Genomic DNA, 72,089 nt, shown 5'->3' on the forward strand with positions numbered 1-72,089 from the left:
CAGTCTCCTAGGTGAGCACCAACATGGAAAGTGCTGGAAAAGCTGGACGGAGGGGTGCATGGGACAAACAACTTGGTGTTTTTAATCATTAAACACATAAATGGCTCACAGTCCACCCAGGTTCTGAGCTTCCCCACCTGCCACTCAGAGTGTGACAGTGATCAGGAACAAAAGCACATAGAGCTATAGTGGCAACTGGTATTGACCCCCAAAAAGGATGGTGTAAGCAGGGCCCTGTCCTGGAGGCCTCACAAAGCATATACACATGGACATGGTTGCCGAATGGCTTGTACCTAGAAAATGTTAGATAACTTCCCAGCCACCAGGTTTGCAGTTCATTTTAGGTACTTCTGGCCTGATTTCATATGGATGGATCAGAGATATGTAGCTCTTGGTCTTGGCATCAGTTTCTTTACCATTTCAAAATTCTTTCAAAACCTTTTCTAACTGACTCCAGGATTTAAATATAAATTGGTGTCTTTCTTTTTAAAATCTACACATGCATGTTAGGGCCTATAAAGGACCATATAAAATGCAAAACGTTTCTGTTCATAAGAGCCATAGAGTCATTTCAATCAATCAGTTGACAAACATTTGCTGAGAACCTATTATGTATTATACTGGGTCATGATGGTGAAGCAGACACATTTTCTGTCCCCACATTTACCTGCTCAGTGTGTCTGGGGGCACCTTCTCCTCTGACCTCTGGGCACAGGGTGCTGAGGATGGAAACTTGCTACTACCTAGTTCCCAAGTCCACACTACTCCCACCAGCCTTCCACCTTTCAGCTAGAGTAGTCCCAAAATTACAGCGGCCATCATCATTTCATTCTCATGGAAGCTCTTTGAGTTAGATTCCACTATCATTCCCATTTTACAGATGAAGAAACTGAGGCTTTTAAGAGATGGTAGAGCTTGAATTTGAACCCAGTTCAGTCTGATGTCAATACATGGGTGCTTAGCCACAGTGTCAGATTGCCACATGCCATACCATTTCCAGGGTACTGCCATCTTCAGCCTGGACTGCTTTCTTGACCCCTGACTTTCAGTTGCTAATTGTATGTCTTTAATTCAATGATTACAAGTATCTCAAATTCAGCTTCTCCCAAATTTGTAATCCTGGCCTTCTCAAACCTGCTCTTCTTATATTCTTGGGTTCTGGGCCCACATGCATCCTCCCTGTCAATAAATGTTTACAATGAAGATGAACTGTTAGGTGAAATCATCTTACTCCCTCACAAGTGACTGTATTTGTCAATCTGATCCCAGGCCCATATACATTCAGTATTTGCATGTTGAACAAACCCTATGATTACATACCTAGTTGTATGTAGCTATACCCTCCTACAAGGCACAGAGAGCATAAGGAGAAAATGAGGCTGGAAGAGATGAGTGGGGTTTGATTGAGAAGATCCTTGGATACGCACCTGCCACCTTCCAGCACTCCTTCCACCTGTCTACTCCTTCTTCTCTTTCAGGTCTCAGCTTATTACTTCTTTTCTTTGGAGTGAAAGAGTTTTCAATGGGGGAACTTCTCTCATCCCCCTTGGAAGCTCCTCTACTACCCTCCCACCCATGAGTCTCTCCTGTGTGGCCCCATAGCATTCTATGCTACCCCGACCTTGGTGTTTGTCACTTGCAGGTGAGCTCTGAGCAGGTTCAGCACAGTGGGGACAGGGGCTAACTAAAGCAGTAAGTGGGAGAAGGAACCAGGACCACACTCGGGATCATCCTTGAAGAATTTGGCAGGAAAGAGGGAGGAGATGGGGCCATATGCCAACTCCAGAATTGTTATGTAGGCATGCCTCATACTTTCTGAGTGCTTTGCTGGTCTAATTTTGGTTGACTTATGTACCCGAGACCATTAAAAATAAAAATGCAGAGCTTTTAAGAATTCATATTATTCAATGTTTCCTCCAAATTCACTACCTTGGTCAGATTTTGTGATGTTCAGTTTCCTTGAAGGTTCTCTGCTGGCTATGTTTGACAACAGGAAGCAAAAAGAACCAAATCTAGTTGCCGATTAGTCCTCTTTGTTCCACTGAATTGGTCAGTTCCTTGGAGACTAACAGGAAATGGGTTGGACGCAAAGCAGATCAGCAGTTGTTGCATTTATAATGTACTATGGTGTTGGGTTACTGCAATTCATCTAGACCAGGGGTCCTCAAACTACGGCCTGCGGGACCCATGTGGTCTGCCGAAAACATTTATCCGGCCCGCTGGGTGTTTTTGCCGCCACTGTGTGCATAGGAATGTGTTCATAGTTTTTTTTTAAACTATAGTCCGGCCCTCCAACAGTCTGAGGGACAGTGAACTGGCCCCCTGTTTAAAAAGTTTGAGGACCCCTGATCTAGACCCTTGAGCACATGTTTACTTTATGGCTAATTAAAAGCAGGGTGCTAAGCAGTTACTCATCCAGGAGACCCTGTATAGTGTTAGATCTTTTTTATTTTTTAATTACAGTTTACATTCAATATTATTCTGTATCAGTTTCAGTTGTACAGCATAGTGGTTAGACAGTCATCCACTTTACAGAGTGGTCCCCTGATATTTCAAATGCCCACCTGGGCCCATACATAGTTATTATAATACTAGAGGCCTGGTGCATGAAATTCATGCATAGGACGGGGTCCCTCAGCCCAGCCTGCAACAATGCAAGTGTTCCGTGCCTGGCCTGGCAGAGGCCCTCCATGGCCGGGCATGGAATGTTTGCCTCATTGCCAGGGTGATGACCCAAGCATCCCTTTCCCCCCAACTCCGCCCCCCCCCCCCCCAGCCGCTCCATGCCAGCTGCCTAGAGGCCTTCCACAGCCAGGGTAGAATGCTTGCCTTGTCACCACGGCAATGAAGCAAGCATTCTGCCAGGCTGCTCATGCTGTCTGCTCTCAGCAGCCATCCCTGCCCCCTCTTTCCCCCAGGACTGGGGGACTCCAGCGGGGTTGAGAGAACTGGGTGCTTCCATCTTGTGGCTATGGGCACCACCACCTTTATGATGGAGTGATAGTTAATTTGCATATTACCCTTTTATTAGATAAGATTATTGACTAATACTACTCTGCCATAAAATAGAAGGAGTCCTTACCATTTTTGACAGCATGGATGGACCTAGAGGATATTATACTAAGTGAAATAAGCCAGCCAGAGAATGACAAATATCATTTGATTTCACTTATATGTGGAATCTAAAGAAAACAAACAAACAAAATAGAATAGGCTCAGATACAGAGAACAGACTGAAGGTTGCCAGAGGCATGGGGGTTGGGGAGTGGGTGAAAAAGATAAAGGGATTAAGAAGTACAAATTGGTAGTTACAGAATAGTCACAGAGATGTAAATTGCAGTTCCGGGGATATAGTTTTAGATCTTGAAAGTGACTCCATATCCTACTTAATGGAGGGATAGCAAGTGTGGCTTTTTCTGTCTCCTCATTTCAGAGTCCCCAGCCCACCTCTGCTCATCCTCAGCCACTCTGAACCCTCAGCTATTCCCTAAGGACAACAGCTGCGGCATCTCCCTGGCCTGTGCCATGTTCTTCCCTTTCCTCCCCCCCCCCCTCCATTTTGCCAAATAAAATTCTGCAAGACAAACTCCCAGTGGTACTTTTCATCCCCAGGGCTGGTTCTTCTTCTCCTGTGCCCACAGTGGACCTAGTACAGCCCTGAGTGCATTTGCTAGGATCTCCAGGCTCATTTGCTGTTACTGTTAGATGGTGAAGTCATTAGGACAGAATTCTACCTTATCTGTTTCTCCAAAACTGAGCATTGTTTCTGGCATAGGAACATCTTGTTGCACATGAAGTAAAAATTAATTATGGTTGACATGTTCAGTTATAATTGTAGATAATTGATAATCTGAGGATAATAGCCACTTTTCAGCATTCAGAATATTTTACCTTACAACATGCATAATCTACAATAGAATCAGTTGATTTTTCTTCAAAAGTTGACATTCATTTGAGTCATTAATATTCAGAAGGGCACTACTTACTTTTATTTTTTATTTTATGTTCAATAGTGAGAACAATTTTTAATTCTTTTGCTTACAAAAGCATACCTTACCAGTGGTCGGCAAACTCATTAGTCAACAGAGCCAAATATCAGTAGTACAATGATTGAAATTTCTTTTGAGAGCCAAATTTTTTAAACTTAAACTATATAGGTAGGTACATTGTTATTAACTTAATTAGGGTACTCCTAAGGCTTAGGAAGAGCCACACTCAAGGGGCCAAAGAGCTGCAGGTGGCTCGCGAGCCGCAGTTTGCCGACCATGGCCTTAGACCATTGACTTCTTGGTCTTGCACGTGAAAGGTCAGGTAATGAGGCCAGATGAGATAATTGTACCTTGCGACATACGTGATGGACTAATTAAGAATGCTTTTCTAATAAACTCATTTTTATATGCCAGTGAACTGTGTATATATAACATACCTAAGTGGAATCTTGAAAGCATGAAATGTATTTTATGTGCATATCTACAATAGTCAACTAGCACGAGACAGACACACTCATTGACTATGGCAACAGGACTTCCAGAATGAAAAACTGCATGTCTACTGGTCTTGCCCACTTTATTTTTATTATTGTAGACTATTTATGCAGCTCAAGTCAATAGAACTTTATTGCAAAGGATTTTCAGATGCCTGAAAAGAAGACAAGCTCATTTATTTCAGCATTAATGGAGTGAAACTTTACATGATGGCCATGTTATCATAAATATCTTCAGGATGATTGATAAGACACATGGCTTTTTGTGGTTTCTCTTTGGGTTTCTGTTAAACTACAGTGACAAGTGGAATATTATACCCAGTGTACCTGCCATCTAGAGGAAGGGCAGGGATAGCAGAGAGTGTGCAGTAAGGAAGTGACATTCTCTAGTTTCTTTTTCAGATAACTTTTCAGCAACCTTGACACACATTGTCTGTAGGATGTTTCATGTTGAGCATGAGGAACTCTTTTTGGTAGTCAGGAATCTTCTTCCTTTTTGTCTCAGAGGAAAATAATCTTTAGGAGATCTTGAGCTGAGGGTTTAGAGTGACAAGAAATTTTACTTCAGCTTTAAAGATTGAATAGCTCAGAAATACTTGAAAGTCTTTAAGTGGGGACAAAAACAATTCTGGAGGATGGCAGAGAAAAAGGGAGAGATAATAAAAACCAGTTTTTTTATAAGTTGGGCGGTAAAATATGACAGGAAAAAAAAACTAACTTATACCAAAGGAAAATTCCAGGTCAAGTATACATACAAAAAAGATATAGCAATTCTCAATAAAATTTTAGTATATACAATCCACATTGAAAGAATAATAAACTATCCCAATGCATAGAGCTAATGTATCACTTTAATATGAATATTTGCAAAAATAATACAATTGAACATCTACTGACATTGAGGTCAAAGGTGTACTGCCTGTGTGTGAGTGAGAAAGTGGTCCAGTGTGCATAAAGACAGGTATGTCGGGGAAAATTGATTATATTGATGCAGTCTCTACATTCTGAGAAGCAAAATGTGGGAGGAAAAACCTTCTAGACATTGAAGTGAACTATCATTCGTGATTAACTACCCTGAGGCAGAAGGAATAGTCAGGATATATATGGTCACCTTTGTTGCACACTTTGTTGGTTATGTTCTTACTTGCTCTGCATGCAGCCTGGCTATCTACTCACAACTTTATACAAATGAAAGGGACTAATGTGTACTGTTATTGAGGTGATATGTCCTACCGGCAGTGGATTAACAGCATCATCATTTCATAAGAAGAAATGTTATGTAGCCACATGGTATTCAATATGTGATCTATACATAATTGATGCATCATATTAATACAGACTCAGCTTCCCCATAAATTTGGCATTAATACATTTTCCTACTTACATGAATAGCAGCCAAAAAAAAAACACAAAAAAACGATGCAGTCAGGAGAATGAATAAGGAATCTATAAGTACCAAATAAGGTCACTTATCTGTGAGCTTGTAAATGTTTCCTGTGTGTGGTTTTAAACTTTTAAGTCAAGTTGTGGGCAAGCCAGAGATCATTAACCAAACCTATAAAATACAAAAGTGCTGCAGCTATTTTCATTTTTATTAAAAGTATGATTTGTATATAATAAAAAAAAATACAGATTTTTAAGTGTAAGGTTGAGAAATTTTGACATCATTCTATCAGCAAATAAGATATTTCCATTGACCCAGGACATTTTCTTATGTTTCTCTCCAGCCTACTGACACCCCACCCAGAAGACACCTCTGTTGACATTACTATCACCATAGCTTAGTTTGCCTAATTATAAATCTCCATCTAAATGGAATCATATAGTACATACAGTATACATGATTTTTGCTTAACAAGTGTGTGTGACTTTGCTAACACTGTGTGAAACACTTGTGTATGACTTTGCTTAACAATGCCCATGAGATTTATCATGTAGCATGTTTCAGTAATCCTATCTAATAAAGAGGGAATATTCTAATTGACCCTCACTCTGTTGCAAAGATGGCGGTGCCCACAGCCATAAGGAGGGAATATGTTAATTGACTGCCATGCCCTCAAAAATGGTGGCGCCCACAGGACAAGATGGTGGCGCCCAGTCCCCTCAGTCCCCCAGCCGCCCAGGGCTGGCCTGAGGTGCAGGAAAGCCTCAGATGTTGGCTGCCCAGCAGCCCCCAGGGCTGCCTGAGGCTCAGGTAACCAGGGCTGGCCGAGGCTTGTGCTGCTGGCAGTGGCAGCAGCAGAGGTGTGACGAGGCGTGACCTTCCCCTGATTGCTGGGTTGCTTCCCGCCCCTGAGGGCTCCTGGACTGTGAGAGGGGGCAGGCTGGGCTGAGGGACCCCCCTCCAGAGCATGAATTTTCATGCACCAGGCCTCTAGTATATATATATATATATATATATATATATATATATATATATATATACTAATATATATTTTAACTGAATGGAATGCTATTGTTTATGCACTCACATGTTGATGGACTTTTGGCTTGTTACCAGTTTGGAGCTATGATGAATACATCTACTATGAACATTCATATACAAGTCTTTTTGTGGATATATGTTTTTCTTCCTTTTGAGTAAATACCAAGAAGTGGAATTGTTGGGCCTATATGGTAAGTGTATGTTTAACTTTATAGGAAACATATCATAGTTTCCAAAGGGGTTGTCCCGTGGTCTGCTCCCACCAGAAGCACATCAGAGCAGGTGACTCTGCATCCTCCCAGCACCAGATGATGTCAGTGTCTCATTCTAGCCACCTGGCAATGGTGTCTCATTGCGGTTTTAGTTTGAATTTCCTTGCTGATGAGTGAGACTCTATTCATATATTGGCCATTCATATATCTTTATTTTTGGTACTATGTCTGTTCAAGTCTGCTATTTAAAAAGTTGGGTTGTTTCTCCTTTATTATTGATCTCTTGACATTCTCTGTATATTATAGGTATAAAAGTCCTTTACCAGTGCTTACTAGGGTAATCCAATCCATTCAGATCTCCTGATCTCATTGGGAACCCTATGGAAGAAGAGCCGGGCTCTCCCCAAAGTCAGCTTGTAGGTACAGGGTCCAGATAGCTCTGATACTTCCTGTTCACCTGCCTACCTGTGTCTGAGAGCTTCAGCTCATGCTCGTAGGGTCCATCCCATTGGTGAGCCACCCTGTCCCCTGGGCTTCAGGCTTCTTAGCCAGTGCCCACAATTGCTTAAGTCAACACTCTGTTAGGTATAGTGTATCCTACTGATTTTGCTCTCTGGTTGAATCCACCCACTACTGCATTTCTATGATGGCATTTCTTTAAATCTTGCTCCAAATGCTATTCTCCTTCCATTTTCTCTGTCACCATTCATTTTTACATATTTTTGAGAATCATTAATAAGTTAATTTATTTTTCACATACACAGTATGTTCAAGAATGAAAGACTGCTTTATCAACAAATCATTTATTCCCACTTCTGGGAACTGTTTAGTCTTTTCCATAGAGCTTGGGAGGCATTTCTTGAAATTACTGTACATTTTAATGGGGCCAAATATTAGGGGAAAAATCATAGGATTTCTCTTATGATTCAGCACTACACATTCTACTGGGCTTGGCTCTGAGTGTGAAAGCTGACGGTGTGTTTTATTTCTAAGCCTCACTGACTTTTTTCTCACTGACTTTTTATACTGGCCATAATATTGTTTAGCACTGTGTACTTTTCTCAGAAATCTTCATAAACAACCAGGGACAAGTTGAACATCGAATGGCACATTTAGTGTGTCCTGACTCAGCAGAAGTGCCTTCGAAGTCTTTTCTGAAAGGCCAGCACTTGGCTGAAATACAAGTTAGTGAATGCTGCAGATAATTCAATGTCAGGGATAGAGCTGCGTCCTAGGCTTCAGTGAGCAGAAGATTATCGGTGAGAACTCAGCCCCTTGAAGAAGTGTACATCTCTTGCCAATATCTTAATGTTGTTGTACTTCCAAACTTAGTTCATAAACAAATCCCATAACTGCAGTTTGGCCAGATAGACCTCAATATCTGGTGGTTTCTGGAGTATATAATGTGATAATATTAAAATAATTTACATTTGAAGAGAGTGTTGGGGGAGGCAGTTGGCCAAGAGTCCCAAGTCCCTGTACTTTCCTGCTGAGTACGCTGGGCTGCAAGGCTGACTCATCTCCATTTCTGGAGCGAATCACCTGGGAGGTGTAGGCAACCACAGTGTCAGGGGCAGGGGACTGGCTTGTCTGTTGTTTGTTGCAATGTTTGCTGTTCAAAAAGTGCTGAGCCTTGGGTTTCTTTCCTGTTATGCAACTACTCTATGTGCAGGAAATCATCTGGGCCTGCTTTGTCATCCATATGGGACAGGGGGCAGAGGGAGCATGGGCAACCAATGAGAACAGGAAACTCTGGCTTTTGTAGTGAGCTCTGAGTCCTTTGTCTCTAACCCTGAAGTCTTGGATCTTCTGCCAGCTTCCCTGAAATAGTGACAGGACAGCTTATTGCTTCTAAGAAGGGTAAAAATCTCAGACCCTCCAAATTTTTATGAAGTGACTTGTCTTTGTTCAGAACTATACTCTGCAGCTTCTCTGTAGCAGTCCATGTTAACAATATTACAGACCACAGCAAGTAAGATGTGAAGCACTTACTGTTTCAGGTACTGTGCTGTAATATTTTATTGTAATATCAGGTGTTTCATCAGGCTAGATGCAATGGAAAGTTACCAGACAAGAGTTTACTTTTCTCACATAAACAAGAAGTCTAGAGTTGCCAGCTAAAGACTAGTATGGAGACACCATTGAAGGTTCAGACTCCTGACTTTTTGTGCTGCCACTGTCAGCATGTGGCTTTGATTTATCTCACACCCCTTGGTTTTTCCTTTCACTTCTGATACCTTGGGCCCCTACTCCCTCTTAGATCATAACTTTGCTTCTTAATTCACTTAGAAAATTGAAGAACTCTGACAATCATCTCCACAGATTGCCTATTCCACATCTACCCCCACACACACATAAACCTTGTCCCCTAATCTATCACTATTTGTGCTTCTCAAGGTGGGGTCCTTGGACCAGCTGCAGCACCATCACTCAGAAAAGTGTTAGAAATGCAAAATCTATGGCCCCATCCCAGAATAAATGAATCAAAAACACTGGAAGTGAGGTCAGCATCTGGGTTTCTACATGCCCTCCAGTGATTCTGCCTGTGGGAAGGGTGGAGGACCACCTCTGTAGATGGATTATTCATGCTCTTAGCAAAATCTATTTCCCCCTTGGAGTTCTATCCCTCTCATTTACCCAAAGATATCACTCCAGAAATTCTCTTCAGCATTATCCAAGTTTCCTTCTGAAACTGATCGTTCCCATTGACATACAAGCATGATATTCCTCCATTCTTAAATCAATAAACCAGAAAACTTCTCTTGACCCAACTCCCCCACCAGCTACTGACCCATTGTGTTCTTCTCTTTGGAACAAAACTTGAAAGAACGGTCTATCCTCACTGTTGCCAACCCCTCGCCTCTCACTCTCTTATCCCACCCATGACTCCATCAAAACTGTTCCTGTGGGGAGCAACAGTGACTGCCACATTGCTAAGTGTAGTGGTCAACTCTGACGCACCATCCTACTTGACCCCTCAGTAGCATTTGACACAACTGTTCACCTCCTTCATCCTTTACCCACCACACTTGGTTTTTCCACTTCCTCATTGGTTCCTCTTCAGCCTCTTTGCTCTTCTCCTTCCTGTATACTGTCTTCCAATCCAGGTCCTCTGTTTAGACTCACTCCCTTGACGACTTCCTGATTATAGTTTACCTGTGGTGACTCCCAAATACATACCTCTTCCCAAACACCTGAGTGCCTGTACAACATTGCCCTTCTGATGTCTAATAGATTACTCCTTCCCAACATTTACAAAACTACATTCTTTCTATTTTGTCTCCTGCGAACCTGCTTCCCCTTGTTTGCCTTATCTTTGTAGCTTTTTGGGCTATACCTTCAGAAGAGTTATTCTTGATGCTCTTCTCACAGTATATATCCAATCTCTCAGGAAATCCTATTGACTTTACTTAAAAACATAACCAGTATCAAGTTACTTTTTAGTTTCTCCATTGCCATCACAATGGTCCAATCAACTATGATTTTTTTCCTGAATATTACAAGAGCCCTCTGTTTCCCCCTACTCTTGCCTCCCTATTATTATTCAAATGCAGTAGTTGAAATGATCTTTTAGAAACCTAAGTTGGATATGGCACTCCCCTGCTCAAAACTCTCCAATGGTTCTTTATGTCATTCAGAATAAAAGCCAAAGTTATTTTAGTGTCCTGCCACCCTATAGGATATGGTCCTTGCATCCTTGCAACGCATTTCCTGTGCCCTTTCCCAGGCATACTGGCCTATTGATGTTCTCTAGGAACACCAGCCTCATCCCTCCACATGGCCATGACTAGCTCTTCTCCTTGCCTCTGCTCTTCTCCCAAATATTGGCATGTCTCCTTCATTTATTCCAAGTGTTTCACCTAAAATCACCTTCTGAGTGAGGTACACCCTTATCTCACTATTTATTGTTGCCATCCCTATCCCCACTTCCAATGTTTTTCCTGCTCTTTGCCTCCCCATTTTCTCAGATCTAACATACTATCTAATTTACTTATTCCATTTTATCATTGCCTCCCATCTTTAGAATAGAAGCTCCATGTTGGTCTCTTGTGCTCCCTCAGGCACTGAGAACAGTACCTGGGGCATGGTGACAATAAGCATCAAATATATCCTTCCACAAATTAATGATTATTATTAATTATTTCATGACCTCTCATGGTGATTAGATAGCTGCACTTCCTCCAATCTCACATCCACATTCCAGCAGGAAGAGCAAGACATGAAGACTGAGAAAAAGATGAAAGGAGGAGGATGAGGAGGAAGTGAGAGGAAGAAGAAATGAGAACTGTCTATTTCAGGAAAAAAAAAAGAAAAGAAACATCTAGAAAGCCAATGGCTAGAACTGAGTATGTAAAAGTATGAGCATTTTACTTGAGTGTCTTGTTTCACTGAACAAAATTGGGACTTTGCCAGTAAGAAAAGAGAGAATAAATATTGAGTAGGTAGCTGGTAGCATCTTAAAACATGTTAATATCTCTGTAATCTTCAAAACTACCCTTTAAATAGGCATTATTATTCCACTATTATAGAAATGATTAAAGGGGTTAAGTTGCCCAAGGTCACAGAACTGGTACGTTGCAGAACCAAGACTGAACTCTGGTCTGTCTAGGTCTATCCTGTGATTGCTAACAATCATATACAACTGCTGATGGCCCTAGATTCCCCTCAATTAATTCAATTAACTAACAATCTTATGTATGTACTAGAGGCCTGGTGTACAAAAATTTGTGCACTCAGTGGGGGGGGGGGGTCCCCTCAGCCCGGCCTGTGCCCTCTTGCAGTCTGGGACCCCTTGGGGAATGACCACCTGCTGGCTTAGGCCTGCTCCCCGGGGGATTGGGCCTAAGCTGGCAGTCAGACATCCCTCTGGCAGCCCAGCAGCCCTCGGGGGATGTCCACTTGCCAGCAGGGAGTAGGCCTAGCTACAGTCAGACATCCTTAGTGCTGCTGAGGAGGCGGGAGAGGCTCCCACCACCACTGCTGTACTGGCAGCTGTCAGCCTGGCTTGTTGGCTGAGCAGAGCTCCCCCTGTGGGAACACACTGACCACCAGGGGGCAGCTCCTGCATTGAGCGTCTGCCCCCTGGTGGTCAGTGTGTGTCATAGTGACCAGTGATTTTTAGTTGCTTTGCTGTTAAGGTCAATTTTCATATTACCCTTTTATTTTATAGGATAGAGGCCTGGTGCATGGGTGGGGGCTGGATGGTTTGCCCTGAAGGGTGTCCCGGATCAGGGTGGGGGTCCCGCTGGGGTGCCTGGCCAGCCTGGGTGAGTGGCTGATGGCTGTTTGCAGGCTGGCCACAGCCCCTTCAGGGTGGGGGTCCTCACTGGGGTGCCTGGCCAGTCTGGGTGAGTGGCTGATGGCAGTTTTCAGGCTGGCCACAGCCCCTTCAGGGTGGGGGGCCCTGCTGGGGTGCCTGGCCAGTCTGGGTGAGGGGCTGAGGGCCATTTTCAGGCTGGCTAAGCCCCCCAGTGGGGACCCTCACCCCATGAGGGTGTGGCCAGCCTGGGTGAGGAGCTGATGGCTGTTTGCAGACTGCTTCCTCCATCGCCCGGGCAATCAAGCCTCCTGCTTGCTCCCATTCCATGGCTGCCAGCTGCCATCTTGGTTGGATTAATTTGCATATAGTCGCTCTGAATGGCTGGTGGGCGTGGCTTAGGGCATAGCGAAGGTATGGTCAATTAACATCTTTGTCTTTTATTAGTGTAGATGTATGTATGTAGGTATGTATGTATGTATGTATGTATGTATATATATATTTATTTAGCACCATAACCTGTATGGCTTAAGCAGCAGGAATTTATTTCTCACTGTTTGAGAAGCTAGAAGTTGAGATGAGGGTGTCAGTGTGGTTCTGTTCTAGTGAGGGCCCCCTTCCTGACTTGCAGGTGGTGCCTGAGTGAGTTGGATTGAAGGTGGGAGGGTGGAGGTAGGGTGAGAGAGAAGCTTTCTGCTCTTTTATAAGGGCATTAATCTCATCAAGGGGGGCCCAACCACATGACCTCATCAAAGGTCCCCTTTCCTAATACCATCATGTTGGGTTTAGGGGCTTCAACATAAAGATTTTCTTTTGCGGGGGGTGGAGACAAACACTCAACACATAACTACTAGCTTAGTAAAATATTATGCTAGATACTGTGGAAGGATATATTTGATGCTTATTGTCATTAAGAATTTTATACTCCAACAGGGATGGTAAGATATAATCACATGAAAAGATGACTAAGTGAATAGATTACATGAAAATCCATGTTAGCAGAGCTTAGAGAAGAAGACCATCTGTACTGGTGGTTTCAGAGAAGAGGAGGTTTGGTCTGGGCCTTGGAGACTGGGTCCACATAAAAGAACAGGAAGGAACATTTAGGTAGTAAGAAACTGTATCTTGGTAGAAATGATAATATGTCCTTTCTTAGGACAAATTCTGAGAAATAAGACTGGGAGATTAATTATAATTTTCATGGATCCTGACACAAATGAAGACAGATGGTTTTAATCAGCATGCTCTTGGTACATTTACAAGTTAGGAATGTGGATGAATGTGAATTTATAGCCATCTCCCCTCATTAATAAATAGAAAATTGTTTGATTGGTAAATTCAGGGGTGTGGAGCCTCCTGAGGGCAGGGACCATGCTCTCTGTAAAATTCTCCTTCTGGGGAGCCTGGCACATTACCTGTTTGTTGGGCAAGTCAAGACAGAACACCAAGCTTTGAATCTGCCACACACACAATGAATTTTTTAGTAGTGGCTCATTTATTTTAAAATTGTGTTGTTATCATCATCATCATCATCATCATTATTTTTGCAATTATGTTTTGTTAATGGGCAAGCCCAGCAGCTACTGTGGCCATCGTTGATTGGCTCAGGTGTCTGTCTGAGCCAGAAGGAACCATCTGAACCATCCACGGGCTGGTCTAACGGCACCCAGGCACGTGCAAATATTTCCCCAAGTGATATCCCCAATGAATCCTACTATGTTTCCCTGAAGATATAGTCAGCAAGGCTGAAATGAAATTTACTTCTCAGTGACATACCATTAGAAGATACTAGAAAGTGATTCTGGGAAAAGAAGAGAGTCCAGGAATAGAGTTGTTTGTAAGTGAAAGAATAGACTGGGAGAAACAGAGTTCTGCCCAGAAAAGCCCCACATGTGAAAAAGAAAAGAAGTCAAACTTATAGATTCAGAGGACAATGATTTAGGGAAAGGGAATCCACAGGTTTAAGAGCTCAGAGCCCAAACAGGTGAGGGAGGAAGAGATGTCTAAATGCAAGAGTGCACAGCAAATCCACGAAGACCTGAATGACCCAAGGATGTTACAGAGCACTTGGTTCTCCCCAGACTCTCATTAGATGCTCAATAACCTGGACCAGGGGGTGTAAGACAGAAGGAGAGACAAAAGGCAGAATGGAGATATACAACCGACATTACCAACAGGAAGATCCTTTCAGTTGCAGACTCCAGGACTGTGTGACCCACTTTGTAAAGACAAATTCTCTCATTAACCTGTTGGAATTGTAGTGTCCAGAGTCTTGGAAAGGCCTTCTTGAGTTATTGGCCTATCCTTATTCTTCAGGGGGTTAATAAGAGAGCCACCTTCTTTGTCACTCTTAGGAGGGGACAGATACTGGAATGGCTTGCCTCTGTCCTCCAACGTTTGGCCACCTTTCCAATCTAGCTCCTTCTGATTTCTGAGCATGGCTTCCACACTCTTGTGCATCAACCTCTTTATGGACTAGTAGATGTGATTGCTTCAGCACAGGCATTGGTGGACTAAGAAGACACCCAACACTTCTGGTCTAGTGGGGCTTTTCACCTTAGTTAAGATCATCTGCATATTCTACCCCCTTACCCCCATCCCCGGATTCAGAATTTCTCTTAAAATTTAAACTTTGTTATGCTTTTCTAGTCCCATAATCAACTTTTTGGGTCAAATAATGATTATTTTCATTCTGTGAATTTGTTAGTTGTGATATAGGAGGCAGCAGGGGCTGATGTGACTGTAGAAGTTAAATGTTGTATAAAAAAACTACCCTAGTGCTTGACTTTAGAGCCACAAAGTAGGTGGATGGTAATTACTTGGCTCAACCTGGAGAACTATGAATGATTTACTAATAAATCTGCAATAACATAATTTATACATGATGAGAATCAAAGAGAACCTCAATTCTGTAATGAATTAACCACTCAGTGATTATTCATGAGTGGTAATTACACTCCTGAGGTTAAGTTCCTGTGTGTTGTGAAGTCAGTTTATGCTGAGTGATCAGGTCGATACAGAATCATGATGCAGGGTTGGCGTTCTGATTTACCGTGGTCTCTTTCTGCTACACTGTGAGGTCACTCATGACAGACAGTTCAACACCTTGCCAACCCTGTGCCCTCAACAGGTCCTTGATAACTAAGTCAGAGGGTGGTCTGACTTAAAATGTAGTGAAACCTGTTGCTTTAAGACAGTGGTTCCTCATTCTACCAGGCTGTGCTCTAATAATCACTGGTTTCTTCCTATTCCAACATGGGAGAGGGAGCTTCGGCAACCATCGCTCAGCCCTGCTCTCAGCCCCTGAGCAGGCAGGCCCTCCTCCACTTCACTTGTTTTAAGCACTTGTTCCATTCTCACCATGAAGTTTAATAGTCTCAATAAACTTTTATCTTGCCTTTTATGTGGTTGCTACAAAACCTCTTAGGCTGTCATTTTAATGATACACTTTGACTCCTTTCCAATTGCTGTCTGCTCTGTGGTGTGGAGATTGGGTGTCTGGAATTGTCCGAAGGGCGGGGGTTCCCTGATCAGCTGCCTCCTGCACATCCTGTTGCATCCTCAAGAGGTGTTGACTTCGGGAGGGGTTTCAGGACTACACAGATGCCTTTCCTGCCACCACCTCGTGGGGGTCCCGTTCTCCATAGGCTCAGAGGCACAAATCTACTTCAGGTATCAGTTTCAGCTCATGCTGAACTTGAACTCGTGTCGAGACCATTCAGTTGGGACTTTGCTATCTTCTTCCCTTTCGTGTATTTAGATATCTAGTGAAAGAGCACTTTGAATCCCTGCTGGGACTTTACACTCTGTGATGTGAGCCTGGTTGGAGAGGAGGGGAGGGAGGGGGACGGAGGGGGCTGCAACTTCCACCTAACACTCCAAGTGTCATAGTGCCCAGCTCAGTAATGGGCCCCAGGGGCCTGAAAAGAGGGAATGCGGGGCATTTGGCAGTTGCCTCTGGTCAGGCCCCAAGGGTCACACACAGGATTTTAGCAGGGAGCTGGACCCGCGCGGGGAATGGCCTTCCGAGGGGATGATAGGTGACAACGATGGGCACTTCTCAATTACAGGGGGCTCTTCACGGCACACATCTTGTGACTGGTCTCTGATTACGGAATTACCAATCTTTCTACCTGCAGTTGTTCCAAGTTTAGTCTTTAAGTTAAGGGGTGTTTCCCCTCTAAATACACAGATTTCAACAGTAGCATTACCTGTGAGCTAGCCAATGATTCACACAGCTGTGCTTTTTCTTCAGCACTCATGCGCTTTTCTAATACCACACGGAGTGCTCCGCCAGGCAGGACGTCCCCAGCACCCAGAGATCCCTCCTGGGAGCTGAGGGCAGGGACCAGACTTGGCCCAGGGCCAGGATAAGTTCCTCAATACACAGGAAATACTCTAATCATTTCCCTTCTTACACATGAGGAAAATAAAGCTCAAATCAGCTAAGTAACACTTTGTGATCGCTGAAGCTGGGTCTTCAAGCCAGAGAATGTGATTCCAGAGGCTGGGTGTTAATACAGGTTCTTACACCGGTACTGGCTGAAAGAATCATCTCCATGTGACCAAATGGCTAATTTAAAATTTAAAACACACACACATGTTTTTATTGATTTTTTTAGAGAGAGAGAGAGAAAGGGGGAGGAATAGAGAGATAGAAACTTTTGAGAAGGAATCACTGATCAGCTGCTTCCTGCACATCCCCTACTGGGGATTGAGCCCACAACCCTGGCATATGCCCTGGCCAAGAATAAAACTTGTGATTTCTTGGTGTATGGGTCAATGCTAAATCACACCATCTGGGCACAAAGTTCTTAATTTTAGTGGCCAACCTTATAAGTTGCATATTTTGGTTTTGATGTTCTTGAATGAATATATATATATATATATATATATATATATATATATATATATATATATATATATATATATATATATTACTTCTAATTAGGGCCAACAAAAGAAACACAGAAAAGAAGAGAAAAAAGAAGCCTGTGTATCTTCATTTGTTCTGAAAATGTTAGTGGAGGAGGTTTCTTGACAGGAAATCAGTGTGAGGACGGTCTTCAGGATAGGTGTGGGGAGGAAGCTTTAGAAAACAGATGAATGTTTATGAGTTCTTTCTCTTTTGGGGTCAATGGACATGGGTATTTTGAAGGGCAGAATATGAGATGAATGAAGGACAAGGAAATGGCAGAAAAACGGAAACCATAATATGTAGAAGGTATTTTTTTCTCTCAGGCGTTCCCCTCCAATGGGTTCTCAGGTGGCTAATGGAGGAAACAAACAAATCGATGGCTTTCACCAAAGTAGAGCAAACAGCAGTGACAGAAAGTGGAGCAAACGTTGATGATACCTGGGAGTATTAATTAAATGTGTTTGAGTAAGGAAATAATACACACAGTGAGCATTTATTAATATAAATCCTGTAAGCAGCAACTAAGCACATTCTAATACATAGAGATAATCCCCCAAGTAAGCAAGACATGATGTATTTGATTGGAATAACTGACACAAGAAGCCCCTAAAAGAAAAATGGTCCCTGTATAGCAGTTAAACCAAATTGGACACAGTGAAGCTCATTAAGTTGATAAGTGGGGCTTCAGGATTGGCAGGCCTTATACATTACATTGACCTTCAGACAGACTTAAAATCCAAGCTTGAAGCACTAAAGAGCATGATGAATGTGACAGGAAACCCCTTAATATTTTTCTCTTTATTTGGTAGGTTTACACTAAATCTGAGTTCCATTTACAATTCTTTGGTTTTTGGTAACGGTTGTCTAGCATCTCTGTCCAGTTTCCTCTCCATTCCCCACTGGGCCACATAGGTAATTTTCCCCTCTTCTTTTCTGTTCTGTGCAGGGAAATAGTCACAACTTGCTTAAAACTTCAGAGTCCTTTCCCATTATTTGTAGATATGGAAAAAGTATCAACATAGCTTGCATAGCCTATGCTTACTTCCCCTGTCTTCCTGCTTCCCCCACCAGGGTGGCGATTGCCCCAATGTCCTGAAGTGTCATCCACAAAGCTGCCTGGCTTTTAGGACCAGTGCTAGCTCTGATTCCTGGAGGGAAAGCTTTCCTTTCTCACCTCATTCACTCTTCTCAGCTCATGTGTCACCTCTTCAGGAAAATCTTCTCTGACCCTCCAGACTAGAGACTCTCACTGTGCTCCAAGTCTTTCCTTAGGGTACACACTTCAATTGTGTATTGATGTCAACACCTTTACTCCACACAAGACCAAAATCTGCAAGGTCAGGAAACCATCAATTTGCATCTCCAAACTTAGCACATCGTCTGCATGGAGTGTGCTGTAGGGCATGTGAAATTACCTGTACAGAATATGGTGTAAAGTGTCATCACCTGTATGGAGTATGGTACAGAGTACTTGCCATCACCTGTTTGGAGTATGGGGTATAGTATGTGTTATCACCTGTATGGAATATGGTGTAGAGTATGTGCTCATTACCTGGTATGCATTAGCTCATTTTATTTATAGGAGGGAGTTGCTACTATAATCTGGAGTTGCTACTGAACCTCACATTGTTCAGATGAGGAAACCGAAGCATGGAGAACATAAGTAGCTAGTAAAATGTAGAAAACAGTTAAGCCCAGTCCGTCTGTCTTCACAAAGCACATTTTTAATCATGGTGCTGACCTGTCCTTTGAGACAAGGAACTCTCTCTTGGACTTACCCCCTTGATTTTATTCCTTGTTTCACAGGACTGCAGCCTATTTAGTATGCTCTTAAGCTTGAGTGGCATCCTCTCATTCCTTCTTCCTTCTTCCCTTCTTCCTTCTTTCCTTCCTTCCTGTCACTAAAGATTTTCAAATGTAACATATACTGGGTGCCATGGTTGGACATAGGAATACATTTCTCAACACAGAGTTGAGAAATTGTTTCTGTCTAGATGTATTTATATTTACCAATGTATAGCAATCAATTATCTATCTATCTATCTATCTATCTATCTATCTATCTATCTATCTATCTATCTATCTATCATCTATCTATCAATCTATTATCTATCTATCATCTATCTATCTATCTATCTATCTATCTATCTATCTATCTATCATCTATCTATCATCTATCATCTATCTATAGCAGTGGATAAGAAAGGAGAGACCTACTCCAACAGGGAAGCCATTCAGATTAGACAGGTTCATGCTGGCCTGCTGCTCTCTGTGAAGTCACCTACAGCTCTTCCCAACAGGTGGATGGGGACATTAGCCCAGACCCCTCACTTGTCTGGCTCTGGGTGAATTTCAAGTACAAATCCACGTCCTTTCTCATTCATTTAAGAACAGCACTCAACAGCATCCCAGCAAAGTGGCCAGATGAAAATCTCTGTGTTCCTCATGGTCAAGCCACCTCCACGGGAGGCCAAATGGACAGATGCTTCTGCAGGAGGTGAGCTCCCCGGGCATTTACTGGCCTCTTCCTCCAGGGTGCATGGCCACCTGGCGGTGTCTCATTACCCACGAGCTGGCTTTAAGCAAGGCCCACTAGTTTTGAAAGAATGTACCTTTTGGAACCTGACTTCAGAGGCAGCTTCATTTCAGGATTTAAAAAATTGGGGTAGCAGACCACACAGCCTGGGGCTGGTTCAGTGGAGCCTGGCACACGGAATGGAGTGAAATGTCTTTTGTAAGGCCTTGAAGCAATGAGGTACTTTCCTTTGGTTATGTAATTGTTTATCTACTGCATAGGGCATAAATATGAGTTGTTGTTCTAGGACTCATAGAAAGAAATGCAATTTGATCTCTTTTTAAGCACCATGTTCATTTTTGCAGGAAGATTCAATTATTCCCCCACTTATGAGGCTATAAACGAGTGAGCTGGGCCGGCTCCTCATACCAGCCCCTGTCATCGCTATTCAGATTAGTTTTCACTTTTCTAAACTGGTCTGCCTGCTGCTCCTGGAGGCCAGCCAGCCTCTCGGAAGAGATGAAATAATCCTCCCCTCACAACTTCCTACATGTTGTGCTATTTTGTTCTCTCCCAAATGTCACCCTCTCCTCACATACACGTTTCCCCCGGGTGAGGATTCCAAATGTCTCTGTGGCTGGTGTGTCTGTGGCCGGCCATGTGGGCAGTCCTGCTGCAGATGCTGAGCTCAGGCCTGGGCTTTTCCATCACAGGGAGGCAGGAATCACAGTTTACCCACAAGTGGACCCCTTTGCTTTGTCAGAAGCAGAGGCAGAGAGAATCACGGGAATACATTCCCAGGCCAGGCAAACGGAATGTGGGGCCTGGCAGAGAGCAGGTCATGCAGCCAGCTTCAGGGACCCTCGCATGTGAGCGCCATCCGGCCCACACTTCCCTTCATTCTGTTGGTAATAGACTTGCCTTAAAACACTTTGAGACCCCGCCAGACATCTGGAAGATGGGGACGGACACCCTGAGAACATCCTTTTCTCTTGTATGTTAGGTGTGGAACATGGGTAACACACATTGCACCTTCCTGCGTGTAGGTCCTGGGCGGAGGTTTAAGTGTAAGGAGATTTAAGGTACCCCTGCCCATGCCTCACCTTTCCCACCTCTAGCATCTTCTTACTCTGATTTCTCCATATGGGTTGGGCACATCGAGGCAAATTCCAGCCTGCAGACACTCAGCAGCATCTCCAATCAGCGTCCCTGCAGCACTGCCGGCCCCCACCCCATAAGTGGGCGAGTGTGGGGTGTTTTTCTGCTCCTGCCCCTCACTCACACTCCCTAAGTTCTTCAGTGGAAGAAGCCCAGCCAGTGAGAGTTCCTGCTTCTCATACTGGGTCTTAGCTCCTGTGACACTTTATCACCTGGGGAGCTGTGGGGTCCTCTCAGAGTCACATCCTGCCTGACCCAGTGAGTCCGAGTCTCCATGCATGGGACAATGACACCCAGGCAGGGTGTGTGTCGCAGATGTGTCCCAGGTGGCTCCAAGGTGCAGCCAGGGTTCAGGACAGGTACACCCACAGGTGGCTAAACCCTTGGCTTCTCACTTCCTAAGGATTCAAAGAAGGGATGGGATGTTCATAGATACAGACAACTAAACAGATAAGTTGTAAAACACTATGATAGATGTGACCAAAGCTCTGTGAGCGCTGACTGTGGAGCCCAGAGGAGGGACTGCATGGCTCACCAGGAGAGGGCAGAGAAGCCCCAGGAGATGGGGATTGAAGAGCCCAGGCTTTCTCTGGGAGAGGCGGCGAGGTGGAGAGAGCAGCAGGAGAGAAGACACAGGTACCAGTGAACCTGGCAGGACAAGGGCAGTGATGTGGGCGGTGGCTTGGTGAGAAGAAAGTGTCTCAGAGCTGGATAGGGGCCCCCTTGTGCCTGGATTCTTGTGCCAAGCTCAGCTGTGTCCTAAGACCAGGGGCAGGTGGAGGTTTCACAGCTGGATGGTGATGTGGAGAGTGTGCAGGAGGTGGACAAACTTGGGGTCTCGGGTGCTCCTGTGGGCCTGGATGGGTGAGGGGTACAGAGAGGGTGGGGCAGACTGGTCTCGGCACGTTCCCTGTAAATGGGTTTCAGGAGCTCAGAAAGATGGTGGCTCCCACATTTGGGGGCAGGGCGTCCGAGTAGAGGGTGATGCCATTAATAGAGGTTGGAAACAGAGTGGGGGTGCTTTCCTTCTTTTTTTTCTTTCTTTTTCTCTTTTTTAGGGAAACAAGAAAATAAGCTTAGATAAGCTTAGATTTGGGTGTGTTAAGCTTACAGTGCCAGCCAGACACTGAGGAGGAGGCAGCAGGTGGTTAGTTGCATTGTGGGTCTGGACTGCAGGTGAGCCGGCAATGCAGACAGAGATTGGGAGCTTGGGCATTTGGGCAGAACTGGAGCCAGGTTAGGGTGGTGGTTCCAGGGGAGAGAGGTCAGCCAGCAGAGAGGGGCATCTCCTGCAGGGTTCTGAGATCAGAGGGGAAGGAGCGTCCCTGAGGAGCCTGGCAGGATACTCAGAGGGAGGGAAAGGGCACTGAAGAAAGCGAATGACTTGTAAAATGCAGACCTAATTATGTCTCTTCCCGCCTATAGGCCCACAGGGGCCTGTTGTGACCTGGGGTTCAGGTTTCTGTTTGTGGGGGGAAAGGTCCAATTTAACCAGCCCCTTCTTTATACTGTCACTATCCCTCAGTCATCATGCATCCCACTCTGATGGGGCCACATTGGGATGTCCCCGAGTGCACCAAACCCACCCTGGGCCATGGAATTTGCATGTGGTTTCCTCTGAGTGTCATACTCCACCCTCCATAAGCTGGTAAACTTCCACTCAGCCTTCAAGTCTCAGCCAAAAGGTCATTTCTTCAGGGAGTTTTCTCCTTATTCCAAGGCCAGAGCATTCTATTTCCTTTACAGAACTTGCCATGGCTATATTTCTATGAGGAATGTTCATAATTACTTGTTTAATAGACATTTCCAACTAGATTATAAGTTTATTGAGAGAAGGAAATCATGTTCATTTTACCCCCATGCTTAACACAGTGCCTGAATGTGCTTAAAACTATGTGCCTTAAAACAATTAGATGAAAAACAATGCACATTGAGTGTATATTAAAACATAAAAAATTCAAGGGGTAAATATATAAATCAAGAAGGAAAATGGTTAAAGAGTAAGCAACTCTACTGGCCAATCATGAAGTCACTGTAGCTTCTATATTAAGAGTGGTCTCATTAATGTGAGGCAGAAACAGGTTTTATAGAGTTGAATTACTGAATTTCAAACAAAAATGGAAACAGACTCCTCTGCTTCATCCTCTCCCAAAGAAGTTACCTTCATCCCTACCATCTTTTAGTAACCTCTTATTTCTTAATAATAACAGCAAGAACAACTATGATTTATTCACCGCTTAATCTCAAAATCTCACCCTTTTCATGGCTCCTAAAGCATCGCAGTGTCACTGAATTTTCCTCCTGGTCTCTAATCTCACGTCATCAAAATGACAGGTTCGTGAAACGTTTCTTTCATTTTATAAACATGTTGCTCAAAAATCTCCTGCAGTAATGGAAGCCTCATGGCAGGTTGTAATCTGGCTCCCAACTCACTTTCCAAATTTCGCTCCCAGGAGGAACCCCGTGCCTTGCTGCTTTTCAGAACTGGGCTCTGGGACAGGGTCACTTAGCAGAGCCTCTGTGCCCAGCATTATCCAGTACTGTCATCTCATTGCCTACACAGCCCCAACTTTTCCTACAGGTCCAGCCCAAGTGCGAGCATCTCTAAGAAGTCTCACTGTAGCTATGGTGACTTCAATGTGCTGATAGTCTTACTGTCTACACCACGTGATCATGGGTACATATGCTTCCGCACTCCTAAAGGTGGGGACTAGGTCTCTTTGATTGGGAGAAAAGGCATATTCTGTCTACTGTGTACACAAATAGTAAGCAGATTCCCAGAATTTAAACCAGGAAGAAACACCTAATGTCAATTAAAGAGATGAATGACAAATATAGGTTCAACACCTTCAATACATTGGAGATTATATCTGTGCTGATGAACAAATCAGTTTGAAGATAGAACCAAACTGGTCAACTTGTAATATATAGTAGCATGACCTTAATGTTCGTGCCCTGTGCCCCTCTCCCTTCACATGTTGAAATACTAACCCCTGGTGTGATGGTAGTTGGAAATGGGACCTTTTGGAGGTGATTAGCTTATGAGGGTGGAGCCCTGATTAATGGGAATAGTGCCATGAGAAAGGATACCCTTCACCCCCCAGAGCTCCCAGCCATAGAAGACACAGCTCAAGGTCAGTGTCTGTGAAGCAGCAAAGGGCCCTCACGGACCTGGAATGTGCCAGTGACTTGATCTCAGACCTGAGCCTCCAGAGCTGTGAGAAATAATGTTCTGTTGTTGATAAGCCACCCAGTCAGTGACATATTGTTATAGTAGCCAAAACAGATGAAGGCATGTAGTAAACTATAATTATTTTAACTCTATAAGGGTCTCTAGAACAATAAGTATGGCATAGGAATTTTCTAGCATAGGGTTTCTCAACCTTGGCTTCATTGACATTTTGGCCCCGTCATTTTTTTTTTTTGTGTGTGGGGCTGTCCTGGCACTATGGGATGATTCTCAGAGCCCACTAGATGCCAGTTGTGACATTGCCAATGTCTGGGGGTGGGGGGCACAGAGGCTTCAGTTGAGAACACTATTCTAATCAAAAGGTTTAGGCCATCAGTGACATTCACACCCGTGAAAGGGGAGGATTGATACCCTCTGTAGCTCCTCATTGAGACAGAAGTTGGCTGTGCTGTGTGCTGCTGCCTTCAAGAGCTCTGGTGTGCATCCAGCCCTGGGGGACACCTGGAACATGACAAAGTGCCAGCTCAGCTCCGCCTTGGCAGTGGCCTCCAGGATAAACACTGTCTTCAGTATGGAAGCACTGCGGAGCTGGTTTACTGCACCAGCCCTTCCCACCTACTCTCCAGCAGCTGGTGCTGGGACTCGGCTCCCTCCCTAGTGCGTGGGCCTTGTGAAGCCGCCACCGGAGGCCCTGCCTGTCATTGTCCTGGGATGCAGAAGGCACAGCAGAGGAGCGTCAGCGAACTTTAAAGTCGGAGGTACGTATTGGAGTTCCGGCACTTTTATCGCCTGGGATTCCAGGGCCATCTGACCACTCGGACATTGGTCTGATTCACTAGTCAGGGAGACATGAGAGCGAGAGTGGGGACGCTGGGAGTTTAATTAAGCTTACCTCTGTCCTGGGCAGGTGCCCAGATGCTCCGTGATGGGCGAATCTGAAAATCAATCACAGCAGTGGGAGAGAGACAGGGTAACACTAATGAGCTCAATAATAATCACTTGTAAAACACGTCCTAACTTTGCAGGCGTCCTGGGGGTTGGTCTGTCCTGAGATCCTAGGAAACCTGCTCGTGGAGATGCGGGCGGAGTAACAGGAGCCACGTGTGGGTCACCTGGAGGCATGGTCACTGCTGAGCCCAGGGTCCCGAGAGAAACGAGGGGACCCCCGGGGAACCGGAGCAGGGCCGCCCCGCCTGCATCGAGAGTCATTTGCTTCCATGAAAACGCAGTCCAGTCAGTTGTGGGGCTGAGATGCACGTGGAAACGGCTTCCTAAACTCAAGTGCTCCACAGAGAGCGGTGGAAGGTACCCCAGGCGCAGCGCCCGGGCCAGGGATGGAGAGTCTGGTGCTCTTCATGGAGGACAACCGGCAGTGGGTCCCGGAGTAGGTCCTACCGGCCAGAAAGGGCCCCTGCAGATCTCCTGGGAACAAGGAGTCAGGTAGGTGCCTCAGCTCACCTGGCTGCGGGGTGTGGGGGGTGGGGGTGGGGGGAGACCGGAGGGGGGCAGGAAGGAAGGGTCGGAGAAACAGTCTCGCTCCCAGTTCCCCTGCTGCTCACGGACAGGCCAGACCTGGTGGGACCCACCAAAGGCTGGTGGCCGGGATGCAGCCAGTACGGGGTGTTTGGGGACCTTCAGTGCCTCCCTGAGGGGCCTGAGAGGGCCTGCATTGCCAAGGGCACTGCTGGGTGGTGGGGCCTGCAGTCAGGAAGAGAGGGTGACACGCTGGCTGGAGAATGAGGGCCCAGGACTCACCTCTCCCTGTGTCTCACCAAGGCCTCATCCCCCAGTGGTGGCTCTGCCCACCTTCCATCTTCCAGCCCATGTGAGTTCTCCCTTCTCTGCCTTCGTGATTATGGTAAACTAATAAAACATAAAGGTGGCCACTTCTACTATTTTTAGTGCACAACTTAGTTACACTCATTCACATACTGTTGTACAGCCATCACCACTGTTTCCAGAACTTCTTCTTTCACCCCAGATGGAAACTCTAACCATGAAGCAATGACTCCCACCCCTCAGCCCCTGGAACCTCTAATCCAGTGGTTCTCAACCTTGGCTGCACATTAGAATCACCTGGGAATCTTTTTAAAATTCTGATTTCTGGGCCCCATCCTCCAGAAATTCTGTTTCTTTGTTATGGGGTGAGGCCACAACATTAGTAACAAAGAAACAGAATTTCCAGAGGATGAGGCCCAGAAATCAGGATTTTAAAAAGATTCCCAGGTGATTCTAACGTGCAGCCAAGGTTGAGAAACACTGCTCTAATCTACTTCATCCTCTAGGAATTCACCCATTCTCGATTCTCATGCCGTGGAACCCTATAGTATGTGACCTCTGTGGGTGGCTCTGTCGTAGCACACTGCTTAGTCTTTATCTGTACTTCATTCCTTTTGTGACTGATGCCATTTTATTCTGTGGATTGACCACCTTTCGTGTATCCATTCACCTGTCAATAGACATGTGGGTTGTTTCCACCATTTCGCTACTGTGAATAATTCTGTGACAAGATTGGCATACAGGTATCCGAGTCCCTGTTTTCAGTCCTCCTGGGGGCGTGCCCAGGAATGGAGTTGCCGCATCCCATGGTAACTATGGTTGGGGTTGTGAGGAACCATTTCAGCTGGCCCCCACACCAACCTGGAACGACAGAGAATGGGGTTCTGGGGAATGTAGTCCCTGCCCTGGGTGAGCGGGGCCTCACTGACCCCACAGTTCAGCACACTCTTGCAGATCCTGAAATGTCCTGGAGAAGAGGGCTCTGCCTGATGAGGTGACTACACTGGCACCGCTGGAATTTGGACCAGAGAAAGCAAAGTCCGTTGGCCAGTGAGAATGTTGTAGGCAGTCACAGGCTGTCGAGTGCAGCTTGCCCGCTGACACTGGCGAGCCCACCATGCACTCTGTCCAATATCTCAGCCCTGACTCACAACCTCTTGGCAATGTCCCTTTGCTCCCATAATGACTTAGATTCTTGTTTCATCCTCAGGTGGTAGGCTTACACAATACCAATGGAACGAGGAAGAATAAACTCCTGCTATAAATTTAGGCTGTGGAGAGTGCCTAACTGATTAATAAAAACAAAACTCACAGAAATCCTGCCAGGGGTTGAAGTAGTAAATCTGAATGGTTGTTTGCAGTTATTTCTGGCCCATGGCAGGGGATGTGTAAAAAAATAAATGTGGGCAATGGATTTGGTTATTTGTTCAAAATAACTGATAATCCCTGATGACTTTGTCCCAAAGTATTAATGAGAACTGTATCTTTAACTGTGATCTTTCTTCATTTAAATGTGTGGTCCAGTGATGAGGACAGGGTTAAATTATGCCATGAAGATGTGGCTGGGGAAGGGGTTTGATGCCAGGCTTGAACACCTGCAGCCGTGCCGGGCCCCTTGTGGACTCTGCTGGGAGAGGGCCTGAGTCTCAGGCATGTTCCACTCACAGTCTCAGCCCCAGTGGGCTCGGAGGGCTAAGTCTCCCTCCTGTGCACTTAGGGCCATTATTGTGTTCACTGGATTCATTGAAATGTGTTCCTTCATCATGTAGTCATCATGTAAGCCAGAGTGAGAATTCACCCTCTCCCACAATGGAGGGCAATGCCAGCCCCTGGCTCTGGGGTAGAAGGCTGTTTTCTGTCATTTATCAGCTGTGCATCCTGGACAAATATGGAACCACACTCTGTTGGCCTCAGTTTCCATGATTCTGAACTAGAGTAACAATCCACCACATGGTTCTCATGAGGATTACTCAGGAGACATAAAGATATTCACACCTTGGCTAACAGTGCTATTTTTATTGAGTTTCTGCACTAAGTACTTAACATGAGGGCAGAGGGACTTCAATGGATACCTCTAAGGTGACTGTCTGCCCTTCGAGAGCTCAGCCTGGGTCATGGCACCTCAGGGAGGAGAGGGATGCACCCTCGGCTTTCAGCATAGTCTTAAAATAATCTGCAAAAGTGTAAGAGTCAGGGTCTGGTGATTTCAGGAAATGCTATTGTGATCCCTTTCATAGACTCTCTGCTACCCTTTCTGGAACTGAAGGGGTTCGACAGGCCTCTTCAGGAGGTGCACTTGGTGTGTGAATTACTTTAAGCTGAAGGCAGTTCAGACCTGTGGGCTCAGGAGAAATGTTACCTCTCTCATAAAGGAGGTAAATTTGGGGCCTTGCTCATGATAAGAGTTATTACCAGAGACAACTTTCTATGGGCCATCTATAGGGCAGAGTAAACTTTAATTACTGAACACCTGCTCTTATCAGCCTTAAAATGACCTTCTTCCCCTCTGAGAGCCCAAGGCACCTTACCTCATCCTGAGTTCAAGAATGTCATGTGCCTTGTTTTAACTTTCTGTCTTGCTCACATATGTGGGGTTCCCATATGTACATATGTAATTAATTTTGGTTATTTTCTCTAGTTAATCTAGTCTGACTCATGTAGATTTAATTATTAGACCAGCTGAAAGAAACTAGAAGGGTAAAGTCCCCCCTCCACCAAACCCCTGCCCTCACAACCAACCTGAGCTTTTTATTTGTCCGGGAGTGTTGGCACAGGCAGTGTTTGTGAGTCCCATACCCCTGACCCTCTCCTTCACAGCAGTTTCCCAGGAAATATGGGAAACGTGAGAGGCTTTCAGCTGTTTTGCTTGGGGGAACGGGTGCTACCTGATTAAGGAATGGCTCCATTTCAGACAGCCTTTCAGCTCATTACTTGGATTGAACTGATTTTACCAATACTGGATCTCTCCAACCAAGACACAAATTAAATGCCTGTTACACACAGATTGACTCATGGACATTTTATTCCACTTGTAACCAGGGTGAGCTGGTAATGGAACTCAGTCCCCAGGGGTGCCATAAACAGCACAATAAACTATCCACTGTGAAGTTTGCATCTTTTCCTATAAAAATGCATTTGAATTTACAACAGCTGCTATTATTCTGTCCAGCTGGTCTCCTAACTTGAACTCCCCCTCTAACTAGGCAGTGGAAGAATTTGAATCAGGTGGGTAATTCATTCTATTGCATAAGTACGAAGGCACTTTGGAAGAATGTAAAGAGGCTATAAAAATGTATTAAAATTCAAAAGGTTTAGATGGCAGTTATGTTTATTCAAATGTAATAAATGATAGATTGAAGTCATAGGGGTTTTTTTGGACTAAACATTTTCTTTTATATGAGTGACTTCCCTTCATATAGTTGCATTTAGCAAATCACAGAGCATTAATAAAATATCTGAGAAAACAAAGAGAATATAAATTTAAACCCAGATAGCTTGTTTCTCTTTTGGCCTTTTTTGTTGTGCCTACAGAATGTGTGTGTGTGTGTGTGTGTGTGTGTGTGTGTGTAGGTATGTGTGTGTACGTGCATTTTAAATCCTCCTACTCTCCTACTTTGCAAGGTTGGGCAAAATATATAAGCAAATTGCTTCTTAAAGAACAGGTAAATATATAGGAAGGCAGCTCTTCAATTTGGAAGGTTAACTTTTAATCTTCTTTCTTTTTTGGTGGACCTGGAGAACTGGGGAGATAAAGTGGGGGGATGTGCTCCCTTATCTGGTATAGATACAAGTGGCAAACTCCTTGAAGGCAGGAACTATGCTTTAAACTGGTGCCAGGAGGAGTTTAATAGACATTTTTCATTTCATGTTGCCAGAAGTTAGTTTCTTCCTTCATTCATTTTTCCTTAGTTCCTCATTTCAGTTCATAATTGTAATGTTCACTGGTTTTCAGTGGGGTCGGTGTCCTGGCACCTAAAAGTTCACAAGCAATGGGTAAATAGTATTTTAAAAAATCAGACATGGCCTATTATTAGGCACGACTTTAGGTTAAAGCATATTCTTTAGGGTGTCTGGCTTTATGATTTCAATCCATGATTAGAGGTAGGAACTGAAGAGGGGCCTTCTACCCACTGATTTCTGCAGTAGGAACTCCCCAATGGGCTTGGGCCTTCTCTAAACACAAAATTGTGCTTTTAACTCAATTTGTTCATTTAATATGCATAGAAAGCTGACTCCACAGAGCTCAGTATTCTTAATTCCGGCTGTTGACTGATTATTCAGTTAATCCTATGAGGAGGGAAAGAGGTAGAAATTGTTTCTCCCATTTTTCAAATTGAATGGACATAAGATAGACAGGAGGTACGAATCTCTAGAAAAATTCTGTGAAAATTCCTACTGTTCCACATCTCTCAGTTCACCTATCAAGCAACATCACCTTCAAAGAGGGAGAATTATATTACACCTGACTAATTTTAGGTATTTAAAAACTATTTTAAAGTTTTTGATGCACTGAATAAATGAGTTCTTGAAATATTGTGCCTAATTAGAAATAAAGGTAAAAAATACCCAGATGGATTATTTTCAGATTTAGAAAGGCAATCATTTTTGGATGCTAAGACATTACTGAAATTAAAATGTAAATTTTACGTACTTTGTATTAAGCTCTTTGTAAAGGAAAAGAAAGCAAGATCCCTATTGAATTTTCAAGATGGTGCCATAAACAATGATAATTAATTGGAGAATTAAAAAAAAATGCTCTCTAAGATAGAATACAAAACTTTGTATTGTTTTGTCCTTGGGGACCATGACTGACAGTTTCTTTGTTTATATAACTGAGCATATAAAAATTAAGATCAACTAATGACTTAAGTTGTCATAAACCAAATGACAATCATTAGAAAAGGGTTTTTAGTTCAGTTAATATTAGAAGTCATAAATATTATCACTCATTTGTAATATTTCTGTGGCTGCAAACCCAACTTCATATCAATATATTATGTTGAATCTGAATCTTGGCTTATTAAAGGAATAAAAGATGTAAAAGACTGGAATATGCCGTCCCAAATATGTCTCTTTGTCATAAGGATTACTTTGAACTGACTTTTTGAGAAATAGCAGACATAGGAGAAGCTTTAATAACAGAGTATAAGTTGTCCTGTTGTAAGGGAAATTTACATTTATAAAGGAATTCTTCATCCATAAGGAAGGGTGTCTTCTTCTTTGTGCCAGGAAGAGAAAGATGTCTCTAAATCCCAAGAGATCTGATCAATGGAGAAGGCACTGACTTAAGTCTATAGAAAAACATTACTCTTGCTTACCATACTGTTCCTAGACACTTGCCCATAACTTGCCTCCCACAGCCTTCTTTTATTGATGTTGAAGCCCAAGTTCTGGCTACCTCTTTGAGTTATTCTTCCCTAAGTTTCTCCCATATTTAAGTGGGATATACTGTTAATTGTGGAGAGCAGCTACAGTGTTTCGACAGGTTCAAGCCTCCGACTAATGAGGGCACAGTCCTCTCATGGCTACGTACAAGTCCCAGCTTGGAGGGCAAAGCCCTCCCAGCACAATTATAGCCAACAGCTATAGTTTTAAGCTTGAACCTATGGTCCGAACACGTGGCCCCACGTGTCTGAGTGATGTGGCCTTGATAGAGTTCAGGTGCATGTAATTGAGTAGGATCGAAACCCATGAGAATGTGGTAAACATCTTGACCATGCCCTTACTTTGCCTTACAGAATCTGACTATAAAACAGTGGTTCTCAACCGTGGCTGCACATTAGAATCACCTGGGAATCTTTTTAAACTCCTGATTTCTGGGGCCCCACCCCATAACAAAGAAACAGAATTTCTGGAGGATAAGGCCCAGAAATCAGGATTTAAAAAGATTCCCTGGTGATTCTAATGTGCAGCCAAGGTTGAGAACCACTGCTATCAAATAAAGACATGGCTTGCAGTCTGTGGCGCTGTTGCTACCTCTCCATCAGAAAGGACAGCGTCCCATCCAGACCCAGCTTTCATTCTCTTGTCTGTCTTTTCTAAATCCTTCACCACCCCCACTCACATTCACCCTTGGCCTTGCTGCCGGCACAGTTAATAGACTTAAGTTTGTTTTTCTCTTGTTAATATGTCTGTTATAACAGGGATACTAGCTTAGGATCTAGAGGGCTAGAAGGGAAAGGTTTTTTCCTCCCTACATAGGAAATCCCTGCCATAGATAGTCACATGTTCTTATATGCTGTCTGCTTTTCTTTTATGCTTTGAATCTTAAAATGCATATCCTGGACTCTAATCATATTTTTCTTCTAAGTACCGAAAAATTACATAAATAATATTCATTGGAGAAAATTTAAGTCAGTAATATTCACTTATCTCACTCAAAAGAATCCTAGCTGGTTTGACTCAGTGGATAGAGCATTGGCCTGTGGACTGAAGGGTCCTGGGTTCAATTCCTGTCAAGGGCATATGCCAGGGTTGCAGGCTTGGTCCCCAGTAGGGGGCATGCAGGAGGCAGCCTATCAATGATTTTCTTTCATCATTGATGTTTTCTATCTCTCTCTTCCTCTCCCTTCCTCTCTGAAATCAATAAAAATATATTTTAAAAAATCAGACAAAATGATAATTAGGTTTGTGGACATTTCAGACTTTATAGTCTTTTCTCCAACTATCAATTCAGAAACAGAACAGCATGTTATTGTAAAGACTTTTTGGTATCCTGCTCTTTTCAGTGAATATACCATAAACATCTTTCCATACTGATAAATATACATACATGTTATCATGATAAATGAAACTATCATTATATGACTTGTTATTCACAATTTACTCAAGTAATTGTCAATTATTGGGCATTTAAGTTGCTTATAACTTTTTCTTATAAAAAGCATGATAAACACCCCCTGTCCCTGTCCTTTCTTTATTACATAGTAATTTGCTTAGGACAAGTTTTTAGAAGTGGAATTTTTGGACTACAACATTGTATATTATTAAAGTCTTCACTAAATTGCTCTCAGAAAAAATCTAAACATTTGTATTTTTTAAGTTTTTTGGGCCAATTTTAGAGATGCTTATTGCATTTTATTGATTTTGGTTTGTACTTTTATTAGTGAAGAACATTTTTTTAATGTATTCATTGGAAATTCTTTTGTAATTAGTCTATGTTATTTACCTATATATTTTTTAGCAGGATGCCATCTATATTATTTATTTCTAATAGTTTAAAAACATATTAAACATATTAATCACATGCATAGCATATCTTGTGTGGACTTTTTTCTAATTTTAATTTTAATTTTTTTTTTTTTGCATTCAAGGAATGTTTATTACATACCTATTATGTAATTCTAGACATAGGGGGAAAGTACTAAACAAAAATATAAAAGACAGCTTTCCTGAACTAAACAAAACATGAATTGCAGATAAGAATACATTTATCCTAGAAAGAACAAAAACCACAAACTTGATATAGAGTAATTGAAATTCTGTCCGGCCTAAGGGGCTCAGTTGGTTGCCAGTTTGATTCCCGGTCAAGGCACTGATCAATGTTTTTCTCTCACATGATGTTTCTCTCCCTTCTCTTTCTAAAAGAAATTAAATATTAGTTTTACTACAGTCCATAGTTTACATTACCATTCACCTATGTGTTGAAGAGTTCTATGAGTTTTGACAAATGAATAATATCTTCCAAAGTGGCTGTACCATTTTGTATCCACACCAGTAATGAGTGAGAGTCCGTCTTGCTCCACACCCTCACCAGAATTTGGTGCTTGCTGTCAGTGTTTTGAATTTTGGTCATTCTAATAGATGTGTTGAATTTTAATTTTTAAATTAAAACAATTTTTGGATTTTATGCACAGGGGTTATACTTTTTGAAATATGTTTTAGGTGTTTAAGCTTTCAGTCTTTTTCTCTATAGGTTCTGCCTTTCATATCAGAATTAAAAAGCCCTTTCTCACAAAGTTATAGGAACATTCACCTATATTTTCTTTACTTTTTATTTTTTATTTATTTATTTTTTTTAATTAAATCTTTATTGTTCATATTATTACATTTGTTCCTCTTTTTTCCCCCCATAACTCCCCTCTTCCCAGTTCCCGCCCCACCCTCTGCCCTCACTCCCCACCCACTGTCCTCATCCATAGGTGCACGATTTTTGTCCAGTCTCTTCCCGCATCTCCCACACCCCTTTCCCCGCAAGAATAGTCAGTCCATTCCCTTTCTATGTCCCTGATTCTATTATAATCACCAGTTCATTCTGTTCATCAGATTATTTATTCACTTGATTCTTAGATTCACTTGTTGATAGATGCATGTTGTTCATAATTTGTATCTTTACATTTTTCTTCTTCTTCCTCTTCTTAAAGGATACCTTTCAGCATTTCATATAATCCTGGTTTGGTGGTGATGAACTCCTTTAGCTTTTCCTTATCTGTGAAGCTCTTTATCTGACCTTCAATTCTGAATGATAGCTTTGCTGGATAAAGTAATCTTGGTTGTAGGTTCTTGGCATTCATCACTTTGAATATTTCTTGCCACTCCCTTCTGGCCTGCAAAGTTTCTGTTGAGAAATCAGCTGACAGTCGTATGGGTACTCCCTTGTAGGTAACTGAGTTTCTTTCTCTTGCTGTTTTTAAGATTCTCTCTTTATCTTTTGCTCTTGGCATTTTAATTATGATGTGTCTTGGTGTGGTCCTCTTTGGATTCCTTTTGTTTGGGGTTCTCCGCGCTTCTTGGACCTGTAAGTCCATTTCTTTCACCAGGTAGGGGAAGTTTTCTGTCATTATTTCTTCAAATAGGTTTTCAATATCTTGCTCTCTCTCATCTTCTGGCACCCCTATAATTCTGATGTTGGTACGCTTGAAGCTGTCCCAGAGGCTCCTTACACTATCCTCGCATTTTTGGATTCTTTTTTCATTTTGCTTTTCCGGTTGGGTGTTTTTTGCTTCCTCGCATTTCAAATCATTGACTTGATTCTTGCGCTCCTCTGGTCTGCTGTCGGGAGTCTGTATAATATTCATTATTTCAGTCCGTATATGCTTAATTTCTAGTTGGTTCCCCAATATAACATCGAGGGTCTCATTAGTTTTCTTGTAGATCTCATTAAGTTTATCGGCGGCTTCTAAACAGTTCTTGAGAGACCTTAAAAGTGTGGTTCTGAACTCTATATCTTCCATTGACAATTTTGTCCTGTTTCTTTGTCTCCGCATTTTGTTATGCTTTCTTGGTGCACCCCCTAGTGGTCTTTGTGCTAGGTCTTGTAGGTAAGCCTTGATTGTTGTAGCTAATACCAGGGAGGGTTTGACCTCCAGGCCAAGTGGCTGTGAGAATCAGCTGTGTCTGCAGTGAGAGAACTTCTGTCCTCTAGGGAGGTGCTAATCTAGCCTTTGCCTGAGGCTATCCGGCAAATGCCTCTGTGCAGGGCTTGGGCGGGGCAGGTCGCACAGGATCAACAGGGTGGGCCAGAGAGAGCAGTTATGGCGGCTCTCAGTCCTGTCCCCAGGGGCTCTGCCTCTCTGAGTCCCAGCGACCGCTGCAAACCTTGGAGAGAAAGCTGCATTCGCTCTGACTGTAGCCAGACAGTCCCGCTTCTCCCGTTTGAGTCTGGGTCCCTAGACTCGCCCGTATCTGGAGCTCAGAGTCTGCGACTCCCTCCCGATTGAAAACGCCAACCGTGCCCTCCGCCGCCAGCCCGCTCCGTGCACTCCGCACCTCAGAATTTGACTTCAGCACTGCGCCTCCTCTGAGTGTCCGTATGCATTTCTCTTTCCTCCTAGTTGTAGGACTTCCACTCAGCCAGCGTTCCTGTGGTTCTCGGTGATGTCCGTTCCGTCTTTTAGTTTCACTTTTGAAGTAGTTGTTCAAGGCAGCAAACTCCGGCGTTAACCTATGCCGCCATCTTGGTTCTCCACTTAATCATTTTTCTTCTTTACTTTTTATGATGAAAATTTTAACCAACCTAACATAAGAAAATATGAATTAAAGTTTCTCTGAACTGGTTCCTAATTTATTGAAAATCTGTCCTTCTTTATAGTTGGGAAAGTCTGTCTATACTCCCTTTCATGAATCTGCTGCCCAATCAGCAGCAGGCACAGACATCCACCCTAACCCAGGAGAAAGGGGCATCTTCCTTCAGTTATGCTATGAACCCTTTCTTCAGAGCCAGTGACTCAAACTGGACTCTTTTGTACCTGGGTTTGAGGCCTCAGGATCTCAGCCTCTCTTCTGATTTGAAGCTATTGCCCATATTGGAGGTGCTCCTAGAGCTTTTTCCCTCTTTTTTCTTCCCATCTGCCTCATCACATCTTCCCTTTCTTGCTGCCCTCTTATGAGAATTAAACTGTTTAGCCGTGTGGGGAAACAACCCAGCAATTCTACAAGTGATAGACAAACAGAAGCTATGGAATCCTCAAAACATGGACCCCAGACCTTAGTCTTCCCACAGAGAACCCAAATCCCTATCTACAATTCCCTAAACTGTCTTGCTTTTAGGGGACACCAAGGTAGCAACAGCATGTTTCTTTGCTTGGGAAGACGAGTTACACCTTGGAGGCCCTCCTTGCTTGGGTGACACTCGGTGCACTTGGCCTTTTCAAGAAGGAGCCCTCTGGGCATTTTCTCAGATTCTACTCCTTATGTAGAAACTCAGTTCTGTCAACATAAAAGCTGTTCAAACATGTGGAGAATTTTTGTGAATTTATTTGAGCCAAACTGTTGACAATTGCCAGAAAGTAAAAATCACAACAGATTGAGATAATGTTCTAGGAAGTTTTGTATCTTATTTTATACATTATAATAAAAAGAGAAGATATAAGTGGGTTGCATGAAATTCATTGGTGATAGATTAGGGAGGCGGGGGAAAGCAATGAAGGGGGAATCTCTGGAATTGGATAAAAGTAAAATGATAGACACATTATTTTTTTAAACAGGTGAATACAGAGTAGTTAACAGCCAACAATTAACTCAGTAACAGTGAGGGGATTGGTGGTCTCTGCAGAGTGGTGCCTGTACTTTGAGAGGTCTGGAAAACAGAAGTTACTTTGACATTTCAAAGGTATGTTATCATAGATGCAAAAAGACAATAGATAGGCTTGATTAAGGTGAAAAATGACCTTTGTCAGGAAAGATTCTAGTCCAGGACATGACTACCTACCATAAACTGCTTTTAGTTAAAAAGTTTTCATTTCAGAACAACCCATGTGGTTACGTTGGTCTCTGAGTTTGTAAGGCCACCATGCAGGCCTTTCTCGAGCTTGTCAGGTTTAGTATATGCCCCTTTTTCATCCACAGAGCCCCAGCATGTGGACCATGTGGAGAGACTCTGGAAGGTGTGTGTGTGTGTGTGTGTGTGTGTGTGTGTGTGTGTGTGTGTGTGTGAGTGAGAGAGAGAGAGAGAGAGAGAGAGAGAGAGAGAGGAAAATGATAGACATACACCAAAGAACAATAAGGCGCCACCTTGGAAATGGATCTTCCAGTCCCAGTTGCCCCAGATGAAGCTGCCCGTGTACCAGAGGTGATCTGCCCAGTTATGGGCCTTCCAGAATTCCCGACATACAAATTTTGGGCAAAAAGGATTAAGCCCCTCAGTGTTGGAATAGTTTGTGCACAGCAATAGATAATTGGAGCAAAATTTTTTTTATTCAATTAGTAATTATTTACCAAATATGCACCACTAATTCAGGTCATTAGCATAATTTCTATAAGCAGAGAGCATTCGAACACTGGAAACCATTGTGAGACTACTATTGTTGTTTCCAACACACAATTTCCATTATTTTGTGTCCTTCTTTGGTTGACACCATGAAATGGAGAATTGTTGAAATTCTTTCTCCTTCTTACTAATATTTAGTTTTTATATCCATAAGCACTTAATCATCAGTTAATTCATTTAACAGCCTTCTAAAATATGCAAATTATATCTTTCTCAATTAACATTTGATAATAATAGAATAAATCTGAAGATAACTTTTACTTTTATTCTATTCTCATTACATGCAGATATAGCTAGAAAGAAAGGTCTGTTTGTTAAGGGAATTATTTTGCTCTAAGTCACTAAGTGAATATAATTAGGGAGAAATGAAACATAGCAAATGACAGTGAGCATGAAATTGCAGTTTTTCAAATGCTGCTTTTGTCTTTATTTTTCCTTCTGACTTGAGTAATTATGTTGTGAAACCACTTCTTGTTACACCTTAGGTATCTCTGTTGATAAATAAATGACAAATAAATCAAGGTGAAAGTTCACTTAAAACTGTCTTGTGAGTGATACCTGGCTGGGGGTCCTAAGGCACCTTCTCTGGACCTCACTCCTTTTCCCTGGATAACAGTGGGGTTAGTCCCTGATATAACTTCAACATTTTAGGTAGAGATATTCCCAGTTTTCAGCAAATATAAACTACTTGTATTTGGCTTCAATTATAATAAATACATATAGGCATGGAAAAGCTTCTTACTAGAAAAAGAACTCTCACAATTTACTTATTTAATATGGACAAGTAGTTTATTCACATTCTCTCATTTAACCCTTATAAGCCAATACTGTCACTTTCAGTAACCCTGTTATATAAATGAAGCAATAGGCTCTGAGAAGTTTAATAACTTATCCAACACTGTAGTTATTAGATGGAAATCCATGATTGGGCCCCGGTGCTCTGGATCCTGAAGCCCAGACCTTTTCAACCTTGCCCTGTCCCAGGCTGCTTCGAGGGGGATGTTTTCTTAATCAGCAGATCCCACCCAGAACACACGTGTTGCTAACATGGCGTGTGGGCTGAGGCACAGCATGGTCAGTCACAGGGCTCTTGGAAGCAAGTGTGTGTAGGTAGTTTAAAGTGGGAGAAATTGATTAATTTGGATAGTTCTATTAATAAGGACACCATAGCTGCTAAGGGATTGCTGGGTTACATACTGACAGCTGAGTTGAGGGCTGGCTTACGTGTCTGCATCCTGGCCCTCATGGTGGCTCTGAATTGAGAACCTTGCGGACAGTGGGTGAGTTGAGCTAACAGTAAGTCTAACGTATGATTCACTGGCAACACGTTAACATGTCCTGGGAAATGTGAAATGAGACAGCCCTGATTCCATTCTGGTTGAATTGCTCTCTTTGGGGGAGCAGACATTGGAGGTTTTAAAATACCGATTTTGAAAAGAATAACCATTACTTTGGGATGAGGAATATTCTCTTCTTCTTCCAGTGGAGATATTAAGTGCAATAGGTGTATTTATTGCCAGCTGTCTCCTCCACCCTAAGCAAGATTTGCATAGTAATTACTTCCCAGCACTTCTTTGTTCTACAAAGGTTGGTCCTGTGGTAACAAGACTGATGACGCACATCTGTTTTGAAGTTGAATGATATTGATTTCTGGAGGGAGGGAGTGTCTTTAGGATGGATTTATTCTTTCTTTATGCGTTATTGCTTTCTCTCGAGCGATCTCATCTTCTCTCTCTATCTATCTCGCTCTCTATCTCGCGATCTCCTCACTCCCTCCCTCCCTCCCTCCCTCCCTTTTCTTTCTTTCTTTATTTCTTTCTTTTTTTCTTTCTTTCTTCTTTCTCTCTCTCTCTATCGCTCTCTCTCTCTCTCTCTCCCTCCCTCCCTCCCTCCCCTCCCCTCCCTCCCTCCCTTTCTTCCTTCCTTTCTTTCTTTCTTTCTTTCTTTCTTTCTTTCTTTCTTTCTTTCTTTCTTTCTTTCTTTCCTTTTCCATATTAAATCTGTTTCATTTTAAAAAACTTCTTTATTGTTGAAAGTATTACATATGTCCCCCTTCCCCCCATTGACCTCTTCCAGCCATTCCCTTGCCCCCAGCCCAGGCCTTCACTCCCCTATTGTCTGTGTTCATTGGTTATGCTTATATGCAAAATGGGTAAAAGACTTAAATGTAAGATGGGAAACCATAAAAATCTTAGAAGAATCCATAGGCAGCAAAACATCAGACATATCTCATAGCAATATTATTGAGTGTTTCCTTCCACGACTCGCGTGGAGTAGGGTTCGGTATCTGAAAGAGGAGCCGCACAGCAAATGAGAGAAAAAGACACGAGATAATTTTGCAATATTGGGGGACCAGGCGGCAAGTCCCGAAGGACTTCTCCTCTATGCTCAGGCCTCACCAAGCTTTTATTGATCTGGGATGCCCCTATAGCATAGCCCTAGGCAGGTGACCCCCTGCAACAGGCAGACTAGCCCATCAGCAAGGATTTACATAATAATAAATGGGGGAGTAGTTTCAGCTACCACTGTCTGGACAAACAGAGGTGGCGCCTAGCTCCGACCTTTGGGAGGGCTTCAAAGGCACCCAGCCTTGGGGGGGGGGGGGGGTTCTCTGTCTATGCTTATCAGATAGTGAAGGCAATAAACAGTTTCCCACACAATATGTTTACCGATACATCTCCTAGGACAGTGGTCGGCAAATTGTGGCCCCTTGAGTGTGGCTCTTCCACAAAATACCACGTGTGGGCGTGCATGTACAGTGCAATTGAAACTTCGTGGCCACACTCAAGGGGCCAAAGAGCCGCATGTGGCTCTCGAGCTGCAGTTTGCCGACCACTGTCCTAGGACAATGGAAACTAAAGAGAAAATTAACAATGGGACTACATCAAAAGAAAAAGCATCTGCACAGCAAAAGAAACCATCAGCAAAATAACAAGAGAGCCCACTGCATGGGAGAACATATTTGCCAATGTTACATCTGATAAGGAGTTACTCTCCAAAATTTATAGGGAGCTCATACAATTTAATAAAAGAAAGACAAACAATACAATCAAAAAAATGGGCAAAGGCCCTAAATAGACACTTCAGCTGCATTCTTGACAATTTTACCTTTAGTGATGAAGTCCACTGAGCTTTCACTCTGCCAGAGACATAGAACTTGCATTTAATTCCTCTGGTGCCAGGACTTGCATTTGCCCCTCAGGCTGTAGGAGCAGTCTCCCTGCCAGGCTGGAGCCTCCAGGTCTCACAGGGTCCCTGGTATGAATGCTGTGATCAGGTACCTCCACATTTGCTCTCATGTGATCCGTGGGTTTTATTGTCCTGTTTAACTTAGAGTTAGTCATAGAAAAAAATGCAATCTAAGGAAAGCCCCAGGCCTTCTCCATTCTGCACATCTTTTTAAAAAATTTTTTATGTGCAGGATGTGGTGCCTACAGCATATGACCCATCTCTGGACTTTGAGACCTACTAGCCACTCATGGCAAGAGGACGAAGGGTCTGGGGTGGCTCTTTAGCCCTGCCCGGATGGTGCACCTTCTCACAGGGCCATGCCTGCTCATTACAGACTTCACTGTCCCCATTCACTTGCCTCATGCTGCTCTCATGCTCCTATGAGCAGCTTTTGCTATAGCCTTAGACTTTGAAGAAATAGTACTAGTACATGATGATTAATCTAGCCTGTCTCGCCAACCCATTCAAAAACAAGTGAAGCAGGTTCTTTGCTGAGCACTGATCTCTGGCCATCTGGTGAAATCCATGGACTCCTTCTTAAAATGGTATTTCTAAATTCATAAAACAATATGTTTACAAAGCAAATCAATGAGATGAGCTGCAGTTTATCTATTAAAAATAAAAGTGTGATGTACTAACCTATGTGCTTTGTGAATGAATTAATTGGCATCCGCCTGTGCATCAGTGTCTAAGGTAATTTAGAAGTAGCTGTGTCCATGCACACTGTTTGCGACAATTGTAAAGTAAAATAAGAATATGATTGATTTCCCTTGACGATGAACACAGATACTGCTCACTTTGGTGTGTGCTGCCTGCATTCAAAATGAACTGTCGGTTAGGTGTGAGTGAAAATAAAGATGTCCTTTTTTTCCTATTGAAAGGCCCAATGTGCTCTATCCACAGCCTCCTGAGATATTTCCGGAAGGCAGTGCTAATAAGTATTAGGATTCCAAAGAGCTCTGTGATTAAAGACACTTGGAACATGTTCTGTTGAACAAGTAAAACAAGTTCTTTTATTGCAGAGCTTTTAAGATCCTCCAAACTATTCTGAATCTCCAAGGGGGCTGTTTTCAAACAGTTGTACCAAGGAACTAGAGCACCTGGTGAAGCCAGGGTGCACTTGGGGGAAGATACTGGGAGGCAGTTCTTTAGGGAGCTGTAGTGTGACACAGCCCAGGGGGACATTGAGGAGTTTCATCCTCCTAGCAGAGGGCACCCTTGTGCCTCTGCAAAGGTTCTGGATGAAGATATATGCCTTTCTGAAGTGTTCAGTGCATCCTGTGGGAAAGGCTGTTGTGTGCACATTTGCCAACCCAGGACCTGCAGCTGGCGAGCCTGCCCTTTGGGAGTGATTTAGGTTTCTTTTTAAAATTTATTGGGGTCACATTGGTTAATAAGATTATATAAGTTTCAAGTGTACAGTTCTATGATACATCACCTGTATATTGCATTGTGTGCCCCCCATCCATAGTTTAGTCTCCTTCTGTCACCATTTATTTCCCCTTTACTCTCTTCTTCCTCCCCCCCCTCCCTTACCCTCTGGTCACCACCATATTATTGTCTGTGTCTATGAGATCTGTTGATTTGTTTATTTGTTGCTTTCTGTTTTATATTACACATATGAGTGAAATTGTATGGTTTTCGTACTTTTTTATCTGACTTACTTCACTTAGCACAATACTCATAAAGCCCATCCATGTTGTCACAAATAGCAGTATTTCCACTTTTGTTATGGCTGCGTAGTATTCCATTGGGAGCTAAGCTGGCCATGACCCCTCATCTACTCCTGACTCTCTGGCAGTGTCCAGTCAGTGTTTCAGGCCATGCTCCCCATGTCCTTGCCAGCGCTGCTCTCAAAGGCTTCAGTGAAATGAGGGTACATCCTACACATAAGGGGAGTGGGTATGTTTTATTCTTCTTCTTCTAAGATGCAAATATGCTGTTGTTTGACATTAGGGACATGAGGTTAAATACTTATTGCCTCTTACTGAGCATGTATGCCATGCCAGTTGCTTTGCTAAGAGGTTCATACCTGCCCAGTGTCATTGAGGTTTTGCTACAATTTCTCAATCAGAGTCTCCATAGAGGAGGAAGCAGGTGGAGGCCTGACTTCTGTGGTCTGGACCTGGTTGGCTGGTGTGGACCACATGGCTCTGAGTTGACAGCTGCCATAGGGACCTGGGGGCAGGATTATGAGACAACTGCCACTGCACCTTGCCTCCTCAGGGTGGGGAGGGGTGTGATGGATTGAGAGGACCAGGCCAGGCATTTTCAGAAATGTGGAGTGAGGGGATGTCCCTATTTAGACTCAGCCTGTCTCCTTGAGAGGACCAGCCTGTCTCCTTCATTGTCCCTTTCTTGGATGACTAAAGAAGTTGTTTAAGAGTGAAATGAAAGGCTCATTATCTCCTCGCAGGATCTGAGCTCAGCAGTGTGAAATGGAAGACAATAATTGACCAATAACACATTTAAATGCATAAACTAGACCTTCAGTGATCACCAGTGATTTCACACCATAATTGAGAATAAATAGCTGATTTTGAAAATACTCCTGCATCACACACAGCCACAGCAACCCAAAACTGAGGAGGGCCGCTCCACTGCCTGTGTGTGCGGTGGCCTGGAGGCTGGGGGCGGGCGGTGGCTGCTTATTTCAGTAAAGTCAGAACAAGGTGTTCACTGTAGGGCCATCGTCCCTGGAAGTTCCATATCCCTCTCCATTGGTGGAGGGACCACTGTCCAGACCAGGAGGAAAATCAGTTGTCAGTGTACATTCCTTACTGTGGATATACGTTAAAACACAAAAACCAAGTTGTGTAAAGACAGCCTTGACTTTCAAAATTCAACATTGTTATTATTTTATGGGATTATGTTTTTATTTTGGAAAATGCAATCTCTGTTTAACCACCTCATATCCAGCTTTCATATTTTCCCAGATTTTCAACCTTCCTTTACTGGTTTTCATTGTTTGAAGCTTGAAAATTTTGAAGCTTGAGGCAAAATATGCAATACTCAAAAAATAGTTTTTATTTATTGGTATATACCAAACACATAAGCTGGATAAGTGGACATGTGTTCCATATCTAAATATTTTCTATTACAAATGTGCTGTTTCACATATGCATCAGAAAAGTGACTTGAAGATCTTTTATTGTATAATTTCAGTTAAAAGAGTCTCTTATTTTCTTCAAAAAAAATACCAGTCCTTTAAAATTGTTTACTCAGTTTATGATCATTTATTTATTGAACATCTGCTCTTAGCCAGTCACTGTTTTAGGCATTTGGACACAGAGAAATGCTTAATGCAGTCCAGCTTTGGGGAACAGAGCAATGGAATAATTTGTATGTTATCAAAAATAGTTTAATCCAGATCCCTAGGAATAAAAGAGGATTAAATACAATATTAAAAAATCTAGTTATCCCAGAGATTATCTGAGGAAAGAAACTTTCAATTCTTAGAAATTATTTTATAATCTTATTATGACCAAGATGACTGAAATAAAGTCAAAGCAATATTTATTGCCCATACTAAGATGTGTGCCCAATTATAGGATACATTTACAAATATTAAATGTATATACAAATATAGTAGAATCAAGGCCAAAAAATTGTATTGAAAACATGAGCTAAGCATCTGACCACAATTATGGACTTCTCTTTGTGTTTGTGTATTTGTTGGAGAGTTGTGTGCAAGCTTCAATAAATCTGAATTTAAGGTTTGGCTTTTATCCAGTGAATGTATTACAAAGACTCTGGTGAAAAAGGAAGTTGATAATTTAATGAAAAATCTGGCAGATTTAATAAAAACCAAGCCTAAGCTGTGTGTTGGCAGAGTTTTTCTAAATCCTTCAGAGCTTGCATGTCGTGGCTACTACAAATAATGCTGCAATGAACATGAGAACACCTGTTCCTTGAGGTACTAATTTCATTTCCTTTGGTTATAATCCCAAAAGAGGGGTTTCTGGATCATATGGTATTTTTAGTTTTTGAGGAACCTCCTTACTGTTTTCATAATGGCTGCACAAATTTTCTATTCTGACCAACGTAGTAGAGGTGTTCCTTTGTCTCCACACCCTTTCCAACAATTAGGGTTTGTCTTTTTGATCATAGTCAACCTGACAGGTTTCAGGTTGTTTTAGATTTGCATTTCCCTGACAAGTAAGTTATGATGAGCATCTTTTCATATACCTGTTGGCAATTTATGTCTTCTTTGGAAAAATATCTAATCAGTTTCTTTGTCCATTTTTAACCTTTTTTATTTTTTTTTTGCTATTGTATGGTTGCATGAGTAACATACTTTGGATATTACCCCCTTACCAGATATGTGATTTGCAAATATTTTCTCCCTCTTCATAGCTTGCTTTTTCATTTTGTTGTTTCCTTTACTGTGTGGAAGCTTTTTGGTTTAGTCCTACGTGTTTTTGCTTTTGTTGTCTGATGTTTTGGTTCCTCATACAAAAAAATTAATGCCAAGACAAATTCAAGGAGCTTTCCACCTATGTTTTCTTCTAGGAGTTATGGTTTCAGGTCTTATGTGTAAGTCTTTGATCTTTTGCATTTGAATATCCAGTTTTCCCAGCACCACTTTTTGAGGAGACTAGCCTTTCCCCTTGAGAATTCCTGTTTCCCTTGTCAAATATTAGTTGACGGTATGCGCAGCAGCTTATTTCTGGGCTCTCTGTTCTATTCCATTGCTCTAAGTGTCTGTTTTTATGCCAGGCCCAGACTCTTGATTGCTTGGCTTTGCTATATAATTTAACACCAGGAAGTGTGATGCCTCCAACTCTGTTCTTTCTCAAGACTGTTTGGCTATTCAGGGTCTTTTGTGGTTCCATAGGAATTTCAGAATTATTTTTTCTATATCTGTGAAAAATGTCATTGGAATTTTTATAGGCATTACACTGAATCTATAGATTGCTTTGGGTGGTATGGACATTTTACCAATATTACTCCTTTCAATGTCTGAACATAATATATCTTTCTATTTATTTATGGTTTCAGTTTTGTTCATCAATGTTTTATAATTGTCAGTATGCAGATCTTTCACTTCCTTGGCTAAATTTATTCATAAGGATTTTGTTCTTTTTGATGCAACTGTAAATGGGATTGTTTTCTTGACTTCCTTTTTGGATAGATTGTTGTTGGTGTAAAGAAATGCAATAGATTTTGCATGTTAATTTTGTATCCTGCAACTTGACTGAATACATATATTAGTTCTAACAGATTTTTGTGTCTTCTTATGACACTAAAAGAGAAAATAAGGAAGACAGTACAATAATTATAACCAAATTAACCAGATAAAATTCATTTTTATTCTCAGCTCTTTACTTCCAGTGGTCGGCAAACTGCAGCTGGTGAGCCACATGCGGCTCTTTGGCCCCTTGAGTGTGGCTCTTCCTAAGCCTTAAGAGTACCTTAATTAAGTTAATAACAATGTACCTACCTATATAGTTTAAGTTTAAAAAATTTGGCTCTCAAAAGAAATTTCAATCGTTGTACTGTTGATATTTGGCTCTGTTGACTAATGAGTTTGCCGACCACTGCTTTAGACCAAGTAAACTGAAATATTTGAGGCAACTGTAGCTTCACTTTCATGTTGCATATCAAATTAGAAAGCTGCAGGGTTGTCAGACTGTCCAGAGCACTCGGGGTTAGTTTCCTCCAGTGTGCCACAGTGCCCTGGGAGTGCCACTCACCCTGTGTGCCATTGAAGAACTCTCACCTTGAAAGTGGGAGCTAAGTTAACTTACTTCACATTATTGTTATAGGAAAATGGGTAAGAGTTTCATTGCTTAGTTAACAGTGAAGAGCTTTCTAAGTGCCTGGCAACATGGCAATGTTGATAATGGTGCATCGGAGACCCCTTTGTGGTAAGTGGTTTTTCTGATACCTTCATTCTCATTTCCTGTCCTGACCTGTCTTGGTGTGTGCAGGTCCAGATGCTGCAGGAGGGAGGTGTGATACTGTACCTAAGATACGTTGCTTTGGTGTTGTGCAGTAGGGAGAGCAGGGACCCTGCTACGTTAGCAGTGAGCATGGCTGACCTGTGAGGATGCCTGTGCCCAAGGGAAACAGACTTGAGCTGAAATCAGTGTTGGCTCCATCATCACTGACTTCTCCCAAGATCTCTAAAGAGAGGGTGTTCAGGCACATGGACTTCAGAGGCTGACAGGTTGGGGAAGCATTAACTATTAACTAGTAAGGCAGGGGTGGATGTGGGCACAACCAGTCAGAAGGTAGATATGGAGCAGCAGCCAACATTTTGGGTTGTGTGCAGGTGGGAAGCTCCTGGAGATGGGCCCGGGTGGCTGGGGGGCTAGGAAGGAGAGCAGTGGGGACATAGGAATGGGGAGGGTTTAGGGAAGTGGCTGTTTACCAACCAGTACAAAAGTGTTTTAATATTTCAATCTCACGCAGCTGGAACAACATGGGCTACCCACCCTGTAGGAAGACCTGATTTTGATCTTGGCCAAAGTATTGGCCTCAGAAACATTGTTTTACCTCTCTGGCTTTCAGTTCCTTCATCTGGAGATTAGGGACATTAGGAATACATGCTTTGTAAAGTTGCCCTGAAGGTTAAATGAAATAGTGTATGGAAAATGCTGAGTATAGTGCTGGCTGGCAGATCCTGTCCAATAAGTGGCAGCTGTTATATTATTATGCTTATATGTTTTCTGCCTGTTGGGACTGATATTTTCAATGGAAACAGCTTGGTATGTATTTAGCCTCTTTCTGGAAGTGATTACACATTGTTGTTTAGATTTTATTTGTGCATACATATCTGCTTAAATTTTATGATAATCTTAAAAACAGGGATAGAAGAAAATGCAAAAATGATGCTTTAATTTGCTGTGTTATTACTACCATAACTAAATAGTAACAGGCTTGCAGATGAAAAGTTTCTCAGATGTGGAGAAAGTCTTGACTATGCAACTTCAAACAATTTTTATTCTTTTCAAGTTATTGGGGTGCCACATTTGACTCATAGATGCATTGAGAAGCTTTTTTTGTTATTCTGTTATTGGACAAGGTCATTGAAAGGGATAAATGAAATGAACTCAGATGATAACAAAGCTTATTTAATATTTCCTTCACCTTAACAAAAGGCCTTGGAACATTCAGGAACTGCACATAGGGCAGAGAAATGTTATGAAATATTATATGAATAGAATTATTTTGAATGCACAAAGGAACTTGCTAACTAAAACAATATTTTTAAGCAAATAAGTTTTTCCAATTTTTTATTTTATAAAATTTTCCTTTCACAATTGACTTAAATTGTTATAAGCATGATGTGTGTGTGTGTGTGTGTGTGTGTGTGTGTGTGTGTGTGTGTTATTTAATAAAGAACTTTAGTGAGATATAATTTCACATACTCTACAATCTATTCATTTAACATGTACAATTTAGTGGCTTTTAGCATATTCACAGGGTTGTACAATAATTACCACAATCAATTTTTGAACATTTTTATCACCCCAAAGAGTGTTAATTTTCATGCGTTTGTGAATTTTGCAAATGTCTTTGATTCATTTCTAATTTCATTCTGTTGTGGTCAGAGAAGATAGTTTGTATGATTTCAATCCTTTGGATTTTGGGGGTTCATTGTGTGGTGTGGTCTAGTATATAGTTTGTCTTGGAGAATGTTGCATGTGCCTGGCAGAAGGAAGTATATTGTTTTGGGTGGAGTGTTCTATAGATGTGTTATGTCTAGTAGGTTATGGTTTTAAGTCTTCAATTTCCGTAATCATCTGCATAGTTATTCTATCCTTTATCCACTTATAACGCAAACAAACTCCCCAGCAGATTCAGCGCCCACAGTGTATCACTTGTTTTTTTTTTTCTACTTAATACTCATGTGCCTACAAATCCCAGAGAGTTTACAAGGCTCTGAGGATGGCACTGAGGCTGAAGAGGCAATCACAGTTGATCCAGTGCTTTGTGATGTGTGGATCACAGAGTTTCTAAAAAATGCCTGGTACACTTAAAAGTGGGTTGGAGATTGAAATCACTCCTGGATGAATGATATAATAATGCAGTACTAATGGATCTTGCTGAGCCATTTACTCTAACAGTGTGGTTCAGGTAACACACATCCTGGAACTGAGGACAAGAATTTGTGTTACAATGAATCTGAAATGAAAGAATTATTTTTTCCTAAAAAAACACCTTGGACACAAAACATCATCTTTCCATAGTCAATGTTTCTTGAAATATCCTTTATATTTAGAGATTTTTCAGAGCTTTCTTGGCTTTGCTTATGGTACATAATACTTCCAAAGACTGTTCTAAGAACACTTAAAGGGGTCAAGGTGATACAAAGACATGGATTTTCTTAGGAATTTTTACATCAACAGCGTGTGCGACACTTGGAGAAATCCTCCTTTTGATAGCATAGTAACGCATATGTTTTACCTACTACAGTCATACCCCACAAAAGCCACTTAAGACAAATTTATTGGTGTTTTCTGCCTGTGGACTACTGACAGGATCTGAAAGTGTAATGAGATTATGTTTATATTAGAAAGGAAGATGACTACACTTGGTGGACAAAAAGGTTCATTCCTTCAATAAATGTGAATACCTGTTGGCCAGGTACAATGGAAGGTGCTTGGAAGAGAGCAGTGAACAAGGGATAATTCTTATTTTCAAGGAGTTTAGTCTAGAAGAGGAGCTTAACATTAAAAGAGCATTTACAGTCCTACCTGGTTTGGCTCAGTGAACCAAAGGGTCCCGGGTTCTATTCCAATCAAGGAACTTACTTGGTTGCAGGTTCTTCCCTGGCTTGGGCCCTGGTTGGGGCTTGTGCAGGAGGCAACTAATCGATGTGTTTCTCTCACATCAATGTTTCTCCCTGTCTTTCTCTCTCTCTTCCACTCTCTCTAAAAGATCAATGGAAAAATATCGTAGAGTGATGATTAACAACAACAACAACAAGAGCAATTACAAACTGTATATGATAAATGCTACCCTATGTTCAAATGCAGAATTCACAAGAAGGGCACCTACCAAGACAGACTTCCTGGGGGAAATGACTTCCATGGTGAAAAGAATAGACCAGGGATAGTGGGAAGGAGGCTGAGGAGGGAGTTGCTCATGCAGAGACAGTAGCATGCACAAGCACTTGCAGTCTGGTGCTATCTGGGAGGTAATGAATGCTCACCATGGCACACAAAATGAAGGGCTCAGGGCAGGACCCCCACAGGCACAGACTTCTCCATTTTGCCGGGCTCTTGTGCTAATGGGAGGAAACAAGCGAGGCCTTAGGATTTCAGTAGTTAGGTGATCACAGGACAACCACTTGGGTTTCCCAATCTCTTGACATTAAAAGGCCCTGGATCATGATGAGTGAGAAGGGAGCACCCCTTTTCCTTAGAGACTTTGTTTGAAAAGAGGAAAGGCTTTGATATATTTTTCCCTCCTGGCTTTCTTTTTTTTTTAAAATATATTTTATTGATTTTTTACAGAGAGGAAGGGAGAGAGATAGAGCGTTAGAAACATCGATCAGCTGCCTCCTGCACATCTCCTACTGGGGATGTGCCCACAACCCAGGTACATGCCCTTGACCGGAATCGAACCTGGGATCTTTCAGTCCGCAAGCCGATGCTCTATCCACTGAGCCAAACCGGTTTCGGCCCTCCTGGCTTTCTTTATATCTGTTGTTCACAATTGTGATTCCTTCAATTTCTTAAACCTTCTGTAATTTATCAGCATTTTCTGTGCATTTCTTATTGGGATGATTACCTTTGTTGTTTAAATAAATAACAGAGAGCAGGGACTCACACCAAGACCCATGGCATAGACTTAGATGGACAGAGCCCTGGACATAGCTGGTACTGACCAAGGGGACAAGGAAGAACCTCTCAAATCAACTCTTGGGCCTGAAAATCAGCCACCCAACTTGTCAACTGAGGACTCCTTGTGGAAGAGGATTAGTTCCTCTATTGTGAACAAGTACTTGCTCTGAGAAACTTCGAAACAATTCTCAGCAGCTGTGCAGTTGAAGACCAGGCAGAGCTCAGACCACAGGCTTGAAAGGTTGGCTCAGTTGGAACTGTCTAGGGTGCTTACCCATCAACTGCCTGGTCAGCTCTTCCCTCTGGGGTTTGGCTGCAAGCCATCTTGTTTTCACTGCTCCCATCACACTGGTCAACCACTATGTTTTGAGTTAAATTATAACGCTGACCTCTTTAGCTTCTTGCTGGACTAACCACACTTTCTCTAACTCTGACTGAAGCTATTGTTGCCCTTTGAGTTCAGGAGGCCACATTGTTCTGCTGGAATCTCCACTGAATGCCTCAGGATTTCTTTTCTAGTCAAAAGAGAACCCTTTTCTGAGGAGAACAAAGAAAATGTCATCAGTTTTTTCAAATTTAAATGAACTTCTGAAAAAAGCTTTCTGGCTGTTTGATTGCTGGGGGCTGAAGGCAGCTCTCAGCATCATAATAATGGAAGCCAAGACAGGGCACTTTTGCAACCTGTTGTCTTCTAAGGCTGAGCATTGGCTTCAAAGTCATAAAATATTTTCAACCAGTATATCTAGGGTTTTATTCCTTACATGTGTAAAAAAGCTGTCAGCTCAAACCTTAAAAAATGTGATGGATCTCAATTTGATTAAATTTTCACTTATTCTTCATGACAAATGACTTTTCTTTTAATTCCAGATAAAAATCAAAGGATGTTAGTCAGTTCCAGGTAAATGTTGACTCTGCTATTTCATAAAAAAGCAATTAGACATGACAGATGGGACTAAAGGATAAAATAATGTTTATTTAGTAAAAACAAACACTTTGACAATATTTCTGATTTTTCTGCCTTCTTATAAATACATAAATTAGAAGGGTTGTGCTAGCAGTTATTAGCCAAATTTTATCCTTTCTGGAATTTTAGCCTTCCTTTGTATGTCTCAATTAGAAATCACACACAATATAAAAACCACTGAATAAAATATGTTATGAAATTGAGGCATGGCATATAGGAAGTAATCCTGTCATACTTAGAGATTATAAATGGCTTATTGGAACCTACTAGTAAACAAATGTGAGAACAATGCAAAGTCTATAGTTTTGTGTGTTTTTTTTTCAAACGAACAATTTCTCCCTAATTGCACTTGGTAAATCATGAAGGGCTTATCTTTACCTTTACAGTCTCCTTTTAAATATTCTCTCTTTAGTTCAACATTTATTCACTACATTTCTGGGGCCCATGGTGCTGTTACTATGAATTCTCTCATCTAACAGTGGAGCACACAAGTATGTGTAGATGCATGCACCTGAGGATTCTGGGAAGACAGAAGTTGAAGGTATCCCTAATGCCCTCTTATCCCAGCTATTCACTACTGACCATCATTTCCCAGTCAGAGAGAGGAACCTGAAGGAGTGGCCAAAATATATGAGTGAGGCTTTGGCTCTATCAGCACCCTCCCCACTCAGGTTGTATTTGGAGATAAGTAAACAGCCCCTGGAATGGGACTCTGTTGGATCATTAAAAGCCTCCACTTTTAAAGACCTGTGAATATCTGAGGAGATGGCCAGAGGTTCCCCAGATGCAGGAATCCATAGAAGGAGCTACTACACTTCTAGAAAGCAGAATTGCTACATATTTGGGCCGAGTCTCTTCTGCCCATCCTTATCTAGGCTGCAGAGTGCTGAGGAGATCAGGGAGGAAGATGGCTCCTCTTGGCACCAAGGACAAGAGACGACAGCTTACCTGTTGGAGGTCATACTGCTGGCTGGCTGGGCAAGACATAGATTTTTACACACACACACACACACACACACACACACACACACACACACACACAATTACAGGAGCAATTGCTTGGGCTTGAAGCCCCTCAACAGCTTTATCTGAATCCCAGTGAGTCAATAAAAACAAAATTACTAAAAAAAATAAGCAGGGACAGGAAATAGAGATGACAAGTGAAATCACAAAAATAACTAGAACATATAAGGAAATTTATGAGTATACGAAAGACTTTCAGAATTAAAAACATGCTATTAAAGGAAAAGTGGTTGAGAATGGAGTTGTTGCTAGGAAGATGAAGAGGAAGGACTATCTCAAAACACAGAACAAAAATACAATGACAGACAAAGAGGATGGATTCTAGAAATGTAACACACAAATAACATCAATTGCAGAAGGACCTTAGGGAGGAAGTTCAATAATTAAACAAATACAAGTGAACTATTGCCTGGAGCTGAAGTAGGTCTTGAGTCTGCAGAGTGAATTGTGTCATTGAGGTTCAGCCAAGGCTGATAAGAAGGACACACAATGGACAAATTCTGGTTAATTTCCGATGCCCAATGACAAAGAGAAAAATCTCTATATTTTAAGACAGAATGAACAGGTTACTTACAAGGGAAAAGAGACAGACTAGAAACTGCTCTTCTGGAGCTCTGGAAGCTCATCAGAAAATATGTGTAGATTTCCAAGAAAAAGCTCCTGTTCTAAGAATACGATCCACAGCGAAGATATCATCACCTGCCAAGGTGAAAGAAATTACAAATATTCAGGATTCAGAGATTGTATCATCCACACACCCCATCTGTAGGCAGTACTCAGAAATAGATTGTAAACAATAAATGAATCACTATGGAGACTTCAATGTGGAGGAGAATGAGGAGAAGAAACAGCAGAACTTACACCCAGTTATGTAGACCTAAATGGATTTCAGAAGGTGACTAGGTCCTACGTGTAAAATAAGGATTCTGAAGTAGAAGAAACAATGTAATTTTAGAAATCTCATAATAGTTCTGAAGCAAAGACACTAAAAATATTAAATTATATCATCAAAACCTAGGAGTTGGCATTGGGAGTGATGATATAGGAAGAAGAAAGGATATTTAAAAGTTCTCAGGAGAGAAGGAAGTAGTATTTCAAAGATTTTATCTGACACAACAGTAGGGAAGGGGCAGAAGAAGATGAGGAGAGCATGTCTGGTGGAGGGAAATGTTTGATGGTTGATTTTCCTATAATACAAAACCAATATGTGTTTGATAATGAGTTTTTAAAAAAATATATTTTATTGATTTTTTACAGAGAGGAAGGGAGAAGGATAGAGAGTTAGAAACATCGATGAGAGAGAAACATCGATCAGCTGCCTCATGCACACCCCCTACCGGGGATATGCCTGCAACTAAGGTACATGCCCTTGACCAGAATCGAACCTGGGACCCTTCAGTCCGCACGCCGACGCTATCCACTGAGCCAAACAGGTCAGGGCTGATAATGAGTTTTATGAGTGGTGACTAGGAAAGTGGCAGAAGACAGAATGTTTTAAATTAACAGTAGATAATTAGGACATGAGTATTTATTTGATCATATCAGTGAGAGAAGAAAAAGAGAAAACCAGAAAGTAAAATGAATGTAAGATGGAAGCAATAAAGTCAAAATTATAAATAAAATGAAGGGAAAATAATTCCAGGAAGACAGTGGAACCAGGAGTGACAATATTAATATTAGGTAAGGTGAAATTTACCTCTCCAACCCACTGCATTCTCCTGTTCCCTACTCTCATTTTTTCACCACTAACTGTTGTCATCTGCCAGCCACGGAATGAGTCAGGGACATTTATCCAGTGATCCTGCAAATAGGGAGCTGTCCAGTGGAGAGTCACAAAGGGAGTGGAAGTCCTGGTCTCCTGGTGGGAAGTAAAACTTGTACACTCAGGAGTTGATTGTAACATCAAAGAGCATCAAAACCAACCTTCTTCCCTAAGAAAATGCCTTTTGCTTCTGTTGGTAAATCACATGAACATTCAGTCATAAAGCAAACATGGGGAATGATTTACCAAGGACTGCTGAGCATGACTATTACATATAAAGAGTCAATTAATTAGCATTCACCAGTATAAGCCATGCAATCTGATGGCATTGACAGATCGGACTAGGTGTGCTCTCAACCTTATTTCAAACGGACTCTAGTCCAATTATGACCTGATCTCACTGTGTCTTTTCCCAGGCAATTAATGAATCCCTGAGAATTTCCTTAAAATGGATGTGTGCCACCTGTCTGCTTCAGTGTAACCACTCTCCTGCATTTGGATCATTTTCAGTGTTATTAGCAGTTATAGGTGTTCTCTAAGGAGAGTTGCATTATTCTGATGTCTGGGTGGGAGCTCTGTTCTATTGCTTTGATAGGAGCCCATAGAAAGTTTTTATTTCTGTGTATTTACGTAGCTGAGGCTGAGACAGATGGCACTGAGAAAGGATTAAATCTGATGGAGTTAGCAACTCTAAAAGGGAATAAGAACATTCTTTCAAGGCTGTCTGTAATCACCACTACACCTGAAAAAACAGATAGCATTTTCTGAATGGCATTAAATTCTGACAGCTGCAACAGTCACATGCATTTATTCTTGCCTCACGTCAAGATTCCGTGGATGGGTTTACCAGTACCATCATGCCGAGCTTATAAAGTAAGAGAGGGGAAAAAGGCAAATATGCTGACTACTTTTATGGCTCTAAAGTGAGTGGCTTAAAAGCTGTGCATTAGTTTTGTTGTTTTACATGGAAAAGCAGTGCCTCTAGTTATACTAATGTTGTCATGGCAATTCTGTTCATCTTGTGGCTGTAGATCTACCCACAGGTATTGCTGGGGCCTCCTGGGACTCTTGTTCTAGGAGCTACAGGTCTCCAGGGACATGGACTGGAGGCATTTCCGCATTGGCAATATTGTCAGTCATTGCACAAGGGGCTTTTACACCAGAGATTTTAACTCCAGAGTGGGTGAGCTCATAGCTTTAGCAAAAGGGAGTGGGATTAGGACTGGATACAAGAGATAGACAGATGTGGATTGAGAAGGGAGAGGAAAAAATTGAGTCTAAATAGGAATTCTGAAGAAGAAACCAGAAGTGGGACTAAAAAGTATACTAAAAACTGTGCTTTAAAAAATAGATTTTAGAAATAATTCTTGACCACTTTACAGTGAATGATTCTGAATGAAGGACATATCACTACACTGGTTCTTTGTGACTCTGTGGACTCATTTTGTGTCATAATCTATTACAGAAGCCACAGGGCTGCTGTCTGCTCAGGACAGCCAGGGCAGTAGCCCCCTGATGAGACCCTAGAGGTCTAAGTTGCTCCATGCACGTGGCCTGTAAAAAGGCAGTGTATGAAACTTAGGAACTTTCTAGTTAGGGGCTGTGTGAGGATCTAAGAATGGGTACCTGCTTTCAAAAATGCTCTTTAAGGAAACTTTTCTACCATTGCTATCCTCATGAGGGGTCCAGGAGGTTTTATTTTTTCTTCTAGTTGCTGTGATTTTTCACTTAATATTGAATCGGAGGTGACATTACTAATATTTTGGAATTATAAGACATTTTAATGGTCATGCATATAATTCTAAAAGAAGACTGATGAGCTATTTACTCTAAAAATAGTGAGAATAATATGTATTTTTTCTACAAGCACAAAGGAAGGAATGAAAGAATATAAAACCACATGACATGTTGGGCAACTCTCCGCCCCCATTCCCACACCCCACACACTGTAGAGTTTGAGCTGCTGTTTCCATTGTCAACAGTTAGTGAAACTTGCTAAATCCCCAACCTGACTCACAACAGTTAAATGTAAATCACCCTTGGCCATATGACCCAAGTGTGTGTGTGGCGGGGTGGAACCCTTCATTTCATATAAATCTATTTACACATGTTTCTTAGAAAAAGGCAAAATAAATAAATAAATAAAGGTGAGCTCCTGTTAGGACTTTCAATGAAAGGCCTGTGGCAGTTGAGAGAACCAAGTGAAGTCGGATTTAATGTTCCCATTAAAGTGTTTGAAAATTTTATTTGCGTAAGAAAAATGCTTTTGCTGAAAGATAGTTTGGGGCAATAAACAACAATATGGAGAAAACTCTGAATTTGAAGTAGTTTTTAAAGAGATTGCAGGCAGGTTTGGCAGCATCTTGGAAGAAGCCCTGAGAGCTCCATTTAAAATTTATAGACGTCTACTGGTTCAAGTTACGGAACTCAGCCAGTGGGGAAGGTCGATCTCAGGGCAGACAAGGAAGCATGGAAAATAGCCATTCTGTGTGAGAGGAAACCTCTCCAGTGACATGTCGGAGTCCATCTTGTGTGCAGACACTGGAAGCAATGCTGGAATCCTGGGACCCTGGGAAACCAGGAAAGGCAGCCTGTCACGTGAAGTGCCAGTGGGAAGAGGCCAGGATCAGGGAACTAATAACAGCAAGATTTGAAAACATGGGTCCCTGGAGGACAGACTTCAGTGACTATAGGAAAAACCAAGAGGAAGCTTATAATGATGGAATCAACATGTAAAAACAAAACAAAAGGAAAAAGGATCTTGTATTGATATGACAGAAGGCTGTCAACTAGAGGACCCTCTCCAATTTCACGGTGCTAGTGAGGAGCTGTCTAGCCAGACAGAAAGTGCCTGGATCCTCCACAAGTCAATGGTGTAAATCCAAGACACAAAGTTTTGGCAATTCAAATTTGTAAAAATAAGACATTGGCTCATGCTGGAGCTTACCCCAAAGACCTAGCTGGACAAGGGCCAGTCCGGCTGGAGGAACCCGATCATGATTCCACATCGTTGGGGGCAACCCCCCCCCCAAAAAAACCCCCACAAACAAACCCACCAAAAATACGGTTCATTGCCCCAAATGGCAGCTTTGGCCCCAGTTGATATGATACCCTGATTGCAGAAATAAATGGGGGCAAATAATCATCTTGCAAAAATGACTGGAAGTTGGGAATTTTGGAACAGAAATGTGAATTCAAACCATGGCAAGGAAAGATGTGATTAGCAATAGTCAGTAGCAATTTATTTAGAGGACAATAAAATATTGCAACTATTATATAGAAAAAATAAAGCTGAAGAACTCATCCGTATATAATTGACAAGTAAGATATGTGTTGGTGATGGAGAATGAATGGCACCGTCTGCCATAACTGGAATCGTGGGTAATCTTGGTGGTTAGGAAGACATCTTTGAGTCAGTTATCCCAAGTCATGACTTACAGAGTCCAAGTTGACAATTTGTCTCTGATTCTTGTGAATTTCCAAGAAACAATAGGTCTGTTTGGGAATATCTTTGATAGCTTTCAGAAGCACATGGGAAAAGAACAGCTTAGGGACGCAAAGGATATAAACAGTGATGTTTTTAATAGAAGTCAAATATTAAACATTACTAGCGCCAAAACCATTGAAATTAATTTCTGAGAGGCTATTCTCAAATTGCTAATGGATGAATGTCCTATCCTGTTCTGAGTGGCATTCAGTGATGTTGCTGCTGGTTAAATACCGGGTTCCCCACATGCTCCCCTGACATTCTTCTCACTCTCCTTGGACAATTGATTCCTTTTGAAGACATGATTTTTTTTTCAACTCCATGTCTTGACACCTCTCTAGATATCTACACTTCTAGTTCTGACTCTGCTAAGATTTGTCCAAGTCTTCATAGACCTGTTGAGAACCTAAAGGTCTAGAGAAAGTGCTTGGCACAGAGATGATGCATTTGGAGTGTAAGAAGGAGTTGGTTAAGCAGGGCGGGTGGGGATGGTGTAGTTGGTAGGAAGCACATCTGAAAGTTGAAGGCCTGGGCTAGCACATTGCTGATGGTGAGGTATGCCTGGAACCTGGGGTGTGGGTGGGAGGTTATGAAGGTAGGAGGCGGGAGAGCAATCCAGAAGTAATTATTTTAGTGATTAAGTCAGAAGGGACCCTGCTTGCCATTGTATGGAACTGCGGCTTTATCACAAAGGTTGTAGGGAATTGTTGAAAGCTTTAATGAGAGTTATCATGTGCTTAGCATTGCCTTTTAGAAGAATTACTTTGGTGGCAGAGAGAAAGATGGACCGAACGGGGTTTATATGAGAAGCCAAGGACCAATTAGAAAGCTAGGTAGCATCCAGATGAGCAGTGTTGGAAAGCACAAGCTAAGGTGCTGACATTGTAGGTTTAACAGGTAGCAATTTAGAGTGGCATTTAGGAGAGTGAACTGGAAGATATTTATAATCAATTAGACTTGGGTGTGGCAAGAGAAATGGAGGGGTCTAGAGTGACCATTAGAATTCACTAGGGAAATTGAGAAGATGGTGATACTCCTTTTCAAGAAAAGGACAATAAAAGAAAGAGATGATAAATTCAGGTCGTCAGTTGTTCTCTCTCTCTCTCTCTCTCTCTCTCTCTCTCTCTCTCTCTCTATCTATCGCTCTCTGTCTCTCGAAACACACACACACACACACACACACACACACACACACACACACACACACAAACACACTCACATACAAATGCTTTTGCTTGAGAATAAACAAGATGAAACAAAAATCAAATTCAGTTACAATTCCGATAAGAGGTCCTTGGGAAAAGTAGTATTTACTTGATCTTCCACGTACCATCTGGGATGCCCACATGCCTTCTTGAGTGTGGAGATGCTTGATGTGGCATTGGCACTTTTTGTGGGTGAGTAATTTGTGGGTCTGCTGTTTAGATCAATGATTTTGCTCCCCCAAGCTCAAAGAACTTTGGGTACACAATGTCCTATGCAATTCCTGTTCTTGAAAGTCTGAGAACAGGCCATTCCTTTGTGGAAGGAGAGTCTTCAAAATAGGAAGTTTGGTTGAAATTATTTTCAGCAGGCTAAATTTTTGATATTTTGGTAAACTTTCATTAATACATTTTTTACACATCCATATATACAATGTCCTCACAATTCTATATTATAAAAAGGTCTCCATTGACACAGAATTCTTCCTCTTATTGTCAATCACTTCTTAAGAAACAGTTTGCACACATGTCACTTCCAATGGCTAGCCCTGGATGTGTCCCAGTTGGTGGGTGCTCCTCACCTTCCTCAGGAGCTGTAGCCTCCAGAACCAGGTGGTGTCCAAGGTAGGGCTGGTCAGCTCAGGCCAGACTCCCTATTGCTTTGTGACTATTGCTTTTCTACAGTGAACTCAGGTGCAGGTTGATTTGCCCATCTTATCATGGCACGGTGACTCTTAATTATGAAAATGTCTGGAATTGCAGAATCTTTTCATACGTGTTACTTTTGGGTCACTTTTTCTCCTGTTAGGTGAATTTTGATTCCAGGAACTGGACTTCACATGTATCTATAGACTTGGTACATGGATCCAGCATGCAGTTTATAAAATAGCATCATAGCATAAAATAGAAGACACATGATAAATGTGAATAAACAAGTTGGATATTAAATTATATCCAATATTTAATATATATTTAACATATTACATTGAATTAAATATATATTTACTATAATAAATGTGAATACAAAATAATAAACATACTAAGATGCAAAACAAAGTACTATACACTCTAGCACACACATGCATATGTCTGTCTGTGCATATATGTACCTGTGCATGCATGTAGATTTGGAGAGAGCAGGGTTGGATGAAAGGAGCCTGGAACATTTGCTCTGGGTGAGTAAGGGCGTGAAGGCTGCTAAGATGCTGATTTGAGGCAGGAACCTTGCTGGGGTGAGGGGTGCTGCTTAGAACTTAGTGTTGTGTCCTGGGTAACCTGCAGGGCTATGTATGAGCCCAGGGTACCTAGCCAGGGAGATGGACAATGCAAGGGAGCAGGTAGGAAGGGGTCACTTGGAGAGAGGGTGGGAATGGGGGAGCCCAAAGCAAAGGCTTTGCAGGGGAAGCCCTGGGTCTCATTCGGATTCAGCCACTGACTGGTCTTGATAGACATTCTGCAATCCACCTCCCAGTTCCCTCAGGGTAAAATAGGGACAGTGTCGACTGGGAAGCATGGCTGCGAGGATCAGAGACACACTGTGCACCTTACCTGGGACATGGCAAGTGTTTGCTGTAATGTGGTGGCCAAGACCTGTGCTCTGGACAAGAGGTCCTGGGTGTGGGTTCCCCTTCTCTGCTACATGAGCACAGGGAACCGGCTGACCTGTCTACACTGCTTCCTTGTCTGTAGAATGAATGGCGCGAGCTTGATGTTTCTGTGGCTGTGCTTTTGAGGAGACAGTGGCTGAAGGGTGCCCTGCCAAATGCCACATGCCCAGTAAGCACTGGGAAACCACTAGTTATTGCTAAGAAGTGGCAGTGATTAGTACTATTTTCCTATTTCCAGTATTGCTTCGGACCTTTCCTGGGGCTAAAGGATGTTTTTAATAAGTAGAAAGTTTTCGCACTTTTGTTTTAGAATTTTTTGGGTCCACTTGAGCAGAAACCTGGCTGCCATAGATGTTTGTTGCACTGGTACTTCAACCTAAAAAGTCAACTTAGCAAAGAATCAGTCATTCCATGGATGACATCCCCCAAAAATGTTTTTAGTAGAAATCCTGCAAATAAATTCAGTTCTACAGAGGCCATGGCTCTGTGAGGACTCTGGGGTCACACTCCATTCAGGCCTGGCCCAGACTCATGGGAGCGGGGCTGCCTTTGTTGCCCACAGAGGCCCAGGCTGTCCAGATTCCTAAAACCACAAGATGCAAAACAGTGGCTAGCGCCCACTGTCACTGGGAACATGCCCTCACCCACTCTAGTTCTGCCGTCTATCTCAGTGCCACTTTGGGGGTATTTACACACTGGACATGCTGATGCCCCTGTGATTTCTGAGGCTTTGCGGTCAAACAAAGGCTCTCCCGTTTTGCAGGACCAGAAACCATGTAGCAGAGATCCAGCTCTGGGGTCTGGGGAAGACCAGATGGTGGATCCCAGTGGGAGTGGTGCCTGGCTCAGGGCCTGAGATTTGATCTTCTCACTCACTATCACTTATGGAGGGGCTGTTATGCATCAGACACCAAACTCTGCAGGGTCAGCCATTATAAATGTGACCCTGCTCCCCTCAAGTCGCTTACCTTCTGGGAGACAGAGGGACAGATAAGCAATAGGCAGCGTGGCCTTAGACCAGGTGCTGTGAGAACATGTATGAGGGGCCTTAGCATTCCCCTTTCTGGGGAATGGGCACTCAGGGAAGGTGTGGAGGGCCCAGGCGAGTTCTGGCGAGAGTAGATGGGGAATGGAGAGTGGGAAGGATTTCCCGGCAGAGGGCAGAGGGGTCAGAGGCCTGGGGTGTTTGGATGAACTGCTTGGAGTTCAGTGAGTCTGGAACGCAGATGTCCAGCACTGGGGTATGTGAAATGCTGTCCTGGAAAGGAGGACTTATCCCATCAGGATGGCTTTGAAAGCAGGACAAGAGTGTTTTATTCCAAGGGGCACTGGGGACACAGTGAAGAGTTTTTAAATCAGGGAAAAAATGATCAGACATTCACAAGGTCCCCTTCCAGAATTCACTCAAGAGACCCAATTACAGATCTGAAGAGTGCTTGATGAGCAGCAAATTAGAGCAAAGGAGCTGAGGGATCTGAAGAGACGTTTCCAGCCACATCCGCGAGCTGGAGCATTGGTACTTCCACCATGTTGGGATATTCTGTCCGAAGAACCAATCCGGTCACACAAAATCCAGTCCTTTCCAATCACCGAAAGCAGCCTCCTGTTTGGATAATTCCTGAGAAGAGTGGTGAGTTAATATTTTGGAAGATGTTTTGTAAATTGTTGCATTATAAGTAGAGTAAAAATACAGCAAAAAATGGAGTGCCTAGGTTTTTACAAAAACATTCCCCTGTATTTTAAAAATGTAATCCTCAAAATAATCCCCGTTATATGTAAGAAAACTGAGACTGCAGAAGACTACCTTGCTGACAATCAAGGAGACATGAAGTTGGAAACAGAACAGCTTGTCTGTTCTTCGGCATTCCAGACCAGCTCAGCCTCAGCTCTCAGCTCTCAGCTTCTTTCTAATGCCACTGAAGGTTCATTTCACTGGCTTCCACCACTTAATCAAGAACTCTATGTACTTTTCTCCCTTGGAATTGGAAGTGCAAACACTTAATTATAACTTTCGATTGCTTGAAATTATAAGGCTGCAGTTACTGGCATATGACTCTGAGAAAAATCATATTCTAAACCCTGAAATAATTTTTCATATTCAGAATGGATGCAGGGAATCTGGCCCCGTGCATCATAAACTCACAGCATTCCCAGGATGACCTGCATACTTTGAGAAATAACTCTCCGGGACATAGGGGATGGATTGTTATGGCATATTTCTCCATCTGACTAGTCAGGTTTTAACGGGTGCCCTCTCCCAAATCACTGAGAAGAATTCAAGGACCTTACATATGGCCACTTGGTAATAGTGAGAGCTTTAGCCTCCCATAGATGAGAAGATTTGGGCAGTGAGCAGGCACAGGAACCACTATGGAATGACAAATGGTGACCTCAGATGGACTTACTAGAAGAACATGAGTAATTTGTCAACCTGAAACATATCCAGTGTGGTGCCAGCCAGCGTCCATATTTTCTTTCTCTGTTTATTGACCATTTTCCACCCCTACTCTCTAAACGAGGACATTTTAGTGCAAGAAGTTAAGTCCTTGCTGGAGTGTTGAGTTGGCATGTGGCAGCTCAGAGTCCTGAGTCCTGGTGCCAGAATTCCAGGGATCTTCCCACTCTACCACGCCCAGGGCGCCTGGCCCAGGGCAGCAGAACCAGGACTCTGGACTGGACACACCCCTGGCTTCCTGGTTCGGGATAGCTTTTAAAGTCTTTCTGAGCCTCAGTTTCTTCAGGTGGGGTAGACATTCTAATCTCCTATAAAACTATACATTTTAAGAAAGTGGTACCAGTGCAAAGCTTATGCTAAAACTCATTCCAGTGACTTACTGTGTCTATACGCGGGGTGTTATAGACATTCCTTTTGAGCCCTTGCACATTTGTTGCTCTTGTTCAGCATTTTCCTGACACCCCCCCTCCCCCTTCCCTCTGACACTATGATGAGCTTCAAGACATTTGCAACAATGCCTTTGTGCATGAAATTAAATGTCAACCTGCTTGAGTCGCCTCCTAACTCCCTGGGAAAGCTATCTGGCATTTAATTCCTCATTAATAGTACACTCTCTGGAACCTCTGAGGCCCACTATGTTTTTTGTAAAAGTTTTTTACTCCTTCTTTAAAGACATCTTGGCATTTCACACCAGAGGACATACGACAACCTCCGTTCTGTCCCCTCTAGAAGAGTGTGAGCAATGCTGCGTGAATATGTGATGTATTTTCATAGGACCAACTTAGTCTGGTCCACCAATGTGAGCCAATTTCATCTCTAAGAGTTCTCAAGACCCTCCTATTTCTATGCGGTTAAAGTTGGTGCAATCTGCTTGCTTACAGCTCTGCAAGGGCCTGAAGTGTTTCCAAGGGTTCAGGCACTTGTCCTCTAAGCAGCACGCAGGGGAACTGTCCATATTCTAACCCTTGGTTTCTGCCTGGCAATCTATTCAGAATGGAGGCTGCCTGTGATCTGGGAGGGTTTACAGTCTTTCAGAACCTAATTTCAGGGGGAAGATCTAAGGAGAGTTAATGGTCAGAAAAATGTGTAAGGGATCATATTAATCAGTTTGCAATCACTCAAACTTCAAAAAAGTTTTCCTTTGAAAACAACTAATTTGCACAGCCTTTTGGCTGGTAGTGATTCCCTATGAATTATCAGCAGAAATTTCATGTCAAAAGTCAAGATGCTTTCAATAGGAGTTTTGAATTTTAACCTCTATTTCGTTAGCTTTAGTGTGTGGAGACTAATCTTTTTTCTCCCTTTGAAGATATTGTAACAAAGAAGGGTGTCCTGCAAAGAGGGGTGTCTTACATATCTTGCTTCAGGGTCAGTTTATTAAGAACTTTTCTTTTCCAACCAAAGGGTCATCTGCCTGCAGCTTACACAGCTGTGCCCATTACCCTAGACCAGCCAGAGGTGGGAACAGGCCTCTTGCAGGAGCAGAGACACAGAGCCAGGGAGGAGGCAGGAAGATTCGGCCAAACCTTGAGCCAGAGGTGGTGGTGGTGGGGGCTATTGAAGGAAGTAGACTCCAAGACATAGGAAACTAGCATTCCAGGTTACGCCTGCGGGCCCACTGCCGGAACTGGGTCTGGGGAACCATTTTTTATAATTTCTTATCTATTTTAAAAATCAAGTTTCCATAGAGGGACTCTTAAAAGTCAATTTGGTTTCCTTTAGGTAATAGAGGACTCTTAGCATCATCCATTAGATTATGACTAGATTAAAAATCAACAAAACCCAACTAGGACCAAATCTTCTGTGCCACGTTTAATCTCTGCAAAGTAGAGAAAATGCATCCAAACACGACTTTCAAAGGCACGTCCTGCGGACACAGTTTGGAGCATGTGGTGTATCTGAGGCTGGTGTGTGCTGGGGAGGCCTCCTGGAGCAGCCGTGTATACCCCGGGGGTCTGTGGTGGCTCTGGGTGCTGGGCTCTGTGAATGAATGAGGACAGCAGCTTCTGACCTCACAGCTGATTGTTGCTCTCCACCCCCACTTTATATTCCATGTTGTAAATATAGTAACAAAATACTTCATATGAGAGCAATTCAGGTACACGGCATCTCAAATGGCTGTTGAGTTGGAACTGGTTATCAGAGGAAAACACATACATGTGTTTATATGCTTCATCTGCTCAGTTTAACTCTTTGTTTAAGTAAACTATTTGATCTTGAGTGAGCTGTCACACTATCCGTCTCAGCTGGTGGAAGATTTGGGGGCAGAACCTAAAGACATTGGAACCATTTTCTATTGAGGGTAAGTGGCAAGGTGTACAGGTTGGACCTTTACCTTTTCTTCTTGGTAGTTGAAGAAAATGAGGCCCCAAGTTGAGAAGTGATTTTCATGAGGTTACTCAGCCTGCAGGAGGTAACACGAGGTGGGAACCCTGACTTCTAGCCACCACTGCCCACATTCTGACCCCAGTGCCCACTTCCTCCTGAGCTGTAATTGCTGATGCTATTGAAAGTGGAAATTCCAGCAAAACTATATTTTCACTGAGTTTTCTTGACCAGATTTTTACAGATTCAAGATGTTCTTTGAGAAGAGAACTTTCCAGAAGTAAAAAAGAATTCCTGTAATGCCCAAGCAGACTTCATTTATTTACTTATTTATTTATTTATTTTTTGGCTTCAGCTTACTACTGACTCATGTCCCCTGATGACTGAGTTCCTCTTTACCAAGAACTTGGATTATTTTCATTCCCAGTTCTTTAGCCATTCTTTGGCCTGATTTTTTCTGTTTTCTTAGATTCTTGTCCACAAAACAGGAACCCTGAGAACTAGGAGACAAGCTCTCATATTTCATTCTTACGTCAGCCAGAGGTGAGGGTGGCTCAAAGATGTATATTTACTCTTACCTTGTTTAGGATTCATAGAAATTTGGAATTTCTGAGTAAACCATTCAATGTGATTTCCTCCTTTTGTGACTTTCAGGAGTTGGTCTAAGCAGTCAGGTGACTGACTCTATGGATAACTCAGTGGCTTTTGGATGATGAGAATTGCATTAGAGGAAGCAGACGCAAGAAGGAGAGAGGCAAATGGGTGATGAACACGTGCAGAGTTTCCATGCAATGAGAGGGTGACATTAAAACAGGTGTGACAGAGGCTCTGGGCATTCAGAGTGGCTTCTGCCGGGATGTGGATCTGTTGGAGAAGAGTCCAAGGGGTATCTGTACCCTCCCTACCCACCCCCCCCTGAAATTATCTCTTTAGTTTTTGCATCATGGGAAGTCCCAGGACATTCTGGAAGAGGGAGTGGAGTATTTATTCACATTCTAGAACTGTGAGAAATAGATGTTGTTTAAGCCACTCAGTCTATGGACTCTATGGTAGCCCCAGAAGCTGACACTGTGACTAGGAGCATCCCTAGTGATGGTCTCTGGGTGTCTTATTTTCCCTCTGGCAGAGCATACTTAGAATCCGAGGCCTCAGAACCTCCAGTGTTCATAGTACACAAATATCAACGTGGTCATTTTCTACGTGAGATTTTCCTGGAAATCTTTAGATCACTCTATTTCGTTTTTGTGCTCAGCAGTGGCAGGTCCACAAATGCTTTAGAAAACATACAAACTTGTCTTCTGTCCCATCCTCTGTCCTCTGTGATCGGCCCATGGAGGTACCTCAAGATAGCGACTATCAGAGACTGATGACATGCATTCAATTCTCAATATCCTCTTGTAATCTATATCTTTTGAAACAGGAAATATTTTTCTGTCTGAAACAATTCTAAGTTTATTTGCCTGTGTTATTGGCCCCATAATTCCTCTCTCAGAATTGAAGCTGAGGAAGACACTTTCCTTCTGGTTTCTACCTGGAATTATATTTGGTCTGCCCTCATCATGTTGATTTGGGGCTGATTCCAGCACCAGTCTAGGAGAGCTGCTCAGGGGGCATGCTCATGTGGATGGGACCTCACCTTGAGTGGGTGGGAGAGTGATGATCTTGCTGTCCAGGTAGAAAATATTCTTGGGTCAAGTGTGACTCCAGACAGGAAAACTGCCTTTTATCAAACTTCCCTTTGTGGAACCCTCAGACTCTTGCTGTGCATGCTGATTGCTAGTGGGCTTAAAGCTTGCACCTCATCTGTGATCTATGGTGTCAGCAGTTCTGAGTATAGTGTTGCCTGTTGCTTCTAACTTGTACCTTGAGTTTATCAAACTCTCTCATTTTGTTCTGCTCTGAGACAATGGTGAATACCATTGACTGCAGAATGCAGCAATTATAATACTATCATTAGATTTGAAACCAGGGCAATTATCCCATCATCATCATTTGTGGAGCTGGCATGAACCACAGTGGTCCTGGAATATATAATATTTGGGTGGCATTTTATTAGTTAGCATTTCTCCCTGCTTGCTTGGGATAATCATTCATGAGATCTAAATGAATATGAGCACAGACAACAGAATTACCTCCAATCCCAGTTACCATGCCAACTCTCTTGGGTGATTTTCTGGTGACATTCCTAATTGATTCTTTAGGGAACTCTGGTTACCACATGGGCTTAAGGAAGTCTTTTTATATGCTATCCTGACAACAACATTTCTCTTCTCTCCAGGGGAGACACAAACACATCTTCATGGTGGGTATTATTTCAACCTGAGCTTGTAAATTTTATTATCAAATATTAATCAAAATTAAACAAATGCTATCATTAATTATTACACAGATAAAGCTTTCTCTGTGGTGTTGGGGCTCTGCCTCAAGGGAGCCGTTGGAGCTGTGATTGCTTATGTATTCCTGTAGGTGGAGCAACAGAAGAGGAAGCATTTGCATTCAGCTTTTGACAGGATTGAAGACATAAATAATGGGGCTCTTGATGGTCTGTGGGTCAAGTAATGACTGTGCTTTTGACAATGTTGGTAGAGATCTTGGGAATGAAATATCAGCTTGACACTTCCTATTTCTCTAGGACAAAGTCAATTATGTTTCTCATTAAGCATAACCAGGAGGAGATAGACTTTTGACTCAAATTTAGGAATGAGTTTTAATTTCTTTTCTTTTTTTTAAAGTTTCTACTTTTCTGGAAGCAAAAAAAGTTAAGAAAGAAAATGAAAAATATACATATGTATGAATATGTATGAATGCAACCATTCCTATGAGGTAGGTGTCCTGTGTGGTTTTAAACTTAAGGTTGTAAAAAATTTTCACGCAAGATATTGTTTCTCTGGTAATGGAAGCAATGAGAAGCTTGGGTGTATTTGTGGTGCTCAGGACATATTCAGTATATAGCATCCTTCTCCCATTAACAAGTGTCTTTGTTGGTGTATAAAGTTGAGTCACCTAGCCAATGGCATACAACTTCCGATAGACAAAGCATGAGCTCTCCACAGGAGCCCCATGGAACAAACAAACACACTCTGAGACTGAACCCCAGGACCACTGTCCTTATGCCCTGCCTCATTCCCACTCTTGCCTCAAAATGTTACATTTGGTTGAGATTACTTGTGTGTAGAGCTTGTCTGATCTAAGCTTTGATTCAGGTGTATAGCAAAGTGCTATTGGTTAGAATGTGTTTGGCTGTGAACTTGCCCAATACTTTTCTTTCTTGTTTTTTGATATGGACTCTTTGCATGGGCTGCAGAAGAGGCATCCCTTAGATGGAGAGCTCAGACATGGATATATATATATATACTAGAGGCCCGATGCACGAAGATTCATGCAAGAATGGGCCTTCCTTCCCCTGGCTGCCGGCACTGCCTTCGCTCCAGCCTGGAGCCACCTTTCTGCCTTTGTTCTGGCCCAGAGCTGCCTTTCTGCCTTCCTACACTGCCTAGAGGCTCCGAGCAGGTGGGGCGGTGCAGAATGCCTATATTGTTGCCATGGCAATGTAAGAGTCCTGCCCTGTCCCCAGCTGCTCAGCGCCTGCCAGCTTAGTTGGGTTAATTTGCATACTCACTTCTGATTGGCTGGTGGGCACTGTGAAGGTATGGTCAATTTGCATATTTCTCTTTTATTAGTGTAGATATACTAGAGGCCTGGTGCATGAAATTCATGCACGGGGGTGGGGGGGTGTACCTCAGCCCAGCCTGCACCCTCTCCAACCTGGGACCTCTCTTACAATCCAGGACTGCTGGCTCCCAACCACTCACCTGCCTGCCTGCCTGATTGTCCCTAACTGCTTCTGCCTGCCAGCCTGATCACCCCTAACAACTCCCCTGCCAGCCTGATCGATGCCTAACTGCTCCCCTTCCAGCCCAATTGCCCCTAACTTCCCTCCCCTGCTGGCCTGGTCACCCCTAACTGCCCTCCCCTGCAGGCCTGGGCCCCCCAACTGTCCTCCCCTGCAGGCCTGGTCCCCTCAACTGTCCTCGCCTGCAAGCTTGGGTCCCCCCTAACTGCCCTCCCCTTCAGGCCGGATCGCCCACAACTGCCCACCCCTGCTGGCCATCTTGTGGCAGCCATCTTGTGTCCACATGGGGGTGGCCATCTTGTGTGTTGGAGTGATGGTCAATTTGCATATTACTCTTTTATTAGATAGGACATAAAAACTTCGGAGAACAATTTGGCAATACAGCAGCATTTAAAATGTGTACACCCTTTGATCAGCAATTTTAGGGCTAGGAATTTAATCTCCATGCTTGCCCCAAAAGCCAAAGGTATACCTGTGCAGATTATTTATGGCAGCATTGTTAGTAAGAACAAAGCCTAAGAACAACCTGAAGGATCACCACTAGGGGGTGATAAAGTGACTGAGGGGGTATCCACACAGGGATACAGTGGCAGTGCAATCCTTCAGACAGATGAACCCACTGAGGTTTTTACTGCTGCATCATCCATGTATAGATGCATTTCAAACAATGGTCAAAACTATTGTGTGGATAAGTGCAGAATGGTATTTTATGACATGGTACCATTAGCATAAAAATAAATCCATCAATTATATAAATACATGAATATTTGTTTGCTTGAACAGTATAGAAAAGTCTGGAAAAACACACGAGAAAATGGTAACTATTCTCTAGAGCCGTCGTCGGCAAACTGCGACTTGCGAGCCACATGCAGCTCTTTGGCCCCTGGAGTGTGGCTCTTCCTAAGCCTTAGGAGTACCCTAATTAAGTTAATAACAATGTACCTACCTATATAGTTTAAGTTTAAAAATTTGGCTCTCAAAAGAAATTTCAATCGTTGTACTGTTGATATTTGGCTCTGTTGACTAATGAGTTTGCCGACCACTGCTCTAGAGGAAAGGAGCCAGGGGAAGGGGTGATGTACACTTTTGCTCTTCATTTTCTATTCCTCTGTATTGTCTGTCTTCTTTTCCTTTTTGTTCAATAAATACATTATTTTTAAAACAAGTGGGCTGGGTTACTCTGTAAATTCAGGATCAATGTCCTGAGCAGTGACTGCCTCCTGGACTTGAGGTTGAAGCGCTCAGAGCTGAATCAAAGCTCTCTAAGACTGAAGAGGGGAGAAGGCTCTTATCCTCTGTGCTCTGAGTCAGCAGCCCAGCCTCTCCTCCAGGTATGAGCTTGTGCACCGGCCCCACCCCTGCCACCTGCAGGGTGACAGCTGCTGCCTCACTGTGGGACAGAGGCCTAATGGGCCTGGGCAGTTGGTTTTCAGCCCAGCTCTCAGAGGCTGTCTCCTTGGAACAGGCTGGAAGAGCAACATGATAGATGCTCTGACTGCCACCTCCCCAGTCGGACACATCAGTAACTTCCCTGCCTGTTGATTCAAGGCCCTGCTGCAGTCTGGTACGAGGGGCACAGACTGGCTGCTCCTCCAAGGTCACACGGATTGTCACTGAAACACAAGCCATACTCTGAGCTACCTTTCCGACTTCTCCACCTCCAGTTTGTGCCACTCCTTCCCTGCAGTTAGAGCTTATCCCTGGAAGCATATGGCTTTGCACACCTGGACTCCTGCACACCAGGAGGGCATGGGCCAGGCTGCACGACTCTTCTAATTTGACCATTATTAGCTCAGAATGACCGTATTAAGAAAGAAGGGAGGGGGCAGAATGCAAGCGGCCCTGACTCTGCAGTGATTGCTACAATCATTTTTTAAAAGAATTGCTTCTGCCCTAATTTTTTCCAAAGCTGCAGCACAAATGTGGGGGCTGTGAGAGATGACCCTGCCATGTGAGCAAGTTACCCCAAGTGGGTTGGAGATGGTGCCTCTCTGACTGGCAGTGCTAGCCGAGCCCTGGTGTCGTACCAGGAGCCCATCCTTCACATGCGTGGGCACCCACCAGACCCATGAGGATGGAGACAACTGGTCATTAATAGCAGCCTGGGCCAGACTGATGCCTTTTTATCGAGTGGCCAGGGCCCAGGAATCCCTGCCTTGTCAAGAGTGGCTCTTGTGATGAATTACAAGTCAAAGCTTAGAAATTAGTGGCAACCTTGACTACATTTTCCTGGATGAGATCCACAGAATCAGCCATTTGGTACATTTTCTCCTATAGGCACATTTCTTTGTTTTTCTTTATTTAGTAACTAAAGCCAAGCTGTCTGTCTGTAGATTATTTATTTTCACTCCCCCATCCTGCTGTGACTCAATGAAGATTGGTTATTTGGCCAACCTGCTGTGCCTGGCTCCTGGTGCTCTGGGGAGAGGCAGGGGTGAAGGCTGTGGTGGGGCTGGTTCAGCCAGTCTCCATGGTATCAGGGATGTTGAGTGATGCTTGGATAAATGAGCTGTAGAGAATGAGCCAGAGGAGACTGTGTAGTTGCAGAGTGTCAGGTAGTACTGGTTTGAGTTCAGTGGCCATCACTGCCTTTCATGGTGGGTTCTAGCAGCCCACCTCCCTGATCAGTAGCGAAGTCCTGTGGGTTCACATCACTTCTTCTCACGTATCCATCCTGTGGACATCATGCTGGGTTATCACTGATACCACTGTTCTGGGACAGTCCTAGGACTGCCTTGC

Source organism: Myotis myotis, unplaced genomic scaffold, assembly GCF_014108235.1.
Source record: "Myotis myotis isolate mMyoMyo1 unplaced genomic scaffold, mMyoMyo1.p scaffold_m19_p_9, whole genome shotgun sequence".
Taxonomy (NCBI): domain Eukaryota; kingdom Metazoa; phylum Chordata; class Mammalia; order Chiroptera; family Vespertilionidae; genus Myotis; species Myotis myotis.